Source organism: Neolamprologus brichardi, chromosome 1, assembly GCF_056152115.1.
Source record: "Neolamprologus brichardi isolate AB-2024 chromosome 1, ASM5615211v1, whole genome shotgun sequence".
In the NCBI taxonomy this organism is placed as follows: domain Eukaryota; kingdom Metazoa; phylum Chordata; class Actinopteri; order Cichliformes; family Cichlidae; genus Neolamprologus; species Neolamprologus brichardi.
Window position 1 is genome coordinate 34,263,682 of NC_142104.1, and position 72,089 is coordinate 34,335,770.

Genomic DNA, 72,089 nt, shown 5'->3' on the forward strand with positions numbered 1-72,089 from the left:
ATTATCTGCAACATTCTCTGACTGGAAGAAATTAGTTTAACATTTAAACCTATTTTCTGCACATTCCAGCACATAAAATAAAATATTTTGTGTGTTTACACTCAGTCTTTCAAATAGATGCAAGTAAAACACAGCAGAAAATAAATAAAGTCAAAGACTAGCGGTCCTGTTGCTCTATTTTCACCTGTAAAGCAGGAGTGGGGTAGGCGGAGGGTTACCCTGGTGCAGGTGTGCAGCGGTCAGTGGAAGAATCCGCGAGTTTCTCTGTGAGTTTCCCATTACGTCGTAGCTACTCGGTGCTTGTTTGGAAGTTTAGGGGTTTTTTCTCTGTAAAAATAAGTTTTCTTCCCACGCACAACGGACACTAATGTTTTTGTCACTTTTTATGGAATCAAACTCAAAGTAAGGTCAGTACTTCCACGCTTTAAACGCTGCACGCTCATACTCTCTCTGCACTCGATATATGATCCATTGTTGATCTGCACACAGCTGTTGTCACGAACGTCGCGCTCGCTTACGTCACTGTCATGAGACATTCTCGCAAAAAATCACGGTTTTAGTAACGCAGTAACGCAGCGTTCCTACGGGAAAGTAACGGTAATCTAATTACCGTGTTTGCAATAGTAATCCCTTACTTTACTCGTTACTTGAAAAAAGTAATCGGATCTCTGCTGATGATACATCTAAAAATCTGAGTCCATTTCCTTTTTAATTTGATAAATACGCCTTAACCAGCCACTTTATTAGTTACACTTAGTTACACTACTACAGAAATGCCAGCATGTTGCAAGATTTCCTCACAGGTGTTAGCAGCACTGAAACACTCACTGTGTTTGGCATTAACAGCGATGCCACGTTCCAAGTCACTGAAATCCTCTTGGTTGAGTCAGTTCTGTGTTATGGAATATTAAAGCTGAAAAATGGTATCTGTCATTAGTTTATCAGCAAAGTGAGAGTTTGTTTCTGTTGAGTACTGTTGAGTACAACTTTGTTGCTGATGTTTCCTGATGTATTGGTAATAAGTTCTGAGAGCTACCACGGACGGACGGCTGTAGCTGTGACGACACCACTGACTCTGAACAGTCACTCACTGAAAATGAAGCCCAAACGTCTGTGATGGTGAGGTTTGTGCTTCATTTTCAATAAAGTTTCAGCTCTGATATTACCTTAGGTGGTGAGTAATGAAGTACAACTCAACAAACATTAGCAAACACACAAACTTTGTGCCGTTTGTCTCACAGTGTGTTGCAGCTAAAGCGCTAGCTTCACTCAGAGATGGAGAAAGACGAGAACGACAGGCAGACTGACTGTTCTCACTCACAGGTCAGTGCAGGATAAACAGGTTCGTTTGCTGCACTGTGATGGGTTTAAAGTAAAGAACAGTGACTGCTGCACAGCGGCTGTTTCGTGGTCACAGTTAGCTCACAGTGTAGCACAGATTCATCCACTGAATTCCACCTTCACAACAACTTCATCCAGTCCAACGTAAAGGTGCCAGAAACAGTGTAGAGTCAGTGCAGAGGATGGAAATCATCCAGGACAACTCAGGAAACATCTGGTTGAATCCAGGTGTGTCAGCAGCTCAGCTGATCACAGCCTGTACACTAAGAAAATCTGCAGGAAATTAATGTGTTTGATTCTTTTCCACACACTGAACCATTACAACCAGTTTAGTTTAGTTTAGTTTCCCCCACTTTAACCTCTGGCGGTGCACATTTCCCTGTTTAGTCTCCAACTATAATGTAGGCATAAGAAAATAGAGCTGCTTCCTATTTACTTCTTTTTCTTCTGATTCAAGATGAGAACATTTAGAGTTTAATAAAGTTTGTATTAACATCTACTGATATTATTTTAATATTATGCTAATATAGCACTAGGGATGGGTACCGGTATCCGGTGCCATGATGGCACTGGTTCTGACATAAACGGTAGTAACCAGACAGAAAAGCAGCGCACATTTCGGTGCTTTTTTTTCCTGAGCTGTGATACACTTTGAATTCTAGCCAATCATTTTATGTTTCCGAGGATAGTAGGCGGGTCCAGGTACGTACGTTCTTTTAGAGCAGAGCGACAGATTAAAAATGCCCAAGGCGAAGCGGTCAAAAGTCTGGCTGTACTTCACAGCAAAAGATGCAAACTCAGCAGCTGCAACAAGTGCTTTAAGCTGATACTGTGATGCTGTCAAAGGAGGTAACACCTCAAATCTGATGAAACACCTGGCGACGCATAGCGTTTTTTTTTTAAAGCCGAGAAATGCGTCGTATTTGATAGCTTGCTGCGAGACCTCACACCGAGCACATCTACTGCGGGTGTGGTGCCTGTTATCGACCCGGAGTTAGCAACATCCCCCAAAAACCCGAAGAGGAGAGTCCTGGCCCCTAGCCCTGCCAGTGTAGCAGAGATGATGAGGATGATGATGCAGCAGCAGCCGTTCTTCTCTGGGTGAGTAGCTTAATGTTGTTCGTGTGTAATTTACGTTGAGTAGGCTAACCACGTTATTACATTAATGCATGTAAGGTGAACTAGCAAACATCATCATAGCTACATGCGGCTGTCTTCTTGTTTGATGGCAGATACTCCCTTCACCCTGGACAAAAAGGCTAAAATGACCAAAGAAAAAGAGGAAAACAGTTAAACATGAGAGGTTTTTGGACAAAGTTTGTGTTTTTTCCATTGTTTAAGCTGCTTCCAGCCAAGAGTGATACCATATATGCCCCATAGCTGCAGAAAAGGCTAACATTGTTATCTTTTTACAAAAAAACAGCTGAACATGAGAGGTTTTTGGACCAATTCTGTGTTCTCCATTCTTTAAGCACCGGTTTGAGCACCGTTTAAGCACCGGCACCGTTTCAAAAGTACCGGTTTGGCACCGGTATCGGATAAAACATAAACGATACCCATCCCTATATAGCACAAGGTTCAGTTAGCTTTGCACAGAAACAGAAACATCCTCCAAAGACCTACTTTTTATTTTCTTTGAGTGCTTTTCAGAGCCTGTACGTTTTTACTTTTACTCGAGTAAAGAAGTTGATTCTGTACTTCAACTTTTACAGTAATATTTTTAATAGTAGTATTTGTACTTCTGCTTGAGTACAGAATGTCTGTACTTTTACCACCTCTGGATATTAGTCAGATCAGCACACACACACTGGTCCAGTTTAACAACTCCAGGTTGGAGGTGCTACTTGCCACCATCGGCTCCCTGGAGCCCCAGGCCAGTACGGAGGCCCCCGAGGGCTGGCAAGCTTTAAACTGGAGTAATGATTTGTGCAAAGTTTGCCATAACAATCGAAGACGCCTGACCTCTTTAATGGAGCCCCACCCGACTCCACCCGACTCCACCCACTCATATTACAACTGATATTTATGATTCTGTTCAAACAAACCCAGTGACGGATGCCAGTCAATAAAAATGAAGAGCAGCTATCCTTCTGGAAGTGAACAAAACAAAAAAACGGTGAAGAAAAAAAGTAAGACACTGAAGTCTAATACTAAATAACTTCATATTAGCAGTCGTAACATCACAGTCATCAGCATCATATTATTTCTCTGATGGGATGTTTGACATCAGTTGGCCTGGTAGAGTGTTAGTGCAGCCAGTAGACTGGAAGAATGTAGAAACATGCAAAGAAACCTGGACGTTTACTGCGATGTGGCTTTTATTATATATTTTCCACGTCTGCAAGTCCAGTAGGTATGGCTGGTTTCCAGTAACATACATCATCCGACGGTGAGTGCAAGGATCCATGGAGAATTTATACTTCAATGCACCAATTACGCATGAGCCCAGGAAGTGGACTTCAGGCAGAAGTATAACAGCAAGGACCTGGCTCCCGTGTCAGTCTCTACATATATATAATCCAGGTGTACATTACTAAGATGTAAATTATTGTGGTGTATGTGTAGTGTGTGTATATTTCACTACATTTTATACCTGTGGTGTAGACCACAGATAGACTCAGTCTTGGCAGTTTAATTGGCGTGTTTGGAGCACGGAAACCTCCAACTTGCTTACTGCTATGTGAGGGATGTCTCATTGTACTGCCCAGCTGTTTGTTATTGTCACAGGTGTCGAACTCCAGGCCTCAAGGGCCGGTGTCCTGCAGGTTTTAGATCTGTCCTTGATCCAACACAGCTGATTTAAATGGCTAAATGACCTCCTCAACATGTCTTGTATTTCTCCAGAGGCCTGGTAATGAACTAATCATTTGATTCAGGTGTGTTGACCCAGGGTGAGATCTAAAACCTGCAGGACACCGGCCCTCGAGACCTGGAGTTCGAAACCCCTGGTCTAACCCATAACTATTTTTATATAAAGCCTTCGATGGAAATCTGAGCTTTGGGTCGAAACACTGAGTCGCTGTAAATTCTGCCACCATAAAGGAGACTTTGAAGGGCCTCAGGCAAGAACTGAGTAACCAGTGATTAATGCAGGGGTCCATCCGGGTGATGTGACTGGAATAAACTGTATCACATGTATTACAGCACCTCACAACCCCTTTTGCAACAAAAGAAAAAGTCATGAGCACCATCTAGTGGTGCAAAAGGGCATTTCCCCTCAGCTCCCCGTCACATCTTTGAACTGAGATGAAGGTTATCAGGTTATTTCTCATTTTTGACCTCAGCAGTGACCGAGGTGGAAAAATGCCAGATGTTAGACTGCTCCTGGTTGGCTGGCTCTGCCTTAAACTGAAAGGGAACAATTTACAGTTGTCATTATAGAGTAGTCAGTAACTTTGTTTGTTGCTGGAGACACAGGAGGACACATACGACGAGGGTCTGCTGGTGTGTGTGAGGAGGCTTCTTGTTAGATCCATCCCTCACTTGTCAAAGTTGTCAGGTTTAACATCAAGACGCTGATGGTGAAAAAATCAGCTCTAGGCTGAACTAACTAGACTTTACTCACACTAGCTACGTCCATTTTTATCTACGGTCTGCTTTAAAATCATTTCATCAGTGACTCATACGAGAACTCGAGCAGTGGGAACAGAATCTGGATGTTTGCGTAATCAGAAGTTGGGCAAGGTGGGATGACTACAGGGAGTTTGTGTGTGAACCTGTCCTCTGAGGATCGTTTGATTCCAGTGAACAGTTTCAGCAGATGTGATCTCGTAAACATGATTTATTGTCAAAGCCTGACACTGAGAAATGCTCACAGCTTCTGCTTTCTAGCCTCTGGCTAAGCAGCGTCAAACAAGCACGACAAGCGTTTGAAATCGTTCTGGATGCATGAACGAACCTGACAGCGTGAGGCTTTTTCTGCTGCTTTGACTTTGTGTGATTTTTGGTTCGGTATAAAGTTACTGGCAGAGTTTTGAGCATGGAGCAGTAACTGCTGTGGTCCGGCAGTCACTCTCATTGTTTTGTGTTGTTAACATGCTGCTAAGGCTTTCCATTTCCTGATCAGGATGATTTAATTACAACAGTCATTGTTATGTAAACGTTTTTATGGTTGCTGTCTTGGTGTTTGAAACTAGCTGAGAAACCGCACACATACACTCACAACGTAGGCTCACTCAGTTCAATTCACTTTTATTTATACAGACCAAAAAATCCAAGAGCTACATCAAACATACAAGTCCTGCTGGTTTTAATTATCAACCCAGATAACAGCACATGTATTTGAGTAACACATCTTAATCGGCATCTTTGACTCAGCCAACAAACCAAAACAACAGAAAGTTTACTCAACCCAAACTTTATTGACCTTTTTAAAAAGCAAAAGCATGTTTTATCACAAACATGCCGGAACATCAGGAAAACCATCAGCACTGCCGATAGAGCAGGGTGTGTGTCTGTGTGTGACACACTATGACTCTCAGGTTAGCAGCTCTACCTGATGATTCACCAACTCATTATGACTCGTGTGAAAACAACCTAAAGGTCAAATTGTTGGCACCACTCCGTATAAGACAACAAACTAACAAACACAGTTTAACCACAGGTGTACACTGGAGCTCACGTCCACAAACATAGAGCCCCTAGTTAAGCCCATTTAATCCCCATGTCTTATATAATATCCCATAATAACAGCAGTACAAATCTCACACAATACAGGAAAGTGTTTTTGAAAACTAGGATGTCATTTGTTTTTAATACATAAGCCGAGTGGTTTAAAGTTAGCACCTGAAATATGGAAAGGCAAATACACTGAAATCAAAAGTAACATGAGTGGAAAATGTCCCCCCGAGTGGAACACTCAGCGGAGGGGAACACTCAGCGGAGGGGAACACTCAGGGGACTGGAACACTTGGAGTGGAGCACTTGGAGGGGAACACTCGGGGGAGTGGAACACTCGGAGGGGAACACTCGGGGGAGTGGAACACTCGGGGGAGGGGAACACTCGGGGGAGTGGAACACTCGGAGTGGAACACTCGGGGGACTGGAACACTCGGAGTGGAACACTCAGGGAGGGGAACACTCAGGGGAGTGGAACACTCGGGGGAGTGGAACACTCGGGTTGGAACACTTGGGGGAGTGGAACACTCAGGGGAGTGGACCACTCGGAGTGGAACACTCGGGGGACTGGAACACTCGGAGTGGAACACTCGGGCGAGTGGAACACTCGGAGTGGAACACTCGGGGGACTGGAACACTCGGAGTGGAACACTCGGGGGAGTGGAACACTCGGGGGACTGGAACACTCGGGGGACTGGAACACTCGGGGGACTGGAACACTCGGAGTGGAACACTCGGGGGACTGGAACACTCGGGGGACTGGAACACTCGGAGTGGAACACTCGGGCGAGTGGAACACTCGGAGTGGAACACTCGGGCGAGTGGAACACTCGGATTGGAACACTCGGGCGAGTGGAACACTCGGGCGAGTGGAACACTCGGAGTGGAACACTCGGAGTGGAACACACGGAGTGGAACACTCAGGGGAAGGGAACACTCGGGGGAGTGGAACACTCGGAGTGGAACACTCAGGGGAGTGGAACACTCGGGGGAGTGGACCACTCGGAGTGGAACACTCGGGGGACTGGAACACTTGGAGTGGTTCAGTTCTCAGGCCCCTCTTCTGTGGAACCAGCTTCCAATTTGGATTCGGGAGACAGACACTATCTCTACTTTTAAGATTAGGCTTCAAACTTTCCTTTTTGCTAAAGCATATAGTTAGGGCTGGACCAGGTGACCCTGAATCCTCCCTTAGTTATGCTGCAATAGATGTAGGCTGCCGGGGGATTCCCATGATGCATTGAGTTTTTCCTTTCCAGTCACCTTTCTCACTCACTATGTGTTAACAGACCTCTCTGTATTGAATCATATCTGTTATTAATCTCTGTCTCTCTTCCACAGCATGTCTTTTATCCTGTCTTCCTTCTCTCACCCCAACCAATCACAGCAGATGGCCCCGCCCCTCCCTGAGCCTGGTTCTGCTGGAGGTTTCTTCCTGTTAAAAGGGAGTTTTTCCTTCCCACTGTCGCCAAAGTGCTTGCTCATAGGGGGTCATATGATTGTTGGGCTTTTCTCTGTATCTATGAAGCGCCTTGAGGCGACATTTGTTGTGATTTGGCGCTATATAAATAAAATTGAATTGAATTGAATTGAACACTCGGGCGAGTGGAACACTCGGAGTGGAACACTCGGGCGAGTGGAACACTCGGGGGAGTGGAACACTCAGGGGAGTGGAACACTTGGGGCAGTGGAACACTCAGGGGAGTGGAACACTTGGGGGAGGGGAACACTCGGGGGAGTGGAACACTCGGAGTGGAACACTCAGGGGAGTGGAACACTCGGGGGAGGGGAACACTCGGTGGAGTGGAACACTCGGAGTGGAACACTCGGGGGAGGGGAACACTCAGGGGAGTGGACCACTCGGAGTGGAACACTTGGGGGAGTGGAACACTCAGGGGAGTGGACCACTCGGAGTGGAACACTCAGGGGAGTGGAACACTCGGGGGAGGGGAACACTCGGTGGAGTGGAACACTCGGAGTGGAACACTCGGGGGAGGGGAACACTCAGGGGAGTGGACCACTCGGAGTGGAACACTTGGGGGAGTGGAACACTTGGGGGAGTGGAACACTCAGGGGAGTGGAACACTTGGGGGAGTGGAACACTCAGGGGAGTGGACCACTCGGAGTGGAACACTTGGGGGAGTGGAACACTTGGGGGAGTGGAACACTCAGGGGAGTGGAACACTTGGGGGAGTGGAACACTCGGGGGAGTGGACCACTCGGAGTGGAACACTTGGGGGAGTGGAACACTTGGGGGAGTGGAACACTCAGGGGAGTGGAACACTTGGGGGAGTGGAACACTCAGGGGAGTGGACCACTCGGAGTGGAACACTTGGGGGAGTGGAACACTCGGGGGAGTGGAACACTCAGGGGAGTGGAACACATTATCGAGCATGGCCCGTCACACTGTTTCTCATTCATAATGCAGGCGGACTCCCTGCCTGCTCAGGACTTCTTGTGTTGTATATACATATACAGATATGTTCATATATTTGATCTGGTCAGTTTCTTTGTATGGCTCAAACTCACATGTACAGAGTCAAAGAGTCAAAACATATTAAACAAAATTGAAAAAAAAAGTCAGTATTAAAACAGACCTGAACAAACAAGGAACCCATGATAAATAAAACCCCAAACAAACATGTAAATATTAATTTTATGTCATATTTATGTTGTCAGCACTATTGGAAAACTAAAAGGATAAACAACGTGCTAACAACGAGCTGTCTTACATACATGCTGCCATTCTTTTCCAAATAGATTAAACAAAAAACAATAAATGACTGGAACACCAAACATAGCTGGCAGATGGACTTTCAGGTCATTTAAAGGACTCCCTGTGCTGTTGTTAACGTTTTCACCACAGCTTAAAGTAAGTGCTGGCATTAAGAGTCATTAGTTTCAGCTTTGTAGTGAGTTATGCAGGAATATAAATAGGAATTTAAAAATTATGGGACACTTCTGGTAAATATCCATCAACCAATATACTGGTGCATTCCCAATATTTATCATTTTCCAGTACAGGCACACTGGTTTGCAGAGCGGCCCACATTCCTCCATCAGTCTTTACTCCTCACTTTATAACCAGTGTACCAGTGACCGAGCTAACCACACATACACATATGGAAACACATCAGACGCAGCATTTAAAGACTCATACGGACAGCTTTCATGTCATTTATGAACATGACTACATTTTATTTTATCATTTGGTTTTTCTTTTCACTGCCGTGGTTTCATTTTTCAAACAGCGTACATCGAAACAAGAATGAAGTAATACTCGTACATTTCTGTGTTTAACCAGATTACTAATCAGTGACAGCTGTTCACGGACACAGAGATGATAAAAGAAAAGAAAAGTTAGACATGCACAAGAGATCGGGGGACTCCTCGTCCCCGCTACTTAATGTCCTCCAGTATCAGAGCCTCTTAACCTCTTAACGTCCACCACGTCGCCGGCACCCGTCGAGACTTAGAGCTGGGTTTTGTTTTTAGCCACATGCTAAATAGCCATATTTTCAGAAACTAGAAGATGTTACATTTTGAATGAAGTGTTTCACACGTGCACAGCAGTGTTTGTGTGGCTGGATGTTGACCAAACCCAAACCTAAGGCTTGACTGGTGGATTCAAGAGGTTAAAGATCCAACATATAAATCCTATGGCTGGTTCTAGGTAACAATGTCACGGCTCTCCTCAAAGAGCTCTGTGACATTAACAGCTTAAAGAGATTGGATCAGCTGGACACCCTAACTGAGGACAAGTTGTTACTCCAATGTAACAAACAATGGAAGTTTCATAGAAACCAGCTAATGAGAACCTAACATTTCTGTGCAGGTTACAGTAAACGCCTGATTGCAAGTCAGGCGTTTTTGCCAAACACAGAATGTCAGATGTTTCTGTAACAGGCCTGAACACATGCTTGGAGAGAAAAACACACACCAGTAATCACAGCCTCTCTAAGACAAAGACAAGCCTGAATGTACTCGAAACGTTACCGTCGGGGTCTCTGAAATGCCCTGCCAGGCAGATCAGCCGGTCCTGGGCTGCCCCCTCTGAGGAAGAAGGACGGTCGGGTTAATCGTTTCAAATTCACTCAAATTCACATTTGTAAAAACAAAAAAATCTGAACAGAAAACTGTAGTTCAGCAGGAGATGTAGACCCAGAGTATTCTGAACCATATTGCACTGGCTGCCTGTGTCTTTTAGAGTTCATTTAAAATTCTTCTGTTTGTTTTTAAATGCTTTCACAGTCTTGCCCCGCCTTACCTCTCTGAGCTTCTTCATCCCTACACACCCTGTCGGTCTCTCAGGTCAGCTGACCAGCTGCTCCTGGAGGTACCGAGATACAGGAGGAAGCTCAGAGGGGGCGGGGCCTTCTCTATTGTGGCTCCAAAATTATGGAATAATTTGCCCATGCACGTTAGAGAGGCCCCTTCACTGTCCACTTTTAAATCACGTCTTAAAACCCACTTTTATTCCTTGGCTTTTAACCTCAGCGAGACTTAGTTTCTCTTTTAATTGAAGTAGTTATTTAATGAGTTCACTCTTCTTTTATTTGGTTTTTACTTACATCTTATGTAATTTTATTATTATTATTATTTAATTTCAGTTTCAATGTACAGCACCTTGTGTCAGCTGTGGTTGTTTTAAAGTGCTTTATAAATAAAGTTGATGATGATGATGATGATGATATTGTTCAGTTTTAAAGCACTGAAGACGAACTGTGTCCTGTAGCCTGTAATCCTCATTAACTGGACCTGTCACTTTTGTACTTTTAGTCTATATGAAACATGGACAGCACTGAAGTCAAGAAGTTTAATGTCTTATTTTGTCAGCAGTGCCGCACTTCCATGGATCCTTTTGTTTACAGCTTTTATGTGTGTAATCGATTCAGTGCTCGGGGATATATTTGTTAAAGCATGTCTTACTAACACCGCTGAACGAAGCGCCAAATGTGCATGAATTCTTTCGGTGATGTGGCAAACACATGAATGCTCTGCTACGTGATTCTAAGCTGTTGCCAAGTCTCTTTTACACTGCTGCAAATGCACCAATAAAATCACTAAAATCAGTTTCACTTTGGCACTTTTCATGTCTCTCATTATGTTAAGGATGGACTGAAGTCTAACATTGTTGTTGCAGGAACATAAATACTGATGTTTCTTACACTCCGTCAGTCAGCTGTTGAGTCTGCTTGTTTTCATTCTGCCAAACTTGGAAGCGTGAGTGGATGATATCTGTTATTAATCTCTGTCTCTCTTCCACAGCATGTCTTTATCCTGTCTTCCTTCTCTCACCCCAACCAATCACAGCAGATGGCCCCGCCCCTCCCTGAGCCTGGTTCTGCTGGAGGTTTCTTCCTGTTAAAAGGGAGTTTTTCCTTCCCACTGTCGCCAAAGTGCTGCTCATAGGGGGTCATATGATTGTTGGGTTTTTCTCTGTATCTATGAAGCGCCTTGAGGCAACTTTTGTTGGGATTTGGCGCTATATAAATAAAATTGAATTGAATTGAATTGAATGATTGCCTATTTACAGTTGATGATAAAATTATTAGTCCCTTCTGTCAAGTGTGAGACTTACGAACTGATTAGCATCAGTGGGGCCAATGATTCTGTGTGAAGTCCACGCAGGAGCTCAGATTCATCCTGGGTCCTTATTTCTTTATACTCGTACGATTTAGTGCTGCCTTACAAAACAGCTTGTCTTGAAATATGTGAGGACTATTTAAGTGTGTAAATGTCACCTGGCTCGAGAGGTCAGAAGAAACAATGTATGAATAGTGCTGCAGCAATGTGTGTTTCATGGTTACTGCGAGACCCACCATGACATGAAGGTAGCTGCACATCTGCAGCACACACTCCAGAGTCTCCATCATTTGCTCTCGGCGGAGTGTGTGGAGCTTGCTGTGACCGAGGGATTCGTTGCTTTCCACCTCACAGATGGTGGCCTTCAGAGCAATCGAAGCACACTGTACCACACTCATCCCTGCAGAAACACAGAGGGCTGCAGGATAATGGTGCTTCTAAGCATAACTGCAAACAGGAAGTGCAGCTTTCAGGTTTTTATTCACTGTGACTGAAGTTTTGTTGTCTTTTGTTCTCGCGTGCACTTTACACTCATTTGTGTTAAAGATGAAAAAAGGAAACCTTGTTCTATTCTAGTGGATGACAGGTGGCTAGTCAGTCATGGCTAACCATGCTGTAATGACTAAAGCCATTAAATAAACAAGAGGTTACTGTTTGTGGATTTTAAGCACTGCCAAATGTCTTTCTTTGGCTTTGTTCTACAGCACATGAGAGGAAGCCACGAAGAAAGTGCTGCTGTATAAAGACATGTTGCTGGCACACTAACATGGAAGATCGTGCAATGACACGTCTTTGGCATCAAAGCTCTTACTTTTCTCTGTGTTGTCTTCTTATATAACCATGTTTTGCATGTATCGTCTCATTATGTTTTTGAAACAGTGATGCACGAATAAAATGATCTGAAAGCTTTAAAGATTTGAGGACTTACCAGAGTTATCAGTAGCTTCGACGTCCACATATATGCCATCCACCATTGCACGCATTAGAACCTGTTAGAAAACATTTGAATACATTTGGATTGAATACAGTAGAAGCAAAAGTTGATCAGCCCAAACTTGACGCCATGCATCAAAGCACAGCCAGAGCTGGGCCAGCAGCACATTACACACACAGGAGCTACTCAGTCGTAGGGCTGAGGCTGCCAGAGGAACCTGGGAACTCTGCGCTGGTGACGTTTATGCATCGCTGCGCTCTAACTTTGCAGAGGCAACGACAGACGGATGTTTCACAAGCTGACTTGTTCAGTGGTCGTATCCTATTACAGCACCACTCTGGAATTCAGTGAGCCCTTTAGCCTGAGCCCTTCTGTCATACATGTTTGTGAGGACAGACTTTAGAAAAATACGGCAACTTTTTAAATATCTTTAACAATTTGCACAGTGAACTACACAACCTTAATTTTTCATCACAGCTGTTTTCTAAGCTCTGTCTCTGACAGTAACTTGTAATGCTACTCTGACTTGCTTGTAAACTGTGCAGAAAGATGGGAAACAAAAGCAAAAGCCCAACAGCAGATGTGCTGTCACACAAGCAGAAATGATAACGGCTCTGACCTCCAGGACTCTGATGTAGCCGCTCTCAGCGCTGAGGTGGAGGCAGGATTTTCCCGCGTTGTTCGTCTCGTTGACGTTGGCTCCCAGATAGATCAGATCGGCCACCATCAGGTGGTGGTTGTGTTTCGATGCGTAGAGAAGAGGAGTCTGAACAGAGAGCAAAGGAAAGCATGAAGCTATGAACTGAACATGTTGGTGCAGAACGCACTCAAGTCTTTGAATAGTTACCATGAATGTGGCTGCAGAAGAATATCTAGGAACAAGACGTTGTGCAAACTGATTGAAGACTTAGTGGTTACCTATTAATTACATACTGATGGGTAACACCTAATATGGACCTTAACATGTGCAATAACACACAGAACAGTGAAGCTGAACACGTGCAGCTCTGTACGCAGGAGGTGAGAGGAGCGTCACAGGGAGTCATGGTGGTGGGGGTGGTTTCAACCCTTTTGAAATACAGCGATGAGTCACATATATGCCTGAAGAATCCACGCGTTCTCACTTCCAAAGTGTAACATTTTACGCTAGGTGACAAATCGCCGATATGTTACGCTTCTGCGCACCCAACACCTCCCCAGATTACCAGATCGGAGAAATGAGGAAACATGAGAACCATTTGGAATGAATCCACACGTGTACGTTCGTTTTAGTGAAATCGTTTGGGAAAACAGTATGTAACGTGAAAGTGCTGGGTACGTTTAGGGATAAGGTTATGGTTAGCGCTGGAATACGTGGCTGGAGCGTGCATTACTGCGGGAGTGTCCTTCTAGCACGATCTGATATCCTCGTGTTGGTGTTGTTCCCAGATCATCATACTAAAGGTTGTTCCAGGATCAACATTGCAAGTGACCAATCAGAATGTTGTGACGTCATACTTTTGCGACTTCGGGAAAAACCGGCGTAAAACAAAAAACTGTACTTAAGCTGCGAGAAACCGCCTTTGTCCACCGATCAACGGACCCTAACCCTGACCCTAACCCTTTAATAAACGCTAAGTAGAATTGATATTGTCCTTGCAACATTGCAATTTCATAAATGCACGAAGGGGTTGGTGCGCAAAAGAATAACGTCACAATAATGTGATTGGTCACTTGCAATGTTGAACCTGGAACAACATTTTCATGATGATCTGGGAACAACACCAACACGAGGATATCAGATCATCCGTCATTCTACTGGACTTCACCCATAACCCAGCGCGTAGCATAAGAACATGGGACGCTCCTCAGGAACGCCGTGGGACGTGACAGATCGTCATTATATTAAGCCTCGGGAGTGAGAACGGGCTGGAAGAATCTTAGTAGAACAGGTGACACAGTATTAAGTTCATATTTTAAACGTGCTTTTCATCTGCACATGGCAAACAGGGAAAACCACGAGGACACATGAGCTAATACAGGATTTTAAAGATCAATAGCAATGTTTGGTGGATTAAAAATCTGATATTTTGATGGCTGATATTTTTTCTTTGAAACAGATGAAACATTATCATCACCTACCATGTGTTTTACATCAGCTCGGATTCGCTTGGATGAGCTACTACTTGTTTTTTGTAATTGTTCTAAACGACAGGTTGTCAAGAGGTAAATTGCAGATTTCCCCCTGTTAGACAAACTGTCAACACTGTTATTAATCCCAGTACTGCTGATAAACTGGTCACGTTGTCGTGTTAGCTAACGTACTGGTTACAGGCTTAAAAGCAAAGAAAAATGAAGCCTGACATGTTGCCAGGCTTGTAAAACACTGGAGGGAAATGTTGTACAAAGCAACAGATATTCATAAAAATAGAAATAAAAAAATAGAAATGTAAATCTGTTTACCATGCCATCTGAGTCTTTTAGGTCCAGGCTGTTGACTGTGGCCATCCTTTTAGCAATGGCAAAGCCCAGAGCCCTCTTCCCAACACATGCTACTCTGTGAAGAACTCTGGAAGGAGAAACACAAATATTCAAGTTTTTACTGAAACACGGCTACAGAAATGGGTAAAGGTGGGTTATGAACACTTTATTTGTTTGTGTATTAAGATCTCCATCAGCTTCTGCAGCAGCTACTCTTCCTGTGGTCTGACAAATTCTTTAACAAAAAACGTTTTCATACACCAACATCGAATACATGAAATACAATAAATGCAAATGTAACTGGAGCTGTGTCTGTGTACACTGAAAGTTTGACTTGTGTCCATGGACTTCTGCACATTGAGCTTTGTGTCCTCCTTGCAGCAGACTAATTAGAGCAGTGCCCTGGTGAACGTAAGTAACAGCAGAAGACAAAAACCGAGCGTGAGTTTCCAGCATGTCAAAACGCCCTTTGAAAAGAAGGAACTTAAATGTTCAAAGACAACAAATGTGACCAAACTAGTTCAATCTGGTTTTGCAAGTCAGTCCTTCAGCACAGCTCTGAGACATCAGTTACAGGATCCCGTAAATACATGGTTGAAAAAACAAGAGAGAGTGATGAAAGAAGAAGATCTCAGGAATCTTTGCCAAACAGAAATTTGCTGGCAGCTTGTTGACTTTGCAGAAGACATAAAATTTGCAGTTTAGAAAGCACCATCTGGATTTGTTAAAGGTGAGATCACAAGCTGAAATTAGACAGTGGCTCTGTGTACCTTCATGTCAACACAATGATAACAAAACAGTACATTATGTTAGTGTAGCCAACAAGCTCAAACTTTTATTTTGAAAAGGGCCCATTACCTCAATACAAACGAATGCAGATTTTTTTTAAAATGACACATTTGTTGATTTTCCCAACAGTGGGTCTATCTTTATTTATTTAGTCATGTCTGTGCTTTTTGCTGCTAAGACAAGAGATTTATATTTATCTGCCAAGCAGAGTGAGCGAGTATTCATCCAGAATTATGCCAGAAGCTTATTAATGTCTGCCAAACGGATGTCACTGAGGGTGAGCATGCTATGGGACATTTATCTAAGTATTAATGGGGGTATATGCATATTTTGATCCTGTGTGGATTAGAGAAAATCCCAAATAAATTCAAACGTGTGTGCCCAGCTCTTGTTTAAATGTAACTGTTAATTCAAAAATCAATAGTTCAAAAGAAATCATTAAAAGCCCAGAACGTCCATGACATTCCTGCCCAGGATGCAAACTTTTGACCACAGCTGTGCATGCACAGTTTCGACTGTCAGCTCCAGTATAAGGTTCTCTGCACCGTAAAAAATAAAAAATAATACCATACCAAAATAACAGAAAATAACAGAAAATAACTTTCCCATGAAAATATGGTCATTTTCAGTAATGACAATACAGTTTGTTGCCCTAACTTTACATGGCATTCTGCCTTTTTCACGTGCTTTAAACATTAAATTAGGAACATTTTAATGTGATTAAACAATGAAATTACCTATAAACAAGGTCAATGAATGCGGCAATATGAACAATAATACTTAAAGCCTCTGTCAGTGCTGCTCAGGGCGGCTGTGGCTACAATGTAGCTTCATCACCAGTGTGTGGATGTGTGTGGATGTGTAAAGCTTTGGGGTCCTTAGGGACGAGTAAAGTGCTTTACAAATACAGGCCATTTACCATTAAATGTACAGAAATATACAGTTAACAGTTGGTTTAAATAATAATGGACTGCATTCATATCGCGCTTTATGAGACCCTCAAAGCGTTTTATAATTCCACTTTATAATCCCCCTCTGACCATCACCAGTAAAAATGTAAAATCAGTCTATTTATGTGAATTTAATGGTATTCAAGAAGAACAGTACAAAACTGTAAAATACACAGTAAAATACTTTTATATTACATTTTCTGGAATGACTGCGTGTGCAGGACCCCCAGCTGTTGGTGCGAGGTGAGAGACAGTGGTCATAAACGATTTAGCCTACCTACCACTACAGGAGGACAAACGAGTCGCAGTATCGTCTGGTTCCTTTTTGACTCTTAATTCTTCAGTCGTTTTTATATTTGTAAAATAACTGTAGCATTAGGCTAATGACATGTATTGGCTAGCTTAAATGCTTTAGTTTGTTAAAAAGTTCAAAGGTAATCTGCAGCCGTGTAATAACGACGGCTGACTAACCCCGATCTGGTCCACACGAACAATTTATACTCTGCGCTCTTTTTTGAAATTGTTCTGGTCAGTAGATGCTCTGCTAGGATAGATGTATGAGACTTAATGTTCGACAACATTTCATACTGTACATTATGCATACAATACTTACGTCCTGCCATGTTCATCAGCGGACAGCAGTTCTGCATCGCAGACATCCCTCAGCTGGCCCTCCTCTTTCTGCAGCTGTGTCCAGAAGAAAGCGCTGCCGTTCACGTCATATTCACTGTAATTCCTGGGACCAAACCACTCCTGCCTTTGTTCACCATTTTTGCTCACAATTCCAAAGATCGAGGGCGGGCAGGTGGGAAACATGAAGCCAGGAGGGGTCTGGTGGTACTCTGCTGTGCCTGGAGAGCAGGTCATGTAGGACGGGGGGCTGGGAATGATTTCATCATACTCGTCGCCGTTAAATCCTGCAGCGAGCGGAGACAGCATGGTACATCAAGGGTGGAAGTCATTGCCAGTCACAGTCTCACTTTAAGGAGTAGCTTTAAAAAACATATTACCAGTTGGAGACAGCTGAGGAGAAACTGGTGGACCAGTGGGGGACAGGGGTGGGGGAGACAATGGGTTTCTGCTGCCAGTCCTGAGATCTTCTTCCAGTACTTCGACGATGATTGACAGCTCCTCCAGGCTTTGTGACGGCTGTTGTGTCTGAAAGCCAAAGAGTACTGCGGAGTATTTGAACTGCTCTTCAAAATGACATGTAGATTACAGCATACCAAAGCTTTGCACTTTGAAACCTTCTGGGTGGAGCAGAGTTCTGTCTTTTATAACACTGACCTTGACGGTTCGGCGCCTGGAGCTCGTTTTAGCTCGTTTTAAGTCTCCTGAGGAACAAAGAGTCAAGCATAAGTCAGCACACCTCTACGCAGGATGTTTGGCTTCTTCTTAAGCCAGGCCCAAAAGCCTGCATGACACCGTAACACCCCCAAACAACACTATAAATCTGCCACGACGATGGAGGATGATGCACATCCATCCAACATAGGCTAACCCCACCACTGCCAACATTTTCATGCAAAGAAGCGAACCAACCCAATCACACCACCTCCTCCGTGGTGCAAACTGCCGCGTTAAATAAAGATTGCACTGACCTTTGGCTGTTTTGCTGCATCTCTCCTGCATTCACACAGTTGGATGATGAAGGGATAAAAACAAAGAGTGCGTCAGTGGGAGGTGTTCTCTGGGATTCTTCACACACCCATAAATCCACGTATGATGTGTCATATTAATAGATTGTGTTGTTACAACAGCTAAAAGATGAAAAACAACTTCGCTCCATACAAAAAAACAAAACAGGACAAAAGGAAAACAGTGCACGTGAAGAATTACATGATACAAAAAAGTGAAACTGTGAATATAAATACTATACAGAACTTATACTGAAGTCCAATTTTTACCTATTCATGCAGTATTTTTTTTAACCTACAGTGAACCTAATGCAAAGCCACTTTCACTCTTTAAGCATGATTAACAGAACCTTTATTTTCAGCTCATAAACAGCCAACACCACCATCGTGCCAACACCACCATCGTGCCAACACCACCATCGTGCCAACACTACCATCGTGCCAACACCACCATCGTGCTGTCTGAGATGTGAGAGCCCGTTCTCACTCCCGAGGCGTAACATGCCGACGTTTTGTCACGTCCCGCGGCTTTCCTGAGGAACGCGAAAGGAGACCTTCGGCGTTCTTATGGTACGCGGCGGGTTATGGCTGAAATCCAGTGCAATGACGCTCCCGCGGTAATAGACGTTCCAGCCCTGTATTCCAGCCCTAACCATAACCTTTTTCCTGATCTTAACCAGGACTTTAATGATGTTAAATAGCGTGTTTCTAAGCGATTTGAAGAAAAAGAGCGAACATGTGTAGATTGAGTCCATACGGTTCTCATATTTCCTCATTTTCCGAGGTCGTCATTTAGGAACGTGGTGGGTAGCCGAAAACGTAATATGTTGACGATTTGTCATCTAGCGTAAAATGTTACGCTTTGGGAGTGAGAACGTGTTGGATTTGAGCTCACGCTGCAGACGATACATTTGATCAGTTTCCGGCTGCACATTATGAACACAGTCAGTTCTCTACCTGAGGATAAAACGGGTGTGATCGGCAGCCGGTTGTGTGCTGCTGCCTGCAGTTATCAGTTATTAAGACGCTGTTGTGATAATCTCACACTTGATGACTAAAGCATGTCACATGTCACATGCACTTTGCTATTTTGCCTTGGCTTCAGGTGGTGCAGCGTTTGGGGGAACTTGTAAACCTCACTATGATTTCAGAAAACACAAGATTTCCTTTTCCAAGCAGTGAAATGTGTTTCTGTGCGGCTGTATCTTTGTCACACTTCTATTGCACGTGTGTGTTTTGAACCTCAGAAGCCTACCTTCAGATCTTGGCCACAGCCTTGAGTGAGGCGGATGTTTCTCAGCAGATCCTTTACTGGCATTCTGACACGGACTCCGAGGTAGACCTTGTCGTCACCATAGATGGAAGGTCTGGCACCTGGAGGAAAACATGAAGCATCAGACTGCTGTGGCACCACGACACAGAACCAGCTCTCTACTGAGCAGCGCTGATTTTCTAACACTGCAAAATAACTCAGCACTGCTCAGTGTTAGTCATTGTTAATCTTCAAAACAGACTAGGTTACTCTTAAAAAGATAACACCGTCAAAGTGATCATTTAACACTCAACAGTGTTATATTTAACATAAAATGACTTGTAGCTGTAAGATGTGGCCGTGCTTCACCCACTGCACTGACTATTTCAGCAGTAACACTGAAATACTCTGAAGGTCAGTGTATCATCAACACAGTATAGCGTCAGGTTTAAATGACGGGTAACTTCTGCATTACAGATGCCAAAAAAGTCAACAGAAGCTGTAACATAAACGCCTGCATAGAGTCGAAGAACTTTTCAAAATAATACCGAAATGAAAAGAGCTCAGTCAAAGAGAAATAAGAGCAGCTCAAGTAAATACAATCAAAGGAAATATTTTTTTAAAGGCTAAACATAGTTAGATAAAACAATAAAAGAGAAAAAGCTCAATAAAATGCATTGAAGCAAACAAAATAAATAAATAAATAGCATAACACAGACTGATAAATGTAAAGTGGCTCACAGTGTAACCTGTTGTGCGGCACTGCACAAGCTCAGCTCCCTGCACTTCCATGCACACAGAATGAAGCAGGTCCCATTTAAACACCTTTATATGAGTGAATCCTCACATTCCTGTTTTAGCAGGGTTGTCAGGACTCTAGAATTCCAAACGTTTTTCCAGTTTCCATGTCTCCTTTATCGGGCTGTGGAGCAGTAAGCTTCAACGTTTAAATGGATGCAGGCTCAAGTTTCAGAGCTGTCACCATAGACGTCTACGGCAGGACTGAGAGCTCACAGCATTAAAATAATTCACTGGAAATCTAATTTTTATTTGACCACTCTGTGCCACAAACCCCCAGATTAATAATTAACCACAGTGTTATATCTGAGTATTATATATTTAGATTCTTTATAGATTTCCAATCACCATTTGCTAACCTCTCTGGAGTAGGCGATCATTATCTGTGCAAATAAAGGTTGTATGATCCATTAAACGACCCTTTAAGATTGGCCACATGCTGCCAGCGTCACGCTCTTCACATGGATGCACTGCAGAAATCTTAATTTAGTGCAGCGGTCTTAAACTCGCAGCCACATGCAGCCCATGTCAGCCCTACTTGTGGCCCGTATACTGATCTGAGCATCATTCTTGTAAAAGTACAAGAGCTGCGATAAAGTCCTTTAATAATAAATGTTCTCCCTCAAAGATCAAACATCTTCTCGCCTACCTTTCTTAGTGCCTCCCACATCACACACTGCTGCACCTGGGACAGGTGAGCCCGCCGCGGTGTCCCCCAGCAGAGCAGAGGAGTCGGCTTCTCCCCGTCTGCGGTCATTTATTTTGTACCGTCCTCTCATATCGTAAACAGACAAAGCTAACGACACACGGCTTCCACCACTGAAGCACTGACACCTGACAGCTCCCGTAACTGGAACCTGAGCCTCGACCGGCTGCACGGCTGAGGACTCACCTGTTTGTTTGCCCACTGGCAGCTCAAAGACGATCCCGCCTGCTGCTCGACGCCCACGCCCAGCAGCGTGAATGTCACGCAGTGTTTGCAGAGCAGGTCTCTATACCTACACTGCGTCCTGAGAGAAACGGCTTACAGGACCCACGATGTTAATGTAACTGTAAATCACTTGCTCTGATTTCACATAGAAAGAATATGAAATCACTCAAGTACACCATTTACTCTCACCGGTTACATAACTTACTTGAATATGAGAAAAGAAGACTAGAGAACTATGCTTTTACATAAATATCATATTATTGCAATGTACTTATAGAAATGTGTATTAAGTGATGGGGAGATTCTCACAGTGAAGCACTGAAATAAATTATATGGTGATTTGCCATTTCAGCTCGTAAGTGATCAGAAGCTTTAGTTATACACAGAGACTGACAATGTTAGTTCAGGGCTGAAGTTAACAAACCAAATGCATAACATCCAGTAAGACCTGCTCGAACATGACTGCTGATGAAGACTCTGCCCGAGGCAGACATTCCCATTGAAGAAGATCTTTTCAACGGGAATGTCTGGTGTGTATGCTGAAAGCAGATTTGAAAAGCAAAATAGAATAAAGCAGACACGGTACAGGTACAGGTGAGGCTACTGACATCCGTACCCCCCAAACCAAAACAGCAACAAACACATGGTTCATAAGTTGTATAACGTGCGTTTCAGCTACACAGGTAACCATCTGGGGCCAACAGGGGCGCCTGCAGAATTTCTTTTATAGGGGTGGCCTTATGGTTGATTATTTTGCTGACTGGAAGTCCCAAACAGCTTTAATGATTCCCAGCAGAGCTAAGCAGAAGCAGCTCCCCCAGCATGGAGACAAATGAGTAAAAGTTCAAATAAGTTTAAAACAAGTATGTGTTGCTGTGTGAAATACTTGTAATACTTGTGTCACATGTGGATAGGGCACTGTGGTGGGGTGTGGCCTGCGGTGCCGTGCAGGGAGGGCGGACGCACCTGCACGGCATCCTTAATCACATCCGCCAAGTTAAAAACACGAGGACTAGGGGTTGCGGGGTTGTGGTGTGAGGTGATGTAAATAAAATGGCTCAAAACACTGATCCCTGGACCCGCCGTGCCTTATTCACGCCACAGGCACTATCTGCTGTGGCACTGAAAGTTAGGAGGCAGCATAATTAAAGAAATTTAAGTGACTTTAACTTTAATGTACAGAAAATATATCAGGAATATTAGAGCCAAGCCCTATCTGTATAAATAGCTTGTGTTTATTCTGTAGGGCAAATTTTAACTAACTGTCAGAAAGCAAATAACCAGCATGTTATGTGTATGAATCATCAGTATTTTCTGAAAGATCAGCTCAGATTTTTATATTAAATTTATGCCTGGAATTTCCATGTGATCTGTATTCAGGTTTATTGTTTACACCTCTCGCTGAAATCTTGTCATGTAAACTCTCACACCAATCCCATCTCAATGGAGAAACTGGTGACACGTGTGACATTCCAGGACAGGGGTCAGCAACCCTGGGCACACATGCCACAGTTGGCACGCGAAGGGTTAACTGATGGCACGACCATAGCTGGACTGGCCATCGGGCATTTGCTCGGTGGGCCGATGATTTTTTTTCTTTGTAACGGTATAAACAATGAAAGGTGGTGGATTGGACAGATGCTGGCCGGTGTGTAAAAATAAACTCAGTTGTTTGGTGGTGGCATCGCAGAGCTTCCACAGATTCAGTAACATTAGCAAGTGGTGGAGGCCAGCAGGTGGATGAGGGAGAGGGGAGGCAGGAGGCAGGAGTAGGAGAGACCCAAGGCGGCCGCCGGTCCGAATGTCAGGTGAACTGAACTTCAGGTAAGAAGTTATGACCTGCAGTCTATCTGGGTCAGATATAAACCAAGTTTAGGTGGAGTTTATTTTTGTTGTGCTGACTTTCTACAGTCAGTTACAATAACTCATACTGCTACTAGCTAGCATGACAGAGTTTCTACAGCTGGGTGGGTGCTATGATGTTACTGATAGTGAACTTTATTTTGTTTGTAAGGTTAGTTAGTAGAGTTTCCAAACGTCCCCTAAAAAACATAATCGTCTCGCATTGAGAGAAAATATTACGCGTTTCGTGTTGAGCTGAGAAGGGACGCAGTTTGTCTAGAATGGAAAAAGACACAAAGCTGGAGTTATTCTGTCTTTGCTGCACAGCTGCCTCTTCTTCTCTCAGTCTCCCCCCTCCCTCTCCTGTTACTACTTCAATCATGAAACTGATCAATGATCAGCTGATCATCTCTCTTGTTTGTTTATCACTTTGCACCAGAAAGAGGAAACCAGCGGATGTCGCGGTAAACAACAGCAGCACATTTGATCAGCTGTTGTTAGAATTTATTTAATATTAATTTCTAGTATCAGCTGATGTTTGCTGGAGCCACAGCTGTAAAGCTGCTGGTCATGATGGTTTGGATATGTGGTGAGAGGAAACATGAAGATGAAACCAGGAGATGTCCTTACTGAATCATCAGAGCTGAACAGCTGATGGAGAAACAGGTTTACCTTTAGGTGACATGAATGAGTTGAAGTTATGAACTGTTTCTGAGAGACAAATAACACCAGGATCCTCCACATGGGGATACAAGTCAGAGAACGGTTGCATTACAGAAAAACCACTGAAATGTACACTACAATGGGAAAGTACAAGAGGAAAAAAAGAGACCTCTACTCATGCTGGGCTATGAGGACAGCATGAGAACAGGAAAGGCAGCTTTAAGGACATGCCCTGCTGAGTCTGCAGCTCCACTGCAAAGACATCCATTAAACCTGCCTACAAACACACACACATGCAATGAAGATCAGCTTGTTGTCTCTCATCAGTGTTAAAATAGTGTAAATTTAACAGACACTTGTTATCAAATGCTGAGTGTATCCACTGCTCTTCAGGTTGCAGGACAACAGTTTACCTTTTGTGAAAGGAAAAAAAAGAGATTCTGGTTTGACCGACCGGTGATCAGACAATATATTCAGTTTTTAATATGGTAAATTGTGAGATGCTTTCTGATTGATTGGAGCAACACAAGTAATTTACTGTATGAAGGAAATTCTCTTTTGTGATAATATTTTGAACTTGCATTCCTGTTGTCCTGTCAACTTAGTGGGTTATGAGCTGATTACAGGGGAAGATGACTTGATTATAAAACAAGTGAATAAGATGTAGCAGAGGGTTGAAATGAGTTTGTGTTTCTGATGTATGGGTGACAGACACTATCTCTACTTTCAAGATTAGGCTTCAAACTTTCCTTTTTGCTAAAGCATATAGTTAGGGCTGGACCAGGTGACCCTGAATCCTCCCTTAGTTATGCTGCAATAGATGTAGGCTGCTGGGAGACTCCCATGATGCATTGAGTTTTTCCTTTCCAGTCACCTTTCTCACTCACTATGTATTAATAGACCTCTCTGCATTGAATCATATCTGTTATTAACCACTGTCGCCAAAGTGCTTGCTCATAGGGGGTCATATGATTGTTGGGTTTTCTCTGTATTTATGAAGCGCCTTGAGGCGACTTTTGTTGTGATTTGGCGCTATATAAATAAAATTGAATTGAATTGAATAGAGCTGCGTGTCATCTGCATAGCAGTGAAAATGTATGCTATGTCTTCTAATGATGCTGCCTAGGGGAAGCATGTATAATGTAAACAGAATTGGTCCTAGCACTGAACCCTGTGGAACTCCATAATTAACCTCAGTGTGTGAAGAGGACTCTCCATTTACATGCACAAACTGGAGTCTATTAGATAGATATGATACAAACCACTGCAGTGCAATACCTGTAATACCTACAGCATGTTCTAATTGCTCTAATAGGATATTATGGTCAACAGTATCGAACGCTGCACTGAGGTCTAGCAGGACAAGCACAGAGATGAGTCCACTGTCAGAGGCCATAAGAAGATCATTTGTAACCCTTACTTGCATTTGGTGAACCATTACAGTTAAGCCATATATGGGTGTGGGGAGATGACCTTTGACCTTAGGAAATGTGGTTAAACAGTTGTAAGTGTAACCCAACTTACGAATTATTATTAAGAATGACCGAACTCTCACTAGCCAGTATCAGAAGATCTAGGATCTGCAGGAGCCCAAGGTATAAACACCAATAAGGAGAGACCACACCACAATAGACTGTTCACAAATTTGTTATATTTGACACACAGCAGCTGCAACAAATGTATTATTTATAAAATAAAATACAAAATATTTCCCCCAAAATAACAAACTAAATAAAAGTGCGCGCATACAGCTTGTATGTAAATGTATGAGTGAATAATGTCTGGTAACTGATGATCGTTGGGGCCCGTTCAGTTTGTTTAACGTTTGTCCTACCACAGTCCGATGGAGCAAGAAAGTTCATAGTCCTGCAGGTATCTGAAGCTTCAATGGGAGCGAAACTTTGGCTTCAATAAAATCCTATTCAATTTTGGGTTGGCTCGCCATCCAGTTAACTGGAACTGTGGAATCACTGCTCCTCGATGGGCTTACTTCAGACTGGGTCCGTCTGTCGAGTCATTTTTTTACCAGATAACAAAAAAACCTGACCTATAAACAGGTCACAGGTCCATATAGTCACATACACCGTTGTGAAACAGCCACACTTACTTCAGAATGAACAATAAGTATCAGTGTAACTCTATATCTTAATTCAGCTAGCTCTGTTGTACAACAAAATTATATCACTGCAGCATCACATCCTCTTCGGTGAGCTATAATTTTATCAACCTGAAGGGTTGACAATGTTCACAAAAACACCGCTTCTAGAGCTACCACTGTAGCTGCAGTCGGCCACTCACAGTAGCTCACCAGACTTGTACATTATAAACAACTCAAAGAACACAACTGAAAATCTGAGAATCGGCTTACAATTTAATTAAATTGTTACACACAAAACTGATTAGGACCATTTCTTTTGTTTTTGTTTCTTTTTTTCTCTCTTAAACGTAATATGGTTGCAGTCGCTAACCATTTCACACACATAAACACATTCAATTCTGCTAGCGTGAGCGCTAGCTGTTAGCTTAGCGGCTAGCGGACTTTCCGTCCCGTTAAGTCTGCCCTTTTATCCTTAACAAATTAGCGGCTCGAGTTAGGCTGAACCCGTCGGCCAGCTTCCCTCAGGGTCATTCCACGGTTGATTACATGGTCCACTATTGTAGCTCTGATGTCATCAGCAATTCTATGTCTTACTCTTCTTACCCTTCCTCTCTCCCCCTCCTCGTCCTCCTCTTGCTCCTCCTTGTCCTCCTCTCCCCCCTCCTCGTCCTCCTCTTGCTCCTCCTTGTCCTTGTCGTCCTCTTCATCCTACTACTTCACCTCCACGTCCTCTTGCTCGGCCTCCTCTTCTTCTCATTCTTCCTGTTCCCTCCATTGTACTCCACACACAGAGCTGACCTGTATTATAGTGCTTCGGCTGATTGCAAAGTGAACTAATTATCTAAAAACGTTTTCACATGTGACAGTGTGCCAGACAGTTGGCAAAATAGTGTAAATAATGGCCGTAAATGTGTAAAGTTTTGCTAGGAGTGCGTTGATCATTTGGGAATTGAGTGTAAAGCAGTGAGTTGTGTTTACAGTTCTGCAAAAATAGTGCTGTGCAGTGGATTGTAGCTACAGGTTTGCAAAGTGTGTGTTACAAAATGGCAAACTGAGTGCAAAGCAGTGTTTGTGCTTTTAGTTTTGCAAACTCAGTCAGTGGTTTTGCTATAAGTATTAATAGTTTTAGAAATTGTGCTGTAAGAATCACAGTTAGGGTTTAAGCATTCAGAAAAAACTGTAAAACATGCACACTTTGCATTGTCTCCACCTGCTGACAGATAGATGTGATTCCATATTAGATTCTTGATGAATGTGGGTTGTTGTGACTCAGCCTGGTTAATTTTGAGCACCCCCCCCCACACACCCTAGCTGAGCATTGCTTGACTGCAGCAGCATGTGGACTGCCACCATGAAATGTCTTTACTGCCTGCTTCCATTGAACCTTCAGCCTCTCTTGCATCATCTTCTCATGAAGCCTAACCTTAAAACGATAGTATATAGTGTTTTGAAAACCTAGTCCTCTGCAGCCATCTAGTGTTCCTATTGCTCACTGCATGGTCCCTGTTCAGAGAACGTGTATGTGTGAGGATCTACCAGCAGGTGGCAGCAGTGGATTAGAGTAAAGAGCCTTTGGGAGCTGCTAACCTTTGACTGTGTCTGCATATTTTGTTGTCAAGCTTTGTATGCTATGCTGATATCCTTCTCTCTGTTCTTTATCACTCTTGAGTTTTCTCTCCTAACTGCTGATGAGGTGTTTGCATTGATAAACGTTTGGTTTACTTGCTACATGTGAACCTGATAAAAGGCTTCATTGTTAAATGGTGGCTTTGCCTTCAAAGAGCCACACAAAGAACGACAAGTTTCAACTGATATCAGTCAAACAAATGTGGTAACATGCTCGAGTAATAAAAGAACTATTGTGTGTGCCATTATACGCTTGTATAATATGACCTGCAGGACAGTCTGTGTGTCTGTGTGTGGAGCATTAAGTCACGTTTTTCTTTGGTTCCTACTGTAGAAACTGTGCAAGTTGCCACTTGTGTGAAGGTGCAGGTAGTGTTCATTAAATGAGTTTCAGTGCAGCCTGAGAGCACTTTGCTCTCAGCTTAAAGTATTGCTTTCACCTCTCGTTCAGTTTGCGACACCTTTCTTTTGTCAGACTGAACAGACTTGTAGATTGCTGCTTTTTTGCGCTTAAAGCGTAAATTAAAAGGAAAACGATTTTCTCATTATTCACTTCCGAGATTGTAGTTTCCCAAGATGTTACGCAAGTTCTAAAAATCGAATGTGGAACTGCTCTTTTACAAATAACACCACCCAAGGCAAAAGTCACGTTCAAAGTTCAAGGAAACAGGGAAAAACCTGTGGGGGAAAACACCGACACCGTGTTAATAATAGAAGAAAGGCGTTGCTGTTTCACTCCTTCATAACCAGCAGTTGGAAGGGTGAGGGGACATTACTTAAAAAAAATAAATAAATAAATTCAGATTTTATGAAGGCTCAAAGTTTGATTGACAGGCATCCCAAAAGATGCTGCAGCAGCCTTTAACTGTCCGCTTCCCCTGCTTTCACTAATTAAATGAAAATGTCCAAGAGGTTCAGGCTTTAGTTTAGTCAGCCTTTGTGACTGCAACATTGTCTTTTGGGCCTCAGTAAGGACAGGAGGTACGTTGAATAATCTCTTTAGATCGAAGAGAAAATATGAATGTATGAGATGAGCAACTGATCTAAATGTGACACAGTGCAAACGAGAGCTCATAACGTCTGACTACATGACTTTTCCCTTTGATGTTTAGTGATTAAAAGAAGTGAGAAGAGGTCATATTTTGGGTCAACACAGCATTTTGGAACAATTAACTTAACTTAACTTAACGGATACAGCACAAACCACTGAGTAATTATGAGTCAACAATCAGTCTTTCAGTCGAGCACAGAGCTCGTTACAACCTGACACGTTTCTTAATAACTGTCTTTGAACTTTAAGTTGTGCTTCGTCCTCGGATGACCTGACCTCACCTGCAAGTCAGGCACTTTTTATATTGAAGCTAAGTACCCCACAGCATCATGCAAGCTACTGCACACCCCCATCCCTCCATTTTCCTCTTTAATAATAACATAGTGGGACAAGTTCATGCAGTGTGATGACAACCTGTTTGTCTGCCCCATCCATGTCAGTGAGTAAGAGATCGAGGCAGTTCTCAGGGAAGCTGATGTTTAACTAAGATAAACTGTAAAAACACCTGGTGTTGCACATGTTCCTAGTCAGAAACTGAAAAGGGAAGTTCCATAACTTCCTGAATATGGATGTCATATTAAGAGACGTCTTGATGGCTTTGAGATATGATATTGCAAGAAATGCTTTGTTTTCTCTTTGGTCCTGTTAATTCTATGGATCTTATAATTATCTATGAAGCTTAAGGCCAATATTTGCACTGACGGTACACTGAAGTGACAGGCTGAGGTGTTAGGCGAGATGGGAGACCCCATACAGGTGCTTTTGTTTTCAGATATCCAGACCAGAAGAAAGTAGAAGAGCGTTCTTGATGTCTTCTAAGATGTCCCACATATCAAATACAAATATTTTGCTGCAGACAGTGTGGAACTCCTCACAAAGGAAAACAATGCAAACATGGGCGGATCATTCTGGTTCATGTGAGCAAAAAATCTGTTTAAAGATGAAAAATTACAAAGAAAGAAAACGTAAGTGAATAAAACAAATGTTGTAAATCTGGGCTACTAAACACCAGATCTCTGTCCTTTAAGTCCCGGGTGATAAATGATTTAATAATTGATCAAAATATTGATTTAGCTTTCCTGTCTGGAACCTGGCTGCAGCTGTCAGAATCCTCAAAGCGTGGACTACAGAGCAGCCACTCTTTAAAGACCTGCACACAGTTAAAGCTCATGGGCCTCATTCAGGGTTTCCATCACTTCACATAGTCATGGAGTTCCACTTTGTTCTGTGATGGGAACGAGACATTATCATTGAAATGTTTGCCTGAAGCAACATTATCATTGCTATGCAGACAAAACCCAGCTTTATTTATCTATAAGGCCAGAGACAAAACTTCAGAAACGCCTTAAAGACACAAAGGTTTGGATGTTCCCAAATGTTCTTCCCCTAAATCAGGTGAGTCTGATATAGGATCAGACAGCTCCAGGACTTGATACACTGAGCACTTCCCCCTCCCCTCTTTTTACTCCCCACATGTTTATAATGCCATTACATTTTTCGTCTTCTCTCTCTGTTAGTCTCTCTTTTTCTTGTCCCCTCACCCTCAGCCGCCTCACCCTGAACCTGGTTCTACTCGAGGTGTTTTCCTGTTATTATTAGTTATTCCTTCCCAGTGTCACAATGTGCTTGCTCATGGGGTCACTTGATTGTTGGGGTTTTGCTCCAGCACTGTGGGTTCTTTACCTTACAGTATAAAACTTATTGAGGCGACTGCTGTTGTGAATTGGCGCTATTAAACTAAATCTGAATTGAATTTGGCTCGCTGACAGTGGAGTAGACAATGACGATGATGTTCTCAGGAGGCTTGGGTGGAGGTTGGTATTGGTGGAGGAGATGGAACCCCTCTGGTTGACTGAGCTGTGGAGGGACAGGACAGGTTGGGCTTCAGTCAGCTGGTTAAGGACATAACTACAGATATTGAGTCAACTGTGTATATTAGTGCTGTCAAAACACTTAAGATTAAGCTGTCATCACAATTAACACGATACAAAACATTTAACGCTATTAACGCATCTGGAGTGCAGAATGACTCAAAATCCATGAAATGTTTCTGTCAGTGCAGTTTGTCCAAGTGGAGTCACCTTCGCACATGTGCAAATCAATGTAGTTGATCTGGTAGTAGTGATGGGATTTCCGGCTCTTTTTAGAGAACTGGCTCTTTCGGTTCGGCTCACTAAAAAGAGCCGGCTCTTTCGGCTCTGAACCGGCTCTTCAGGTTGTTTTGTTGCTTTAATTAATTTATTATTAACAATAATATAAAATTACGCACAAAAGGAATTACTAATGTAAAAAAAGTGGTTTTATTTATATATGTTTATATATAAATATATACGGTGGCCCCTAGAGACAAAACACGTACAAACTCCAAAACACATTTCTAGCATGAACTGAACTTCCAAACAGAGCTACCTAGATCACTTAAATTACACAATTGAAAGCATGTGTGTATTGTTTGTGTATTTATACACAAGCACTCATATATATTCAAATAATTTAAAATATGTTCATTTACCTGTTACTACCACACACCAAATCCAGTCGTTGGTACTTGCTGGCTTGTGTAGCCACTAGGTAACAAAAGCTCAACACTGCCCCCTAGCATCCTGGAGCACTTCTGTTGTGTTTGTACATGTTTTTAGTGTTTTGTCTCTGGGGGCCACCGTAAATATACTTTTATTTATTCACTCCACATAAAATGTAATAAATAAGTCATATAATACAAAAACCAACTATTCACATTTCAACTTTTAACTATTTAAATTTTTAGCTTTTTCCTTTTAAACAAATTTAAAGTGAAACAACACAAAACACTGCAAACCACAACACAATTAAATATAAATTAAAACATGCAAACAAAAAGAAGATGCACATTCTCTGTCATATGGACCTGCATGAATAAACTTTCTGAATCCTTTATCATCCGCAACTGAAAATAGTTGTGGATGATTACTATACCTTTCTAATGTGATGTTGTTGTCCGTGGCTCTCTCTCTCTCTCTCTCTCTCGCTCTGTTCCTGTGCTACTGAGTGTAACTACCGCCCCTCCCCCCTCTGCCCAGCGTAAAGCACAAGGCTCGTGTGGAGTGAAGCGGAAAAAAAGGTGAGAGAGAGAAAGAAAACCACGGCTCGTGTGGTTCACGTCAAAGAGCCGGCTCTAAGAGCCGTTTCGTTCGCGACCGACACATCACTATCTGGTAGTGACGGGCAGCTGAACCAGTCAACTCAATATGGAAGATGCTAAACACACATTGGCCCTCTCGATGGGAAATTTGGGTATTAAAAAAATAACAAGTCGACCAACATAAAGTCTCATGCACATTGTGGAAGACGCGATTTTCTTTTCACCGAAGCACTCCCAGCTTAAAATATCACAGGGACTCGAAGCATACGTTAGTCGGGCATGCTGCTAGCACTTCGGCTAACGCGTCACACAGCTTGCAACAAACCCCTCACGGAGCATCGCAAGTCGACCTCGGACATATTGACTGACGCCAAGTGGATTGCAACAAACTGCAGACGTGTTAATATCGTTGAGAACACGCACTTTACAAGCTTTGGTTCCTCGTTTCAAGGACTCGAAGCCTCCCCAAGAGTGACAGAGAGAGAGGATAAATGTTTACAGAGTTTTTACATGAATGTTCAAGATGTTCAATAAACATGTTTAGTTTGTATAGTTTCCCTTTTGTCTCGAGTCTGTTTGCTCATGCAAAATGAAATGCGATTAACCTCTTAAGCCCCAAGCCGGCTAACTGATCTCCTGCAGGAGATCAGTTAGGCTAACTAATGGTGAGCCCCAAGCCTAACTGATCTCCTGCAGGAGATCAGTTAGGCTAACTGATGGTGAGCCCCAAGCCTAACTGATCTCCTGCAGGAGATCAGTTAGGCTTGGGGCTCACCTCTTAAGAGGTTAATATGGAATAAAAATGAATTATATTTAATTAATCCCCAGTAACCCTGTGATGAATCCTATTAAAAACTGTAATTGTTTGAGAACAAATATATATTAAAAAGTTTTTCACAGGAGAGCCTGTGCTAAAAGAAAACTATGAAGCAAACATTCTTTGTTTATTCTCCATTTATTTCATGATATTGCATAAATGTCTGTTACAAGCTTAAATATAAAGTTGAAAAAGTGTAATTACAGCCAGACTATTAATCAAGTAATTGGGATTAATAGCGATTAATTACAGAAAATTGTGAGATTTTTTTTACAGCACATATATATATGTATTAAGCAGACCTGTACACACCTGCTCAGGTAATAATCAGTGTTTGTTCATGTCATTTGTGTAATTGTGCGTGTGGGAACTCCCCTATCAGAGCTGGTTGTGCTGCTAGCATATCAGCTCACGATGAGGAAAACTGTTCATGAATAATTCAAAGGCTCAACTATCAAAAGTTACTGAAATCATTTTTATTGTTTCAGTGGGATTAAGGCCTGACATTACTCAGTAGGCAAATATTAACCCAGCATGGGACTTTCCACTTGTGCTTCATGTTTTTCTTCAGCAGCCTTTGGGGGGCATCGAGTGACAACATTCACTGGTCCCTGCTCTCATGCAGCTGTGACCTTATGAACCTTTGATAAGCTGGTGGATATTCTTTCACCTCCTCGAGCTGCTGAAGCATTAATGAGACAGGAGCGCTGTGAAGCGGCATGTTTGTTGCAGGATTTCAAATCCCCTGCACAGGTAACACTGTCCTGTGCTGCACACATGCATGTGTACATGCTATGTGTCCGTGACAGAGCGAGGTAGTGAATGAACGGTGAAAGTGAAGCCACAGACCCCAGTGAAAGATGTTTGCTCTACAGGCTGAGGCATGTTTCAGACCCTGTAAGGCTTGGCATGTACACACAGGTTAAGAAGAGCAGGAATGCAACACATGCACACAAAATCATCCCACACACCCACAGCCCTTTTTTAACCTTATCTGGAATCTGTTTATATTGCTAATGCTAATCCCACAGTACTCTCTACCATACTTTGACTTTACTGCAGGCTTATAGCAATTTTAAACACACACAGGAAAAAACGAGCGCTCAGGGAGACGCGGTGGGGCCGTGCGAGGTCAGAGAAACAGGTCACGGCAGTTTAAAGGATTTGGCAGCTCTGAGATCACAGAGGGCGTAGACAGGGTTTTAGAGGAGCATGAGATCATGAGTCCAAGTCCCTTTAACTCATAAATGCTGTTAACTGCAGTAGTAAACAATCAATCCGGGGTTTTGAACTTTTGAACTCGTCTAATATTTTGGAGTTATTATTTTTTGATCGTTGTTTAAGTTTGGTGGTTTTCATTAGTCTGATTTCTCGTTTAGGTCTAAATGCGTCGATGTTTAGTCCTCGTTTGGTTTTCTGTTTGTGTTTCGTGTTTATATCCTCAGGTGTTATATCCTCACCTGTTTGCAGCTGATTCGCCTCCTGTGTATTACACGTGTCCTTTGTCACTATGTGAGAGTAATTTCTGTTTGCTCTACTCTCCACACATCATGACAACATCACAGACTTCTTTGAGCAAGAATCTCCAGTTTGTGTCAGATCCAGAGAGTCCTGAGGATCCTGTGAGCCATGAGCTGTTTAATCTGAGCCCGTGGCTCTTTAGCCTGATTCCCAGAGTCCCAGCCACCGCTGCTGGCCATCTGACAACCCTCGGCTGACGTGGGCCTCCAGCCATGCCACCCGAGCTTCTCCATTTGGGGGACCCACTGGGCCTCTGTTGCTGAAAAAGCCTGTCAACTCAAACATGCAGTGTTACCTATTGTGGTGGCATCTTGCTGAAAGTAGCTTTTAAACCTGCATGTAAACACTAATTCCCCTCAGAGCTCATTTTCTCGTGTTGTGTTGATGATGTGTTGTGTAGTTCTCCAGCACACGACACTGTGCAACCTCGCTGTGGCAACTCACACACACAACAATGAAGAAGTCATCAGTGAGTCCTTATGTGACTCTAGAACAAATCCATTGTTAACATGTACTGTCATATCAGTAACCAGACGGGGGAAATCTCTTTATATCTCACAGGCCTGACAGAAAAGAAATATTGGCTAAAATGTATGATTTTGAAATCTTGAAATATAGATATCAGTCTCATAAAAACCTGCACCGACATAAACGCTAACATTTAACACGGGTGTTAAGATGTCCACTCCTAGAAGACTGTGCCATCATGTTCAAACTGCCACTGTGCTCAGCTTCAGAAGAAGTAGGGGTGCACACAGAGTCCTGTATGCTCACCGCGGGCTCAATGTTTGTCTTCTTGGTTAGAATTACTGAACACTACTAGAGTTCAATAATGATAATACTAGTAAGAATAATCCTTATTTGAATTTATAGCAGGCCTTGGTGCAGGCTTCAGGTTGAAATAAGCTGTTTTAGGTGCACAAAGACAATGCTGGAATACAGAGCAGAGCCGTCGTAGCTGCTTAAGTAACACCTCATCATTTCCTTTATTCTTATAAAAGGCTCTTCATCAATGCCTGGTTCTGCTTATTTCCTCATTTAGAAACAAGCCTAATGTGATATTCTTAAAATCTAAGATGGTGAAACTCTGTCTCTGTTCCAATAAGGACGCTGCGCCCATTTCAGATTCCAGCTCCTTGTTGTATCGCATTGATTTATTTTCACTCTGTGAAACGTTGTGATTGCCAATAATCAATAATAATTTGCAGATATCATTTTGCAGTATGTGTTTGCATTCATATTACACAACATTTTTGGGGACAGGCTCATTAACAAAGTCTTTAAAGAGCAGAGATAGCATCAGTGAGGAGAAACAGCCCATGGGCTGAACGGACAAACGAGACAAAGACAAATAACTGTTCATGAACAGGTGGCTGATTCTCTCTGTTTTGCTCACTGCTCACTCTCATCTTTCATGTTTCAGTCATACCCCCCCCCCCCCCACCCCTCACACACACCCCTTTGGTTTCACACAGTCTTTGAGGCCCGTGCTGTGTGAGTCCACACCACTGTCCACAGCCAATAACTCTTTATAAACAGTCACAAAGCCACGCGATCCCCTCTGTCATCCTCTTTGCATCAGCTGTTCTCATTAAACTACACTTTGCATCATCACTGCACACATGCAGGATCCAACAACACAGAACAATGAGAACAATCGACTTGTTGGACCTGCCATGACACACGTGTAGTTTCAGAATGTGAGTTTATTTTCTCTGTCTTTGTGTTATTATTAATATGATTTGTATGGATGTTAGTTGGAGTTTAGTTTACAATGTAAAATTCTACACAAGTAGGATGTAAATGTTTACATCTGTGGAAACAGCATCGTGGTGCTGAAATGCACAACTTCCAGTTTTCTTATTGAGTAGAAACAGAAAAGTCAGAGAGGATTCGATAGAACTGCATAAATCGACACTTCTTAGTTTGAACTCTTACGGACGAAGCAGATGGCACGGACTGCTACTGAAATAAAAACAGGTTTTTTTGCAGCGTGTTGCTATTCAGTGAACTGTGAAGTACATGCAGGTGTTTCCCATTCGTGCTGCTATAGACTAAGTCAGACCGGTTTCAGGCTCATGCATAGCACTGCATTTAGCCTCCAGATTTTTGCAGCTGACTGCACACCTTTATGCAGCAACACAATAGTGGAGTGTAACGCAATACTTTCCTTTTGCACTTTTTCTTTGTATTCTACTGTAGTTTTTAGCCTTTAGTGGCATTAGATGGTGAATTAATAAGTTATGGCTGATTAAATAGTTCTTTGTTATGTATGCATACAAACGTGTGACATATTTTGACCATTGTTCAGTAAACTTTAAAATAAAATATTCAAACATGTTTCCTGGTGTGGAATGAGCAGGATATATCCACGTAAACAAGAAAAGAAAGTATATTTTTCTGCTATTTTAGGCCGTTTAATAGACAAAAGCATGCCTCACAATTAAAATGATTTCTGATAAAGAGATTTTTAAAAAGAAAACTCCCTTGTGTCAGGCTCAAAGCTTTTTGTTGGGCAAAAGTATGAAAATAACCACAGAACGAGTTTATAATGCAGTTTACTTCCTGTTCTGTCTGCGTTCTGAAAAACATGAAGCCAGTCAGAGATTTTGGTGCTTTAAAAAGAAAAGTTGAAATCTTTATAATTGATATAATATCTGTGACCTTTGAAGGTGACAAAATAATATTTATTTACAACAGAATATAAATGTAATACCAATAAATGTGATTCTGAGTTTGTAATGCTTGCAGTAAAACCAGTGACTAAAGTCCAAAAGAGGAAGTTCACCACAATGAACTGACTGTGAACGCCATAACTGCCTGCTGCATCACAGCTCTGAACACAGTCTTTTCTGTTTTATACATTTACCTCACACCTGCCTGCAACAGCTGTCCATGCACATGTATGGAAATGAAGTAAACAATCCATTTACTTTAACATGTGAAGCACAGTTCATGTCAAACAAATGCACTTCACTCTGTTCAGCAGCAGCGATGCTTTTGATGAGCAGCAGGAGCCGATGAGACGGGAAGCTGAGCGATTTCATCTCGCTCACTAAATAAATAAAGAAATCAAATTCCCGCTGTCGTGTTTGTTTGTGTGCATGATTTCAAGTTCACTTTGAGACAGCCAAATGACAATCTTGGAAAAATGCTGCAGTTTACAGGGAGGCGAGAGCCTGAAGGTGTTTGTTTTCCAGCAGTGATGCTGTTTTCCAGGGAAAGCAAATATCGACTGGCTGGGAGGGGCAGGTATGGCAGCAGGAGGGACTGTGTTAGCTTTGCATTTAGCATCGTTTGACTGTACAGACTCATATTGTAGCACATTCAGTTCCTGCATAAAAAGTTAACATTTCAAACTGTTTTATTGTATTTGTCTAATTTTACTTCCTGTTTCACCATGACTGTATCAAATACACAAATAGGAGTAATACAGTGATATCCTTTCAGTCTTCATCTCATTATCTTGTTGTTAACAAAATATGACTCCGCTAACTTTTAATATTCTCAGTGTAATGTCTGTGAGGGTTCTCAGTCATCCAGGTCGTCCCAGCCTAAGGAGCTGGGAAAGAAAAGCCTCTGGACTTCTTTTCTTAAAGACGTCCAGACTAACCATTGCTGCCATTAAAAGTGATTGTGTTTTGTATTTTGCTGAAGTGAAATTCAGGGACCGTGGGTAATTTATGGGTTAAAGCCAGGCCTAAACCTAAAGCAGTGTTCGAAGTGCCTGAGTCAAAACTGTAAACTAGATATAAAAGATGGCCATCATGAATACAGCCGTTGGTTCCCTCATTTAGAAGCCTCAGTATCAGGTAATGCAAGCAGCTGTTAGCAGCTACATTCAGAACTTCATGGGTGCACAAATAAGTAGTGCTTTGTCTCATAGCACACCAGAATCGTACTCATCAAACCTTGCTTGTTACGTGGTGTCGTGTGCCTTTAACCTTCTGTGACCTCACTCTAGGGTTAGAACTGAGTTTAGAGTCATGACCTTTTCTATGAATCTGTGAGGACATCCTCAGGTTTAGAGCCAGCCTCAAATAGAACTGAACTTTTGATACTTTATGAGGCATTTCCAATACCAAAACTCTTCATGATATCAAGAACCTGATGATAATCTTTTTTTTTTTTTTTTGCTTGCCCCTAACCCCACCTCTGCAAGCTTCTCTGCAGCCATCTCATTGGCTGCACGCTCTCTGATCACATAGGCTGCCAGTGGCAGTCCTAGCCTGTTTGGCGCCCTGGGCGAACACTCCCTCTGCCCCCCCCCCCCCACCCCCCCCACACACACACATGAAGAGAGACAGAGTATGCATTGTATGCAAACAGCTACCAAACAGCCATCATAATTCATCATACAATAAGAACAGGACAAAGCAACCGTTGACAATGACTCATTAATGTTAAAATCTGTAACATAATGTATTGTTTGGAGTTTAGTCTGTTACTGTTGCTATTTTTACCATTTCTTCTTGGAGCAACTGTAACTCACATAATTTCCTTAGAGATTAATAAAGTATTCTGACTCTGATTGGTTCAGGATGACCTGCTATTATCCAATCACACATCTGCTTACCTGTATCTTTTGCTCGTTTCTCCTCTTCTTTTCTCTTTTTTCTAAACTGAGCACCTGATGGCTTTGAACTTTTCTTGTCCATCTTCCACTAGTTTGAATTTTGCTCTCCAGTATGAACACAAATCCCCCAACTCGAGGATCACCACAACATGACCTAACACACCTACACCTTAGTTCACAGATTCGCTTTTTAAGTTCTGGGATTTCACACAACCCAGGATTCAAATCATGAACACATGATGGGCTTGGATTTACATCATTATGAACCCCTTGTGTGTGAGACTTTAAATCATCAAACTGTAAATTTTAAATGTTAAATTGTTATTGATCCCTTTCCCTGAGTCCTAAAGTTATATTTATTTTCTTACTCTTCTTATATTTATTGTTTGTTTACTTGCACTGCTGTAACTGGAGCCTCGTCGTCTCGTCTTTCTATATACTGGACTGTATGTAGCGGAGATGACAATAAAGTTTAGTTTGACTTCAGCAGCGAGCAGGCGCACCGAGGGCTCTCGCTCACTTTTCGTGTACAGAATTTCGAAAAAACATCGGTGCAAATGATAAGTCTGTATCATGATGTCTGGTGTTTTCGTGTTTGTTGTTTTGTTTTTATTTTGTTTTATTTTGCGAGCTGGTTATTAGATGCTGCTCCAGCCAGCCAGAGAATCCCCCGCTGCCCCGCCCTCTCCTCCCTCTCCTCTCTGCGCCGCAAGCAGCAGGCCACCTCGCAAACGGAGGGCGCCCTTACCCCCAGCAAATGGGCGATAGAAAACCGATCGGTGCCTGTGACATTCCCAGTATGCGCTGGCTGATGTCAGGGCAGCATGAGTACGAGCATTTTTTTTTTGCCGATGCCCATGATGTCGCCCCCCACCACGATGCCGCCCCGGGCAACTGCCCGTGTCGCCCGTATCTAAAACCTCTACTGTAGGCTGCCATATAAAAACATCAGCATGGGCTAACTCTGATTACCGTAACTGTAAAATTGTTACAAGAGAAGAAGAACGTGATACATGATGAGCAGCACGTGCACGTGGTTTACACTGTGTAGTCAAGGGGAAAATACATTGCAGTTGATTCCAGCATATGTTGCTCAGGACATTAAACATTACTTTCTACTCATAGTAAATACATTAAGCATCATCATTATCAAGTCAACCTTTGCTGTAATCCCAGCAGGTCAGCTGATCTCAGTGCCAGTCATTTCCCACCACATGCAAAATTCCTTGTAGGGCATCTTATTAAATCTGCTTTAGCCTGCCCACAGCTGCCACACATCTGCAAGCTACTTTGCAACCCAAATCCACTTGTGCTGTGTCTGACTAACTGAAGGTGTTCCACCTTAAATGTGGCTGCAGGACTTTTTTACTCCTTATCTTCCTGTCGAACACACTGAGGCATATTGAGAAAGAAAAATAAAAGAGCTACCCCCAAAGTATACAGCCAGGATCCATTTAGAGTGGACGACTTTTGAATCACATATAATATGACACGAACAGATAAGAGTACGCTGCTATTGTAGAATGATGAAAAAACAGAGGAAAAAAGGTCGTCTCTGGCCCTTCAAGCAGGCAAGTCCTCCTGTTCACTGCAGACACCTTGGTGTGATTCCTAACCAGCTCATTAATGTCTGCTTGCCTCATTTGTTCTAGCCTCGGTTTTTAAAACAGGTTGTCTCTTCTCCAAGTCTTCTGGTTACACTGGAGGCTGGACTAACTCATGCCCTCATGCCCAAACAGGTCAGCGCTGGCATATCTATTTACTTGACGTTTCATGGCAGCCAGACAGATCCGGCTACATTGGCTCCGCTGCACCAGTGAACCCAGAAATACGGGATTTACTTTCACCGTGATGACAGTCATGTGAACAATTCCTGATCAAATCTTCACATGTTTCAAGAAATTCTATCCCTTTGACCTTAACCTTAGTATGTTTTGAAAAAAAATTACTTGGGATGTGAATCAGTTTGACTGTGTTTACTTTGGAGTCAGGAGTTATTCTAATACTATCTTGTGGTTAATTTAACCTCACATGCTCAAGGGGGTGAGATAATGTCAGTGCGGGCTAAAAACTGGGAATATGGGAAATAACTACAAAAAGTTTGTCAAAAGTTTCACAAGTCGTATCCAAGTTGTGAGGAAAGAGAAATGTGATTTTCTCACACAGCTAAAAATGCTGAAGAAAGACAGACTAGAATAGGATGCCATTCTCTGTGACATACAGTATTCTATTACTCAATACAAATTATAGAGCAACTCCTTCATGAGGTACATGTAGAGACTGTTGCATAAACAGTACCTGAAAGTAGAAGTGACATTATGTGTTCAGATTCATACATTCTTGTACACAGTCATGTTGGTGCATTCACTGTGCCTCTATGTGCAATCATATAACCGCCTCAACCATATGAATGTAGCACTGTGCTTCATATGTTTGCATTTGGAACAACTTTCATTAGCAAGCAAAGAAGGTTAGACTTCACTCTTTGTGTCATCGTTGGGGATTAACCCAACTGCACTGCCTGGGAAAAAAAAGGAGTTTTGGGAATGATACAAACCATTTCTAACATTCATTCATCCATCCATCCATCCATCCATGCATCCATGCATCCATCCAGCCATCCAGCCATCCATCCATCCATCCATGCATGCATCATCCATCCATCCATCCATCCATCCATCCATCCATGCATGCATCCATCCATCCATGCATCCATCCATCCATCCATCCATCCATCCATGCATCCATGCATCCATCCAGCCATCCATCCATCCATTCATCCATCCATGCATGCATCATCCATCCATCCATCCAGCCATCCATCCATCCATCCATCCATGCATCCATCCATCCATGCATCCATCCATCCATCCATCCATCCATCCAGCCATCCATCCATCCATCCATCCGTCCATCCATTCATCCATCCATGCATGCATCATCCATCCATCCATCCATCCATCCATCCATCCATGCATCCATCCATCCATGCATCCATCCATCCATCCATCCATCCATCCATCCATCCATCCATCCATCCATTCATCCATCCATGCATCCATCCATGCATCCATCCATCCATCCATCCATCCATCCATCCATTCATCCATCCATGCATCCATCCATCCATCCATCCATCCATGCATCCATCCAGCCATCCAGCCATCCATCCATCCATCCATCCATCCATGCATCCATCCATCCATCCATCCATCCATCCATGCATGCATCCATCTATCCATCCATCCATCCATCCATGCATGCATCCATCTATCCATCCATCCATCCATCCATCCATCCATCCATCCATGCATCCATCCATCCATCCATCCATCCATCCATCCATGCATCCATCCATCCATCCATCCATCCATCCATCCATGCATGCATCCATCTATCCATCCATCCATCCATCCATCCATCCATCCATCCATCCATCCAACCATCCATCCATCCATCCATCCATCCATCCATCCATCCATCCAACCATCCATCCATCCAGCCATCCATCCATCCATCCATGCATCCATCCATGCATCCATCCATCCATCCATCCATCCAGCCATCCATTCATCAATTCAATTTAATTCAATTCAATTGAATTCAATTTAATTTTATTTATACAGCGCCAAATCACAACAACAGTGACTTCAAGGCACTTTATATTGTAAAGTAGACCCTACAGTAATCCATCCATCCATGAATTGAACTCAGACCTCCCATTGTACTCAAAAACAAACAAACTAATTAAGTCATTCATTGCTCGGTTTTCTAATTAAAGTTTTCTGAATGTGTAATGACAGCTTCTGTGAGTGACAGCCACAATAACATCTTCAGTTTAACTAAATGTAGGTCTGCTTGTTGAGAGAAGACTAACAGGGAAAGAAGTCTGTTGCACTACTTTCATTGAGAGTATTTTAATTAGTTATGGGTTATTTAAATGTTTTTATGCGCTTGCTCTCTCATCGTCAGCTCTTTTTTGACCCGGGCCTGTGTGTTTCTGTTCAGATGTAATAGCTGTCACAGGTATGATTCAACTAAGACATTACCAACTGTGAAACAGATGCAGTTGTGGTTAGAGAAGCTATGACATCCCAGGGGATTGCTAGCTTGCTTCTAGCTGTTATAAAGCACGTCAGTTGACGCGCCACTTTGATTTTCTTCAGTTTAACTATCTGATATTAACCAGATAGGCAGCATGCACTGGGAGAAATGTAAGTACACTATATTGTTGCTGTTTCCTCAGTATATACTGACTTTATATATGAATGAATAATTATGTTCAACTGTAACAACTGGAGAGGTTTGCAGAATGAAATGTGCTTCATCAAACTTATGGATGAGGATGGTTTTAAAAAGCACTCTGTGAAGTGTACGTTACAGTTATTTTTACTAATGACAGGTGGATATAATCCCAGGAGCTCCGAATGATATTTCTTCCTTACACTGAAAATACGACGTGTCTTTTTGAATAGTTTTAATTCATTTTTAGACATTTTTTTAAAAAAGCTACTTCCTTTGTCATTTTTGTAAATTATCAAGTATAGTGTTACTAAATGTTTTTCATTTCTGTCACATTTGTAGTTAATCTTTAATAAAATTCATTGTTAGCTTACAAATGATTAAAGCCCGTCAACTCAAAGACGACCATTCGCTGCTAATTTGTTATTGTCTAGTTGAAGTAAAGTCTTCCTTTTCTATTCAGGATTGTTTTTTATTTGAATAGTGCAAACAGAAGGAAAGATCTTTTCCTGTTGTGAACTTTGTCAGAAGCAGCTCTTTCGGAAAGCGGAAGATTGCCTTTTGAATGCTGGCTGAGTGTTGCCATTGGGCTGTAATCTTGATATGCAAAATGGCAGCAGGCAGGCAGCACAGTAAAACACCGCACAGCTGTGCAGCTTCCTCTTTTGTGTTGATTGAGTCTGTGTGCCTGTGCCAGGGCGATTGTTTGTCCGTGTGCACTCATGTGTGATTGTCTAAAACAGATAGTAGTAAAACACAACATCATCCACTCAACCGTGCTTCAGTTGACAGATACAGCAATTAATTTGAACTTGTTACACTCATTTCATTCTGTTGGCACTGAGCATTTTGTGTGTTGGCTTCACATTTCCACACATTTAGATACATATGTACCATAATTTAATTTTCTGTTACCAGTTAATCTTTGTAGAAAACTCTTTGAATGATGACTTTTATGTAACTAAAGGTAGAAAAGAACTCCACGACCACACTTGTTCATACAGCTCCTCTGTTTCTCTTGGCTGTGTTACAACGTCACTCACCAACCTCCCGCAACAACAGATCTGTTTCTCATTTCTTCCCTCGCTTTGGTACAGCGTTCTGCAGTTGCTCAATCCATGACTGATCAGGCCAAGAACTGAGAACAGGTCATTAACCCGTGTTCAGCCCCAAAATTGGATAAAGTCATGCAGTCTTTATCCAACTATTAGACAATTCATGTCACAAAATGGTGTGAAAAACATACATTTTAATCTTGTTGACATAAGGGACAAACTGCACAACCCAGTGCAGGACTGTCCACTCTGGCAATAAATCAGCTGAGGGGATTTTCCCAAACGATACAGTTGGTCTGGTCCAAACCGCATCAGTCCTTTCTTCATGGATTCATCTGTGAGAGGCCATATGAGTGCATAACAAGGCTGGTAATAAATGTTCAATCCAATTCTATACCAAGAAAACACAATAACTAAGTAAGTGTCACTTAAAGCAATGATGATTTACTTTGTGTTACTGACATCCTTCTCTCGCAGAGTTTGAATAACAATATCAAAGCGGAGGTTGTAGCTGTGAACTCAAACAGACAGATTTACAGATTTTCTTGATGGAGTTGACCGTCAGGCCTGAACAGAGGCACTCGTGGTCAGAGCGACACGTCCTCCAATAAGGAAAGGTTAACACATTTCCAGGAGGTGTCCTCTGCTCGGCTGATAGTCGTGATGAAAACTGAGTGATTTCTTCAAGCAGGTCAAGAAAAACTGTAACGTGAAGAGGGGGATATTTATGCTCTGTGCAGGTGAATCACAGGTACATGTGTCTGGTACAGCTTTTTAATAGCACCAAGTATGAAGAATGGCTAAGAAATGAAGCTGGAAAGGATGTGCAGCAGCTTCGAGTCAGCATAGATATGGAAATGTACTAAGAGAGTGATGAATAAAGACAATGAGGGAGAGGCAAACACAGGACAATTAGGTAATTATCAAATTCAAAGAATTGGTGAGGAGGAAGTGAGCACAGCTGTGAGGAGGATGAAAAGTGGAAAGGCAGTTGTTCCAGACAAAGGTTGGACCTTTATTTCAGGTCCAACCTTTGAGAGCGTTGATGACATGAGATGCGAGGGTGGGAAGCAGGTGGAAAGGGACATATGTGTGAATGGGAGGGAAGGAGTAGATAGTGAAGATGGATGAGTCTAAATACCTTGGGTCAACCATCCACAGTAATGGAGAGTGCACAAGAGAGGTGAAGAAGAGGGAGCGGGGAGGATGGAGTGCGTGGAGATGAGTGTCAGGGCTGATTTGTGACTGTGGAACAGCAGAATGAGAGGGAAGGTTTACGACATGGACCTGCTGTGATGTTGAGCAGTGAGCAGGATGGACAAGACAGTTCAGACTGTGAGAGGGGCGGCTCAGGTTTAGCACAAACAAAGTCAAACAGGCAAGACGGAGGCGGTGTGGACATGTGGAGAGAGGGGATAGTGGATATTTTGGATAAAAGATACTAAAGATGGAGCTGCCAGGCAGGAGGAAAAGAGGTCAGAGGTTCATGGATGTAGTGAAGGAGGACACGGAGTGGGTTGGTGTGACAGAGAGGAAGCTGATGATCCACTGTGATGCCCTCTTAAAGGAAACTGGTGTAAACAGGAGAAGACAACCAAGTATGAAGTATGATGGTTGTGATGGACCGAGTTGAAAAACAGGAAGAGTCCCAGGAATTATTAGAAAAATATAGTTTCCATTTATTTAGCCCCAAAAAATTATATTTACAAGCGTAATAAATGTTGAGCTCATAAAAGAGGTCAAAGAAACAAAGACTGCTACAAACAAACATAACTGACCTAAACATGAAATGACACACAAGGGTATACATAATGGCTGATCAGACCATTGTGACACATGAGGGGTAACAAACAAACACAATCATAAATCAAACGATGCAGCACAATCAAGTTTGTTAATAAACTAAACACCAAAGAAGAAAATCAAAAACCCCATTAAACCCTAAACTCAAATATTTAATTAAAAACAAATACTTTGTTTTTAAAGTAAAGAAAACACAAATTCTCCCCTTCAGCAGGAAGTGGTGGTGTGGTCCAATTATCCCTCTTTGTATTTAATGGTTTCCAACCCTGGCTGCCATCTTTTGTCCAGCTACTCCTGGGGGACGATGGCAGGTAAGAAATAAAAAGACAAAGGTTAGTCAGAAATCAAAGAAGTGAAGTAGTTTGAATACATAAGTAAACTAAATGTATCCAAACCAATCAATAAAGTTATTGGCAACTAAAATGTATTACTATGTTCAAATGAAGAATGAAAATACGAAAGTTAGCGACTTTAGAGTGTGGCCACGGGTTTGGAAATGTGCTGGTGTAGGGCTGCTTGGGGACGGAGCACCTTTTGATCACTGATTTAATTAGAACACAAGGTGCTTTACATTGTAAGGTCGACCCTACAATATTATATACAGAGAAAAACCCAACAATCATATGACCCCCTATGAGCAGCACTTTGGCGACAGTGGGAAGGAAAAACTCCCTTTTAACAGGAAGAAACCTCCAGCAGAACCAGGCTCAGGGAGGGGCGGGGCCATCTGCTGTGATTGGTTGGGGTGAGAGAAGGAAGACAGGATAAAGACATGCTGTGGAAGAGAGACAGAGATTAATAACAGATATGATTCAATGCAGAGAGGTCTGTTAATACATAGTGAGTGAAGAAGAAACAGCCAGTGCATCAACAGCAGTGATCCAGTAATGGGACGGTACATCAGTTACTTTAATTATACAACTTCTTTATACTTAAATAAAACGACTTATTTTTCCCCATGTTGTAAATGTTTATATAAAGTTTTGTGCTGTTGTGTGGCTGAGTTTGTGTGGAGCCTGTATTTAGACCCAAGTGCACAAACTGTTAAATAAATCTGCCACCATGACTGTCAAATGCACATGGACACACACACACACACAATGAAGAGGGGCTGGGCTCAGTGCAGTGGCCATTTGTGCTGTTGTTGGCGTGGAGACAAATTCCACATAGCACAATCTTTTGACCTTTGTCAATAAAGTTAATAAAGAATTTGGAAATTCCACATAGCACAGCTTTCTCAGCTTTCTTAGCTGGATAATCACAAATGATAAGGCTTGATACAGCCTTACTAATTTGGGGGATTTCTGCTAATCTGCAGAATTTCATAACTGAAACCAACTAATTCCAACTAAATCCATTTCTGAATGATGTCCATGCACCACAACGGGCTCAGCGTGCTGACGTCTGAGGACAGGGAGGCAGTTTATGTTCAGCTTTTCTCGTAGCGCCTGAGCTACGAGCTGCTTGTTAAAGTGAACTTTTAGTCACTTAGTTGTGAAACCCGGCTAAGTAAACGGACGCACCGTGTTTGCAGTGTAACAGAGGATATGCAGGCATAACAGAAACATCCAGCTGGGTCCGGTTCATCTTCTGCCACAGTATTAGGGTGGGGAAGGGGATGATAAGACTCAACATGTTATAACGAGAAACCTGCACACACGGGAACGTGAAGCTCGGTATGGCACAATGTCTTGGCGCAGCATCAACATCAGTCTGTGGGAATGAGCCTTTTCGTTTGAACTGAGTAAGCTGTGTACCAGTCCATCTGAGACACTGTCTGCAGCGTGAGACTGTTTCATTAGGAAAGAATTGATGGACTCTCCCCAGGAGATTGCAAATTTCCTGTTTGTAACCCCAGCGATCATATCAACACATTTTAATTAAACTTCGTATTTCTTTTATGAAAAATTTTTCAAGAATCTAAGAGCGACGGTAAACGTGTAGGTCAGCAGTGTCAAAGACATTTTCTGGCAGCTGCTGACACATCTGTGCAACAACAGTGGCTCAAATAGGACCAAACATGGAGGCATTGTTAACTAACTCAGACGTGTGTTTGTTAAAACCACGTGTGAATGTCACAACTGTTGTTATAGATCATGTCCAATCAACTTATTTATTATTTCTGTATTTATGAGGAAGTTCTATTAAAATAATAGAAAACGTGCCTTTAACTCTGCGAGTCATCAGAAATGACCACAGGACCAGGACGCATCAGGTGGACATCACATGGACTGTTGTGCTTACCTGTGGCATCTAAAGAGGCTAAAGTTCACAGTAAAGATCTTAGTAAGTGCTCTATGCAGTGCATGCTAGCAGCCTTTGTATTTGGAATAAGGGTTTAAATCTGCACAGTAACAACTCTCTTTGCTCAGCACTGTTAGTTTGTTGCTCTTTATTCTGGTTTTAAATGTGTGCATGTCCTCCTGTTAACCTGTTAGCCTAGCATCATGATGAGTGTAGCTACTTTACAGTGTGCTACGATGCACAAATGCCCGTGGTGTCAGTGTTTTATGGTCACGCTTACCTTTGGAGCACATCTCTGTACTCCCGGTGATTTTGTAGCTCGGGGCGGTAATGACTGATGCCATTGTCTGCACTGTTTATACGAATGCGACTGTGCTGTTAGGCTGGATTTTTTCTCATGCTTATACTTGCAAGAATCTGCCAGTTCCAGACATTGAATGTTCCCAGAAAGCATTTACTCTGTCACTGTCAGTGTGAGCTGAGGATGGAGCCTTCAGGCTTATCAGTGAAGCACTCAGCCAAGAAATGTTAATGAAATAATTTGAGCTACATGTGAAACACAGAGTAATGATTTAAGAGTAGTTAGAGTTCTTTTTGTGTTGTCAAATTAATTATAAGAAGGTGATGTAGATGTTTTACTCATATATGATGAAATGCCCATTTTTGTTTGTTTTTTTCACACAGGTTTTATTGTATTGTAACAAAGTTACTGTAAGCTGCACATTGATGGTTATCATAGCATATAACCATGTAATAAAGCTTTGACTGCTCCCCTACAGACAGGGGCTCAGCATAGCTCCACATGTTTTATTTGGTTTTATTACTTGATGCAACAATGTGATTCATATCAGGAACAAACCCAGCTTAACCTTGATCCACTGGTCTGCTGGGATATCGCCAGTTTCCATCCGAGGAGCTGACGTGTGCGTTATTATTTTAGTTTGTTAAACTGGGCTTGATCCAGGTGACAGCGAGCCAGCGCGATGCTACCTGTGTGCGTCCAGCAGCCTGTAGTCAGTTTAAATATGACATGGATCAGTTTGTAAAGGCCGAGAGAGGTGGACAGAGAGGGAGAGAGCAGGAGAGGAAGAGGTGAGAGGGGACGTGTGGTCACAGAGTGAAGCTGGAAAAGTTCTTCCTCACAAAGTGTCATTCACGGATGCTTAGCCTGCTTTCCAGCAGCACACTTTCAGCCGACCGACCCAAAGGGGACGCCATCTTTGCATTAGTCTGTTTGACACGAGGAAGCACTGCAGCCCAAACAGACCTGTTGATTTCTTCCAAACCAAAAGCACGAGTCTAACAACCTTAGTAGCAAACATTTTGAGCTATTATTTTACTGGACAGCTCAACATCAGGTCAAATTGAAGTGCATGCAGCCCGTGACCTTAGACACTCGTGAACATTCACTGAGAATATTGGTTGTAAAGGCTCATATCAGCTGATGCTGACACTCAAGAGGCTTAAAGAGAATACGACATGTTCACTTTCCGTGTGTCTTTAGTGTGTCAGTGTCAGCTTACAGTCACCTGACCGCGTCTGCTTCCTCCGTTCTGTGTGAACCCATCGTGTGCATCATGTGGGCTGATTTAAAGCAACTTGAAAAGGAAATGAGGTTGTGTGTATCTGCTCATTGCTGTGTGTCTGACCTCCTCAGCACAGCCATCAGCCGTGGGCAGGTCCAGGCCATACCAGGGTGTGCGAGTCAGGGATCCTGTCAAAGAGCTGCTGAGGAGGAAGAGGAGCCTGGAGCTTTACAGCACCAAGACACTGCCTCCTACTGGGGTGAGGACGCCATGACAGATAAGCAGAGAACACTTGTTGAACACTGAGCTAAAAGATGTTTGAAGCACAAGCTGCCACATTTATAACGAGCAGGGTTCAAAAACAGCAGACTTCAAGTAAAATCTGAATGAAAATGTTTGTGTGCATTTACCTGCAGGTACGTCATTTCCTGTAAATCAATGTGTGGTTTAAAAAAGCAAAACCAACAAAAACCTGCAGGATTGTTCCTTAAAGCTGTGCTTTGACTGTGTGTTTTCAGAGTAGGTTTACTTCACTAAACAGTGTTTCCCTCACGGCATCGTCACTAAACAAATACACAGGAGACTCACACAGTGGGAGCAACGACTGCTCTGCATCATGTGCTGACACTTTGAAACTCTGTGAGACGTTTGGGAGACAGAGTTAAAAATGTGTAAGAAAATAAATAAAAGTAAAGTAGAGCGGTGCTCTGTTTCAACAACAGTTTCCATGAAACCCCCCCCCAAAAAATCCCCCCCTCTCTTTGACGTAGAGCTGCCCTCTAATCCCATGACCTGATTGCCTCCTGACGATTTATCACTTTCAGTCTTTAGGCTAGTGCTCTTTCCTCGTGAATCATTGATCTCTCTGCAGGGATCATAACCTCACAGAGCAGCAACATGCAGACACTGATTGATTGGCTGTGTCTGCACATGACATCTGCAGGAATCGAAAGCAAAATGTCCTGTGAGGATGTGTTCGGTCGGGATACGGGCTGAGAAAGCAGCGGGGGATTTTATCCTTATATAATCCAGGTGTTTTTCCATGGCGGTTACAGCAGAGCTGCAGGGCTGGGCACACAGCCCTATGCAAAGTAAAGTGCAGCCTTGCCAAAGAGACCTCCCACTTTCTATTTATTATCCCTGCAAGAAGAGAAGAGGCCAGAAGCAGCGGTGTGCACAAACATACACATGTACGGACACTCCCCGTGACTAGCATGTGATATTCCAACATCTTTTATTGGCACGGTACTACAGTTGATTATTTTAAATGATATTAGTCAGTGCTGCTAGCAGCAAAGATAAAATTCTGTCCACTTCTTCCACTATTTGCCTGCCTGGCAGGACCACGCGGGTGTTTCCAGGATTCTGGTTCAAATGGACGACAGTTGTGTTTGTGCAAGTCTCAAACCAGATTAAAAAATCATCAAGTTGATTTTAATGGATCCGTGACCGACCGAGTCCATAAACTATCCCACGGAGATGTTTCCCCCTTTGGAAAGTTCCTGCAGCTAACATGAAATACATTCAGACACTTAGAGATTGAACTAAGTTGGAGGTGGTGGGTGGTGCCGCCACACTTTGTGTAAGAGGGTAACGATATGCATCAGATTATTATGGCTGCTTCTTAAAGCGCATTCATGGTGACGTGGAACAGTCGGCATGTCCAGGTGTAACTTTCATGGATGCTGTTAAAGCCGACTCATTCCTCAGCCTCAGTCAAACCCAGTGTAGGTGATCAGCTCCTTTCCTTTGTGAACACAAAGCGTCCTCAGAAAGTGACCACAGTGGGGTTTAATTGTGTGACTGTTGTAGCTCCTCCTGTCAGAGCTGTCGAACCATCAGCTCCTCTCCTGCAGCCACCTGACAGCACCTCCCTGCTGCCTTGAACACGCCCTGCCCGCTGACTGCAGGCAGCAGGATGCAGGACAAACACTGACACATGCTGTCAGTGCTGTTGCCTCCCATTCAGTCTTTTGTGTTTGCGTATCGCAGTGTCTCTTCTTGCTACAGGCACATATACAGCCCGATCGGTCGATACCAAACACACGGGTTTTAGACTCAATCTGTGAGACGGACATTTGGGTTTGCACAAACACAGAGACGAGGCAGAGAGTGGACAGTGTGGCAAAATCCACTTTGTGTGAAGTCTGTAATCTTTCCTCAAAGAAAAACGGACAAAATATCCACAAAAAGAGAAAAGACCGATGTGCATGTATCGTGTAGTTAACTTGGCTGACACAGTCATACACTGGAATTCAGTTATTGGCTTTTATGTATTTCCTCATCGTTGGTTTCCCAGGTTTCGCAGCTGTGATTTATCAGGTTGATTGAACAAACTGGGACTCCAGTCCAGAGATGATGCCACAGCTTTCACAACACGCTTCTTAGCTCCAAATATAACATGTTCTGAGGATTTTTACTTGGAAAGCTGCAGTGACAACATCTGAAAGCAGACTCAGTGAATGTGGAATAACTGCCACCTCATGTTAAATTACTCATGCAGTTTATACTGTGCAGAAATCCCGAGCCACCCTTTCTGCTCATTTGGACATTGGTTTCTTTTTCATTTGCTGTCAGTCCAGCTGTGAATCGTTCGAGCATTAAAAAGGAGGCTAGCTGAAGGGATGCAAAAACACACCCTTTGTTATCGTTTCTTAGGCAAAAGTACCAACGATGACACACTCTGACAGAGGTAAAATAAAACAAAAGTGACTCCAAAAGAGCCCGACTGTGAAATATTGAATCCTCAAAAAACTGTGAAGTCTGGGGAAGACGAGGAGTGGCACTCCTAAAACAGCAAATGATCAGTACAAGAAACAGGAACACATCCAACAACGAGCTGACACTGGCCCTGAGGAGTGTAACTGGCCCTCCAGCTGATCCAGCTCCTGAAGCCTGATCAGAAATGGTGTCAGTGGAAGGGTGGCTGTCAAGAAGCCATCCCTAAGAAACGGAAACACGGAGAAAGAGCTGAAATTACAAATTACACAAGAACTGAACTGAAAGTCAGTCGTAGCAGTGATAAATCCAAACGTAATGTTTTGGTTTGAATTATTTTCAGTGTGTACGGAGGAGGTCAGGAAAGTGTCTACAGCTGTGAAGCACGGTGGAGGCTGTGTCGTGGTTTGGGGCTGCGCTGCTGGTGACCTTTCAAAATCCACCACGAAACACCGTTTGGAGTCTGATTGGCCACAGCTTCATTTATCAGCATAGCAATGATCCTAAACGCATGATGTCAGTGCATTAAAGCACACAATGGAAACCCTCCAGTGTGTGTGTTTGTGGTATTATGGAAAATACAATGACAGAGCAATGAATAGCACAGGTTCAGAATGGGTTCAGTGGTTTCTTCAGCGATCCACTTTCTTTTATTTGATATCTTTAATTCAATTCAATTCAACATAACATAATTTAATAACAGATATGATTCAACACAGAGAGGTCTGTTAATACATAGTGAGTGAGAAAGGTGACTGGAAAGGAAAAACTCAATGCATCATGGGAATCCCCCGGCAGCCTACATCTATTGCAGCATAACTAAGGGAGGATTCAGGGTCACCTGGTCCAGCCCTAACTATATGCTTTAGCAAAAAGGAAAGTTTGAAGCCTAATCTTGAAAGTAGAGATAGTGTCTGTCTCCTGAATCCAAACTGGAAGCTGGTTCCACAGAAGAGGGGCCTGAAAACTGAAGGCTCTGCCTCCCATTCTACTTTTAAATACTCTAGGAACAACAAGTAAGCCTGCAGAGCGGGAGCGAAGTGCTCTAATAGGGTGATATGGTACTACAAGTTCATTAAGATAAGATGGGGCCTGATTATTTAAGACCTTGTATGTGAGGAGCAGGATTTTGAATTCAATTCTGGATTTAACAGGAAGCCAAAACAGGAGAAATATGCTCTCTCTTTCTAGTCCCTGTCAGTACTCTTGCTGCAGCATTTTGGATTAACTGAAGGCTTTTCAGTGAGTTTTTTGGACATCCTGATAATAATGAATTGCAGTAGTCCAGCCTGGAAGTAATAAATGCATGAACTAGTTTTTCAGCGTCACTCTGAGACAGGATATTTCTAATTTTAGAGATGTTGCGCAAATGGAAGAACGCAGTCTTACATATTTGTTTAATATGTGCGTTGAAGGACATGTCCTGGTCAAAAATGACTCCAAGGTTCCTCACAGTGTTACTGGAGGCCAAGGTAATGCCATCCAGAGTAAGAATCTGGTTAGATACCATATTTCTAAGCTTTTCAGCGTCGAGTACAATAACCTCAGTTTGATCTGAGTTAAGAAGCAGAAAGTTAGTGGCCATCCAGGTCTTTATGTCTTTAAGACATTCCTGCAGTTTAACTAATTGGTGTGTGTTATCTGGCTTCATGGACAGATAGAGCTGGGTGTCATCTGCATAGCAGTGTAAATGTATGCTATGTCTTCTAATGATGCTGCCTAAGGGAAGCATGTATAATGTAAACAGAATTGGTCCTAGCACTGAACCCTGTGGAACTCCATAATTAACCTCAGTGTGTGAAGAGGACTCTCCATTTACATGCACAAATTGGAGTCTATTAGATAGATATGATACAAACCACTGCAGTGCAGTACCTGTAATACCTACAGCATGTTCTAATCGCTCTAACAGGATATTATGGTCAACAGTATCGAATGCTGCACTAAGGTCTAGCAGGACAAGCACAGAGATGAGTCCACTGTCAGAGGCCATAAGAAGATCATTTGTAACCTTCACTAAAGCTGTTTCTGTGCTGTGATGAACTCTGAAACCTGACTGAAACTCTTCAAATAAACCATTCCTCTGCAGATGATCTGTTAGCTGTTTGACAACTACTCTTTCAAGGATTTTTGATATGAAAGGAAGGTTGGAGATTGGCCTATAATTAGCTAAGACTGCTGGGTCTAGAGATGCTTTTTGAGTAAAGGTTTAACTGCAGCCACCTTGAAGGCCTGTGGTACATAGCCGATTATTAGAGATAGGTTGATCATATATAAGATCGAAGAATTAATCAATGGCAGGACTTCTTTGAGCAGTTTTGTAGGAATGGGGTCTAAAAGACACGTTGATGGTTTGGAGGAAGTAATTATTGAAGTTAACTCAGAAAGATCGATTGGAGAAAAAGAGTCTAACTTAACATCAATGGAACTAAGAGTAGCTGTAGATAATATTACATCTGTGGGATGATTATTGGTAATTTTTTCTCTAATGATAAAAATTTTATTTGTGAAGAAGTTCATGAAGTCATCACTAGTTAACGTTAAAGGGATGGTTGGCTCAAAAGAGCTCTGACTTTTTGTCAGCCTGGCTACAGTGCTGAAGAGAAACCTGGGGCTGTTCTTATTTTCTTCAATCAGTGATGAGTAGTAAGCTGTTCTGGCTTTGCGGAGGGCTTTCTTTTGAAGCAACAAACTATTTCTCCAGGCTAAATGATGATCCTCTAAATTTGTGACACGCCATTTCCTCTCCAGATTACGAGTCATCTGCTTTAGGGTACTTGTTTGAGAATTATACCACGGGTATTTTTACAGCTCACTTCAGGCCAGGACCTGCCTGAACACAGATCCTAGATCTGCTCCCACACAGACCTAAATGTCATTTACAGCAGAAGCAGCTGTTGGCAGAACAAACTGGAATTTGCTCAGTTAACATTAAAAACATGTCATACATGTCGGCTTTGTGGTCGTCCAGTAAGGGTTTTATTTGTTTGCCACTTTAATAAATAAGGTTAGTAATGAACTCACATTCAACCCCCAGATGATACAAGACTGGAAAAACCTCACATGATAAGTTATTTATTGAGGAGAAATATCCAGTATGATATATCCAGGATGTCAGCGTTGGTAAACGGAGACCCTGATGACTGTCCCACCTCAGCTTTGTTAAAAGAAAAGAAACTGTACCGTGAATGAAAGAACATTTCCCAGTCAGACCAGTCAAGATGTGTCACTGCACAATAACAAATGCAGCGTGCTCTGTGTTTTTCACGGACCCATCAACAGCATTTATAGAGCCTGGCTGGTTTAGATGAACAGTGTGTTTTAATACTATCATGGAGGTTTCTTCCTGTTAAAAGGGAGTTTTTCCTTCCCGCTGTCACCAAGTGCGTGTTCACAGGGGGTCGTCTGATCACTGGGATATTCTCTGTATTACTGTAGGTCGAGGCATGTGGCACTATATAAATAAAGCTGAACTGGACTGCGCTTCCATGTTCAGTGGTATCAAATTCACAGCTTTAGCTTGAATGAACGGATCCAGAAAAACAAGTTAAACCCTTTTCAAGAGTGAATTCTCAGATAGCTGCTCACACCTGAGAGTCACAGGTGTGACTGCTGCATGTTTACACATCAACATCACCGTGTTGATGTGATGCAGTTATTGACATGTTAACCTCATTGATGATATCTGTGTTTTTCAGGACGTGGCATCACACAACAACCAGCCGTCATTTACACAAGGTAGAAGCCTCACCGGTGAACTACATGTCCCACGTGAAGCTGTTTCCACGTGTCTAATGCCCAAACTGCTTCTTGTTCTCCAGGTATCTTTGGCTGTGATGTTGCCAGCGGATCCCCGGCCGAGGCGCCGACCGCAGCTGCTGACGGAGGGCTGCAGTGTGCGGGGTGGAAAGCGACGCCTTCTGTCACCAGTCCTGGGCTGCAGGCCGCCGCCATGTCCTGGTCGACGCCTGACTACAACCAGCAGGACCCCTCAGCTCAGACTCTGACCTACCCGGCCACTCCGACACTTACTATGCAAACTCTGTGTCCCAGCTACACCATGCTGACCTACACACACACACCACTGCTGACAAACTTTGGGGTGAGTGAAAAAGGAAATGCAAATGTGTTCTGCAGACTGCACGGGGGAAGAAAACGATCACGAATCAGCACAAGAGGATAAAAACAATCAGTTCTCGCTCTATCAGTCAAATGGGATTTAACAGCCATGGATTCAGGCTATTATTTCACTTTAAAGTAAGGTTGTGTATAAGTATGTGCAAGTATAAATATGTATATGTACCAAATCTGAAACTCTAGGCATTAAGGGGCTGCTTCCTTTGAGACCCGATGGTGCTGTATCCCACAGAGTCACGGCTGGGACGGGAACAATCTAAAGTTTTCTTTAAAACTCATTTATGTCAGAATAATGCAACGTGTTTAACAGTGCCACAGGATCCTGTTATCGTTTGTTTTGTCTTTAGTGAATCTTATTGTGCTGCTAGTGCTCAGCGTCTTTAATCAAAGGTGGCTCGTACAGGGCTCATCTTTCTCTACAGGTGCAGACAAGTGTTTGTGATGCATTTCCACCATAAAAGCCTGTTATCACTGCATGCATGCTCTCTGTGTTAACTGCCAACAGCTGCTGTGCTTGTCTTTAAATTCTTACATTTCAAACCTGCTGTGGTGGGTAATAAATATAGAGATAAGACTGGGGTAGGGTATTAACTGGAACTCTTCAAACCCGCCGAGGACCTTTGTACACCACGGGATTAACGTGGGATTTCGATTTCTGCCTGTTCAGCATGAAGGATTTCTCCTTTATATTTGCAGCTCTTTTTTCACTGCAGCGTTTGAATTTATGCAGAGAATAACTGTCACTGACTCAGTATAGGGATTTACATACATGTCACTCAACATGACGATGAGTTAATGTGCAAAGTGGAAAAATATGTTTGTCTCTGAAAAAATAAATAAATGGAAACGCATCACAACACAGAGCGAGAGTCCAGGAAGGAAGAACATTACAGGATTGTTCCGGTGGCTGACATCAAAACACTGGGACATGACCATGAGGCTAATTAACACCAAACATGTAGAAAGATTCAGTCTCAATCAGCACAAGCTGTTCCCTGTGTCAGGGTTCACTCTTTTCTTGTGTACCTAATTATATCTGATTACAATATTCCTGTGAGCTGAACAATAAATGCTGCGTCTACCTTCCAAACCCTTCCAAAAGTGAGGCTCGTGGCATCAGCACATGTCCGTTTCATGCATGCGTTTGTCTTTTTGCAAGGTTAAATGTCTTTGCCATCATGAATATTTAAGTCATTGCTGTTGTTTCAGACCATACCAGTGGCACCAGCTCCAGCCTCCCTGCCTCAAGTGGAGCTCCAAGACTCAGGGTTGGCCTATCTTCCTTGGGCCCAGCCACTCACCGCTATATCGACCATGCCTAATCACGGGGTGCAGTTTGCCCCGGGCTCTGCAGCGCTGCCCGGGTCGCCTCTGGTACACATGCCGCTGTCCATGTCGTTGACCACCATGATCCCCCAGCTGGAGCCCCAGGGTATGGACCCTCAGCCTGAGATCCTGGAGATCCCCGAGCATTCAGAGCAGCAAGCTGAAGGTCAGTCTCTGAACGAAGACCCGGAGGTTGAGGCGGAATCGCCAAACCTACTGGACAAACTTCTCGAGGATCACAAAGAACGTGGTGAGGAGGAGGACAAGGACTCGTACAGAAGCTCCCTCTTCATACCCAATGTCTGAAGAGCATTTTTTTAAATATGAAATGAGTATTTTTACCTTTTACATTTCATTTTTCCCCTCAGGGGCAAGTGCCTATTGGCCTTTTTGTGTAACTTGATTACCACAGATTCTGTCTATTATGAAGCCTTTGAGGTCTAACCTATCTAACTTACCCAAACCAAGTGTTTTTAAAAGCAAATATAAAAACTGAGCAAGTTAAAGACTGTTCTGGATTATTATGACCTGAGTTTTATTTTTGTAACTGCTCCTGACTTCCTGTTATTACATTTTCATTATGTTCATTTCATTTATTAGAAATTAGTTTAGTGTGCAGCAATAAACAGAACTGAAAGCCTTAGACTAGCCTAATTCTAGTAGTCTGTTACCTACAGTAAAGTGCAAAGGTGTTAAGCAAATGCTTCATATCTTTATATCGTCAATGGGAAATGGGCACGGCGCGTTACACACATGTAAACACAGAATATTTGTACAGTTCTATTGAGCTTATAAGTCCACATTTGGTAATCACAGGCAAGTTTCATGTGACTTTTAAAAGCCTCCTTCAAGTTTTTCTTTGCATGTTGGCTGTAATGTTTTTGCAGCTTGTAGTGAAAACCAACATTGTTCAAGATGAATTTTAAAAAGTTACAATTCTGTCTCCTTAGATGCAAAATCTAAATAACGAAGGAGTAGCTGAAGACGTTTGCACAGGAATGCTATAAAATCCATGTTTGTCTGTGTTTGAGAAACAGCCAAAGCACACTGATTCAATTTCATATGTATAGAAGTCAGTCTTAAACAGACGCCATCTAGTGTTGTGTTTGCAGAATGCAGCATTATGTCACAGCTGAACAACCTTCTGGTTTTATATAAAGGGACCCTATTGTTCTCATATCCAGCTCATTTCCAATTTGTGGACTTTGCTAGATTTGCTTTGCATGAACAATTTTGGATTTTTGGACACATGTCTGAAATGTGACAGCACAGTGGTGTTTGTAAGAAGTTCAAGGCACTGATCGAGGTTCTGGTGTGCTTTTGTCTTAACCTGTGTAAATTCTTCTGCTTGTAGGTAAACAATGAGCAAAGGTTTCAAATAAATGGAATGCAACAGAAAACATTTCTCTCTGAAAAATGAAACCATTGAAGTGTCAGAAGCTGCAGTTCAGCCTCCTGAAGCTGCAGTTCAGCCTCCTGAAGCTGCAGTTCAGCCTCCTGAAGCTGCAGTTCAGCCTCCTGAAGCTGCAGTTCAGCCTCCTGAAGCTGCAGTTCAGCCTCCTGAAGCTGCAGTTCAGCCTCCTGAAGCTGCAGTTCAGCCTCCTGAAGCTGCAGTTCAGCCTCCTGAAGCTGCAGTTCAGCCCCCTGAAGCTGGCTCCAGCAGTCAGACTGGTCCGGTGTTACAGTGTCCACCTAAACAAGATCAATGATTACCCCTCTCTGATTTTTCACAGCATATCCACTTCACAATAAACCTACTTGTGTGGACTGTGTTAAGTCTTAATGTTAATGCTGCTGCTGATTTGAGTTACAGGTGGACTGTGTTTGTGCTCCTGGCACCTTTGGAACAGCATCAGACAAACAATGTCTTGCTGTGGGGTGCACACCTTACAGCACTCAATTCTGTTTTATTTCCATGTGACTTTGAATTTTTATTAGTAAAAAAAAAGCTTAAAAACAATCAAAAAGTCAAAGTACTTTGATGTTGTTCAGTACCTCAGCGTTTTAATGCAAACACTATTTGATGTCCAGTAGAAATTGTAATAGTGTGATAGTCTTTGACTTTGCTAGTCTCTCCTAGAGTTACTCCAAACTAGACTGTAAATGTCAAAGTTACATTTTATTAATCGAAACAATCAGATTTCTTCCCCTGTTGGCCAACATGCAGGATTAATAATAATAATAACAATAATAATAATAACAATAATAATGGATTGGATTTATATAGCGCTTTTCAAGGCACCCAAAGCGCTTTACAATGCCACTATTCATTCACTCTCACACACAGGTGGAGGCAGCTACAGTTGTAGCCACGATTAAGCCACGTGCACCTTGACAAATGATAGTTTGAAATCATGACCAGTAGTATTATTAACAGCAGTGTTATCGTTTTTATTTATATAGCACATTTAATTAGATGAGGTAGATCTGAGTGTCATTGACATATGAATGGAAACAAGTGTTATATTTACTGAAAATTAGACCTAGAGGCAGCAGACAGAGAATAAAATTGGCCCCAGTAAAGATCCCTGAGGAACGCCACAAGTAAGGGGAGCTGAGGAAGCGGATCTCCAAAGCTCACAGAAAAGGTCCTGTCAGACAGCTATTAACCTGTGTTGATATTAAATTAGTGGTTAATTAACTATTAACCACTCGAATGATAAACCCTTGATCCCGTAATGCTGTGGTCAGTGAGTCAGTGGCTCAAAGTGAAGTTTTGGTGCAGAGCTTTAAAACCAGACTGAAACCTCTGAAGAACATCCAGCCCATTTACAAAAGATGAACAAATGCAATCTTTTCCAACATTTTTGATTGGAGCTTTGAAATAGGCCTGAAATTTGAGAGGACAGAGGAAGTGAGACAAGGTTTTTTAAGTACAGGCTGTTCAACAGCATGTTTAAAACAGGCTGGCACAACACCTGAACTAAGACTGCTGTTAAAGATCCTTAAGATGTTGGAACCTTAAAGATCAAGCATTGGAACAAGCACAAGATACGAACTTTTTCTGCTTTTACAATGTCCTGATACCTGCTCAGACTGTCTCTCAGAATGAGAAAAGACATCTTCTTTCCGCTTACGTTTAGCCTTCCTGCACTCGTCTAGCTGAGGGAGGGGTCTCGTTTATCCAGGGTCAGATTGTGGTTTCAAGCTCGTAGTTTTAAAAGTAGGAAAAGTTTTGTATTTGTGATAAAAATGAGTCGTCATCTCCTTGGTACCAAGGCTGAGGGGAGAGCTTAGGACCTTTTTTATAAAAGCAATAGAAAATGTTTCAGTTGCAGAGGGTTTAAACACAGGACGACGATGTGGTAAGATAAAACAATACCAAACACACCAGGACAGCGATCAGAGAAAACAGCAACACGCGGTCCAGCGTACGATCCTGTTTCTGGGTCGGCCCCGACACAAAGCGAGCGAGACTGAAGGAGTCTATCAAACTTAAGAAGTCTCTGGTTAGTGGATCGGAGGGCCAACACACATATTAAAATCTCCAACGATTAATATGTGATTGTAGCTTGGCACAGTATCAGCTGAAAGGTTTGAGAAGTCCTGATTAAAATCTTTGTGATATTTTAGAGGTGCATGTAGCAGCGATGAGTGCCGGGCGGGGACGCCTCAATCCAAACGTGAGGAGTTCAAACCTCAGTTGACAATTTTTTGCAGGTGAGCTTTTTCCTAAAAACAGCCGCCACTCCACCACCACACCCAGTCATCCTCGGCACACACCCTCTGCTATTCCATCAGTTTCCACTGTAACATCGATATGTGGCCTTTAGGTTGTTTTTAAAGGTCATTTTCAATAAAGCTCGAACAATCCCAGCATGTTTCTGGTCTCAGGCTCTAGTGATTGTTGTGAGACACCTCTGCCATTAAATGAGTCATTGCACAACAAGATTACCACGCATCCTGCACGCCAGCGCTTCTCCTTCCTCGGAGGATGCTAATTGGATTCAAAGCAGAGAAGAAACGGAACTCATGCTTGTGGAAATAGGATGACCAAGAAACAAAAACGATGTGTATGATATCGGCCAATATAGCAAGTGTGTTTTTACATGGAAGAAGGAACAGTTGACAGCCTGGCTGGTAAAACTGTGATAAATCTCTTATCACCCATTATTAAGGGAATAATTGCACAAGAGGCTGGATGAATACCACGCATCCTGCATGCCAGCGTTTCTTTTTTTAATTTAACTTGGAAGCTGACAATTCAAACCAGATGAGAAGCTGGACTTTTATGAAAACGTAGCCCCACTAAATAAATGCCACAGCTGATTGCATCAGTGAGTTATTCTTACATGGAAGGGAGAGCAACTGAAAAACATACTGTGGAGTTATCATCCCAATGGGAAAATGTATCAGCTAAGCCCAACGGTAAATTACAAAGGACCATAAACTGAATGAGGTAAGATCTTCATAAGTAGCGGTTCCTTGGAAGTCTATCTCTACGCCTGATGAACAACATATTTAAAATTAACTCTGCATGAGAATATGAACAGATAAAGCAGTCTCGCTCACTCTTGGCACTGAACACGTTTTTGTCTCAGGGGTTTCCCCACGAGGGAAACTGACACAGGGGCAGCAACTTATCTGTCAAACCCAACACCTGTATTTAGTCTGAGATCGTATCACAGGGAGAAAACCTGTTTCCTTGTTCTGCTGAAGACACGCTGGTTTATGCCGACTTGGAAATTGTGAAAAACAGAAATGCTAAAAGTCGAGCTGAGATCCCATTATCACTTTGAACTGTAAGGAAAGCACTCGTTTAGTTTTGTGTATCCACAAACACATGCTGCCCCTACCCGAGGAGACAGAGAATAAGTTTAAAGAAATATTTTTATTCTTGTTTGTATTTTGTCTTCTTCCCTTTGTTGCCGAGGCTCAGATATATTCAGTCAGCAGAAAGCTTCTGATTGGCAGCTGCTTCACTCAGCCTGCAAATACTGTAAAAACTACATGGACACAAAATCACAAGCGAACATTTCTCATGGAGTATATCTGGATAAATCGCTGTTTCTTAGTGAAATATAAAGAAATGAGCTGGAAACATTTGTTGGCACACTAGTTTGAAATGATTTGCATATGAAGGAGTTTAAAACGACTGCATCCTTTTAAAAATATACCGTGTGGGAATACTGCTCACTGATAAAGATCCTCGATCAGTCTGGTTTACTTTGTGAGTTTAGCTGCTGAAAGTAAAACAACTGTCATTCAGTGTGATTTTTGCACACTCCACTCCGTGTTCTTGTGAAAATTGTTTAAGAGCTTCTCACGCCACTGCCGTTTAGCCTTTGATTTTAGGCAAATGATTTATCTGGTGACTCATCCTGCTAGCATGTGCTGAGGTGTTAATAGCAGTTCAGTGCAAAACAACTAACCGAGGATCAAAGAAGGGCGGTTGCTCCTCTGTCGCTGATACGACCTACATCAACGTGTCTTCACAGACCTTCAGCCAGTTTAGGAAACATCGATTTCTTTCAACACCAGTGTTGTAAAACTGCTTTAATGTGAGACACTTCCAGTATATTCTCTCTGCTCTTCTTCCCAGTGTGTGAGCGCACCACTTTATCTCAGGGGAGGAGTCAGGCATGTATCAAACAGTCCCTTTAAAATTGCTCCGCACTCCGAGCTAGACGAACATGCCGGTGCGCGCCTTTGACAGCAGGCAGAGCCGGCACCCCGACTCCTGCTCGGGCTGAAAAACCTGCTAAGCTAAGCCTGCTAACACTAAGCTCTAAGCTTCTACAGATATGGCACCCCATGGAGGCCGAGTGCACTCATTACACATCTTTTCCTATTTAGAGACCTTTCATATATAAAAACGTGCGGCACTACACAACATGACATGTGACACTGTGTCCAGTGGCGGTCCTAGCCTGTTTGGCGCCCTGGGCGAAACCCCCCCCCCCCCCCCCCCCACACACACACACACAGACAAAACATATTAAGGATTGTACATTAACATAAAACTGTTGTACACACACACACATGAAGAGAGAGAGTATGCATAGTATGCAAACAGCTACCAAACAGCCGTCATAATTCATCATACAATAAGAACAGGACAAATCAACAACTGACACTGACTAATTAATGTTAAAATCTGTAACATAATGTGTTGTTTGGAGTTTAGTCTGTTACTGTTGCTATTTTTACCATTTCTTCTTGGAGCAACTGTAACCCACATCATTTCCTTAGGGATTAATAAAGTATTCTGACTCTGATTGGTTCAGGATGACCTGCTATTATCCAATCACACATCTGCTTACCTGTATCTTTTGCTCGTTTCTCCTCCTCTTCTTTTCTCTTTTTTCTAAACTGAGCACCTGATGGCTTTGAACTTTTCTTGTCCATCTTCCGTTAGTTTTAATTTTGCACTCCAGTATGAACACAAATCCCCCAACTCGAGGATCACCACAACATGATCTAACAGACCTACACCTTAGTTCACAGATTGCAGATGCAAGCTGGTTATTAGACGCTGCTCCAGCCAGCCAGTGAATCCCCCGCCGCCCCGCCCTCTCCTCTCTGCGCCGCAAGCAGCAGGCGCACCTCGCAAACGGAGGGCGCCCTTACTCCCAGCAAATTGGCGATAGAAATCTGATCGGTGCCTGTGACATTCCCAGTAATGCGCTGGTTGACGTCGGGGCAGCATGAGTACGAGCATTTTTTTTTTTTTTGCCGTGCCCGTGATGCCACCCCCCACCACGATGCCGCCCCGGGCAACCGCCCGTGTCGCCCGTATCTAAAACCACTACTGACTCATTTCAGCTGTATTTGAAAAACTAAGTACATCCTTACTGGGAATTAAGAGGGTAAATGGGAGCCAGCCTCTGCTGATCAAGTGTGCTTGATAAATGACTCATTAGTGAGAACACCTCTATAAAATCAGAAGCTTTGGTAGTTTCAGGTGTGTGTTCACGCTGTGCCAAGCAACAAGGCATTGTCGTACAGTAGGAACGATTATTCACAAACACTCCACACACTCAGCAAATCCACCCAAGGCAATGAACCAGCAGCAAACCCGATGTCTCAGACTCCAGAGGCCTCAGTCAGCATGCTACATGCTAAAATTCATGACAGCACAATTAGAAAACGACTGATGTCATCTGGCTCGTTTTGGGAGGGTTGGCAAGAGAAAGCCTCTTCTCCTAAAAAGAACACAACAAGCATAGTTTTACAAAATTGCATCTGAACAAACCAGTTAGGCGAATGCCAAGCACAACATCTTGGCCCACACACAGCAGCTCATGCCAACATCGAGCACAATAACAGTGATTACGATGATTACTTGAGCTTGTTTTGCAGCCACAGGTCTAGCTCAACCATAAACTTCTCTGTATACCAAATTACCGTAGAGTCAATGAACAATGATCCCGAGCACAACAGCAAATCTACAACAGAAGGGCTGAAACACAAAAGAATCAAGGTGTTGCAATGGTCCCGTCAAAATCCAGAACTCAACCAGACTGAAGCACTGTGGCAGGACCTCAAGAGTGCTTTGCATAAACGATTGCCAACAAATCTGAAGTGCAGGAGGAAGAGCAGGTCATCCAGCACTCACCACATCTTTGGGCAAGATACCAACCCTGAGTTGCATCCATGAGAGTATGATAGGCAGAACTTTATTTATCCCTCGGGTACGTTCCTCCACATTCAGTTTGAATGTTACATAGTACAAGAGTGCTTTTATACTCTTTGCACAGAGTATAAGAAGCATCCATTTACCATTTAAAGTGTACTTTTGTCTTTGCATGACTGTGCAGTTGTGTATAATTGTACTCGACACCTTCAGCTGTTGCTTGGTTCCTAAAGCTGTATGCAGGCACCACACACTCCCTGTTGAATAGGTTCGTTTTCTTAAGTAATTTTACAGTGTATCAGCCACAAACGTTGTTCATAGATGAAACATTTTATTAAAGAAAAACAATAATTAATCATTATTAACAGTCACTGATCATAGAGCAGTCGTGACCTGCAGTCCTGTGTTTAAAGGGCACATTATGTTATTTCAAAAGTACATAATTGTGAAGGTCCTGGAATCCATGCAAACTGTGAGTCTTACGCAGTGCCAAGCTGTCATAAAGATGAAAGAGATGGCGCTGATTCAAGAGACAAACAGGATTGATTCACTGTGTCAATAATTCCCGACATGAATGGCAGAGTCCGTTTCCCGCTTACATGGAAAAAGTGCCTTGTTTACATTTTATCGGCTGTTCTTGATAAAGTGCAGCATTTATGAAGAAGAGAAGATTTTCATTTACATTCACTGGTGATGTACACTGACAAGTCACTGGGAAAAACAGTCTTACTGGGGTTGGTGTTGAAGGACATTTCTCAGGAACATTATAGTCTTTTCTGAGCACTTTGCCTTTCAGACCCTGGAGGTGAGCAGATTTGTGGGTCATATAATCTTTTATTTGCATTCTACGCAGCAGTGTGGAATTTTAAATGTCTTTACACTAGATGTAGTCCTGTAACCAAGATCAAGGATGAATCCCTCCACTGTTATCTTCAATGCCATGCACCAACACAATAAAACTCACTTTTATTTACACAGCACCAAATCACAACCGCAGTCGCCTAAAGGTGCTTTATATTGTAAGGTAGACCCTACAATAACACATACAGGGAAAAACCCAACAATCATATGACCCCCTATGAGCAGCACTTTGGCGACAGTGGGAAGGAAAAACTCCCTTTTAACAGGAAGAAACCTCCGGCAGAACCAGGCTCAGGGAGGGGCGGGGCCATCTGCTGTGATTGGTTGGGCTGAGAGAAGGAAGACAGGATAAAGACATGCTGTGGAAGAGAGACAGAGGTTAATAACAGATATGATTCAATGCAGAGAGGTCTGTTAACACATAGTGAGTGAAGAAGAAACACCCAGTGCATCATCATCAGCCTACGTCTATTGCAGCATAACTAAGGGAGGATTCAGGGTCACCTGGTCCAGCCCTAACTATATGCTTTAGCAAAAAGGAAAGTTTTAAGCCTAATCTTGAAAGTAGAGATAGTGTCTGTCTCCCGAATCCAAACTGGAAGCTGGTTCCACAGAAGAGGGGCCTGAAAACTGAAGGCTCTGCCTCCCATTCTACTTTTAAATACTCTAGGAACAACAAGTAGGCCTGCAGAGCGAGAGCGAAGTGCTCTAATAGGGTGATATGGTACTACAAGGTCATTAAGATAAGATGGGGCCTGATTATTTAAGACCTTGTATGTGAGGAGCAGGATTTTGAATTCTGGATTTAACAGGAAGCCAAAACAGGAGAAATCTGCTCTCTCTTTCTAGTCCCTGTCAGGACTCTTGCTGCAGCATTTTGGATTAACTGAACTCTACTCCAATAGAAGTTGTTTCTCCCTTCAGTAGTGTCACCTGCTACGACACTGTTGTTCGTCTGGAAATGAATGCCTTAAATCAAAAGTGGTTGAATCTCTGGTATAAATCACAACCACGTGCCTTAAAGCAGATTACTCATAATCTGGAGAAGAAGTGACATCTCACTGACTTAAAAGATTTTCATTTATCCCGGAAGAAGCTTGTTGCTCTACACCTATCACCGCTGACAGGGGTGATATCGCTGCCCTGCGAGATCCTCAGCGCAGCGTTTGTTAGCCACATTATGTTCCTGCGAGATAAGAACACATTTGGCATTAAAAGAATTCAGCTGTAGTGATTTGAATCATCACTATCTATCTATCTGACAGATTCCAGTTTGCAAATGTAAACTGGGAGTTGTCTTTACCCACATAAAGTATTCAGGAATTTGACAGGATTCTCTGCTGGGACCGATCCTTTTTACTTTAAACAGCATAGCACACATACATCTCCTCAGTGTTGGGAAGGTTACTTTTAAAATGTATTCCATTACAGATTACAGAATACATGCCCCAAAATGTATTCTGTAACGTATTCCGTTACGTTACTCAATGAGAGTAACGTATTCTGAATACTTTGGATTACTTAATATATTATCATGCTGTTTACAACTACATGAATGTACTATTGCTGTGATTTATTACTGTTACTGAAGGTCCGCGGCTCCGAACCGTAGTAAAGGGACCTCTGGCTAATACGGTGGGTTCTGTGTCGGGCTCATAGCCGAAAACTAGCTTTACTTTGTTGTCTGGGTCAACTTTGCTAGCAGAGACAAAGAGAGGCATTGAAAGGCTGCTCCAACGGAACTTATTGTTTCAGAGGAAAACACGAACACGGTGTACAGTCGAGTCTTAATAGCTTACTTACAGCTGGGCTCGTCAGGCTCTCTTCTTGGCTGCAGTGGTTATTATTATATTTACATGCTTCCAGCTCCCGTTTCTGCTCGATGACAGCTCGTACTTTTCCTTTTTCTCCCTCCCTCGCTCACAGACACATAACGTGTATGGCAGTCCATTCTCCCTGCAGCACGGACTACACTGCCCATGATGCTACATTCTTTAGAGCTATACCTGTAGCATTCTGCCTATTAGCTTAGCACAACAACAACAACAGGCACTCTCTCACCCAGGAAACACGCAGAGAGAGAGCGTCACCCTGTAACCATGGCAACCGTAACGCTGCCACCTGGAACAACAGAACGTAGCTGTCAAACAAAACCCAAACAGTCCTGACCCGCCACAATATGAAACAGGGAAGTACCGCCCTGTAATCCATTTATTTCAACAAAGTAACTGTATTCTAAATACCACCTTTTTAAACGGTAACTGTAACGGAATACAGTTACTCATATTTTGTATTTTAAATACGTAACGGCGGTACATGTATTCCGTTACTCCCCAACACTGCATCTCCTACATATATATATATCACGATGCCCAGATTTATTTACCCATGAAGCCAGATAACACAAATCCAATTCCTAATGTTGTGAGGTAAAGACCCTACAACGCTAACATCTCAGAATGATGCTGAAACGCGAGTTCATACATTTATTGCTCTAAGCTGACCAACTTAATCATTATTGTCAGTGTAGCTGCTCCCTGAGAAGTGTTCAGTTGATCCACGCTGACATGTAAGTACTGATGTTCTAGCTTCTCTTCACTGGCTCCCTGTTAAATTCAGAAATCAACTCAAAGTCATATACAAAACATGAAATGATCAGGCCCTGTTATCTGTTAAACACCTCACAGTGCTTCATTATTCTAATGGAACATTTACAGTTATTAGCTCCCTGCTGACTTTGTACGTTTGCTCACTTAGAAAGAAATGAAATTCAAATGTTGATGCATTTTCCCTTTAACTGAGACACAACAAATGTTGATGCACAATTTTGAAATCGAACCATGGCTTATCAAAGGAAGCTTTCAACGCTCATCCGTAGGTTTCAGTGTATGAGGCCATTCAGTCTCTAAACGACCTTCGTCCACACCGGAAAAAAAAATCCTAAAACAACAGTAATATCCCGGCAGCTGGGGCGCCAAAATAAAATAACAGAAAATAACTTTCCCATGAAAATATGGTTATTTTCAGTAATGACAGTACAGTCTGTTGCCCTAATTTTACATGGGATTCTGCCTTTTTCACGTGCTTTTAAACATTAAATTAGGAACATTTTAATGTGATTAAACAATGAAATTACTGAATTAATGAATGCAGCAATATGAATAATAATACTTAAATGTACAGAAATATACAGTTAACAGCTGGTTTAAATAATAATGGATTGCATTCATGTGGCGCTTTTTGAGACCCTCAAAGCGCTTTACAATTCCCCTCTGACCATCACCAGTAGGTGGAAGGTTTTCCACAGCATCACATTTGAATTTAACAGTTCAATCTTTCAAATAACGGACAAATATTTGTGAAATTATGATGCATTTGTGAATCTACACATGCATATGTGGGGCGATCGTGGCTCAAGAGTTGGGAGTTTACCTTGTAATCGGAAGGTTGCCGGTTCGAGCCCCGGCTTGGACAGTCTCGGTTGTTGTGTCCTTGGGCAAGACACTTCACCCGTTGCCTACTGGTGGTGGTCAGAGGGCCCGGTGGCGCCAGTGTCCGGCAGCCTCGCCTCTGTCAGTGCGCCCCAGGGTGGCTGTGGCTACAATGTAGCTTCATCACCAGTGTGTGAATGGGTGGATGACTGGATATGTAAAGCGCTTTGGGGTCCTTAGGGACTAGTAAGGCGCTATATAAATACAGGCCATATGTACAGCCTGATGCTTAGCATTGTCCACCCCAGCTGTGAAACTCAGAAACCAGTCTTACTTGTTATCATCTATCGTCCACCTGGGCCTTACACAGAGTTTCTGTCTGATTTCTCAGACTTTATATCTAATTTAGTTCTGAGCTCAGATAAAATAATTATTGTGGGTGATTTTAACATCCATGTTGATGCTAAAAATGACAGCCTCAACATGGCATTTAATCTGTTGTTAGACTCAATTGGTTTCTCTCAAAATGTAAAAGAACCCACCCACCACTTTAATCACACTCTAGATCTTGTTTTAACATATGGCATAGAAACTGAACATTTAACAGTGTTTCCTGAAAACCCTCTCCTGTCTGATCATTTCTTGATAACATTTACATTTACAATAATTGATTACGCAGCAGTGGAGAGTAGACTTTATCAAAGTAGATGTCTTTCTGAAAGCGCTGTAACTAAGTTTAAGAATATAATCCAGCCACTGTTATCATCGTCAATGCCCTGTACCAACACAGAGCAGAGCAGCTATCTGAACGCTACCCCAACAGAGGTCGATTATCTTGTTAATAATTTCACCTCCTCACTACGTACGACTCTGGATACTGTAGCTCCGGTGAAAACTAAGGTTTCTAATCAGAAGTACCTGACCCCGTGGCATAATTCTCAAACACGTACCCTAAAGCAGATGACTCGTAATCTGGAGAGGAAATGGCATGTCACAAATTTAGAGGATCATCATTTAGCCTGGAGAAATAGTTTGTTGCTTTATAAGAAAGCCCTCCGCAAAGCCAGAACAACTTACTACTCATCACTGATTGAAGAAAATAAGAACAACCCCAGGTTTCTCTTCAGCACTGTAGCCAGGCTGACAAAAAGTCAGAGCTCTTTTGAGCCAACCATCCCTTTAACGTTAACTAGTGATGACTTCATGAACTTCTTCACAAATAAAATTTTTATCATTAGAGAAAAAATTACCAATAATCATCCCACAGATGTAATATTATCTACAGCTACTCTTAGTACCATTGATGTTAAGTTAGACTCTTTTTCTCCAATTAATCTTTCTGAGTTAACTTCAATAATTACTTCCTCCAAACCATCAACGTGTCTTTTAGACCCCATTCCTACAAAACTGCTCAAAGAAGTCCTGCCATTGATTAATTCTTCGATCTTATATATGATCAACCTATCTCTAATAATCGGCTATGTACCACAGGCCTTCAAGGTGGCTGCAGTTAAACCTTTACTCAAAAAGCCATCTCTAGACCCAGCAGTCTTAGCTAATTATAGGCCAATCTCCAACCTTCCTTTCATATCAAAAATCCTTGAAAGAGTAGTTGTCAAACAGCTAACAGATCATCTGCAGAGGAATGGTTTATTTGAAGAGTTTCAGTCAGGTTTCAGAGCTCATCACAGCACAGAAACAGCTTTAGTGAAGGTTACAAATGATCTTCTTATGGCCTCTGACAGTGGACTCATCTCTGTGCTTGTCCTTCTTGACCTTAGTGCAGCATTCGATACTGTTGACCATAATATTCTATTAGAGCGATTAGAACATGCTGTAGGTATTACAGGTATTGCACTGCAGTGGTTTGTATCATATCTATCTAATAGACTCCAGTTTGTGCATGTAAATGGAGAGTCCTCTTCACACACTGAGGTTAATTATGGAGTTCCACAGGGTTCAGTGCTAGGACCAATTCTGTTTACATTATACATGCTTCCCCTAGGCAGCATCATTAGAAGACATAGCATACATTTACACTGCTATGCAGATGACACCCAGCTCTATCTGTCCATGAAGCCAGATAACACACACCAATTAGTTAAACTGCAGGAATGTCTTAAAGACATAAAGACTTGGATGGCCACTAACTTTCTGCTTCTTAACTCAGATAAAACTGAGGCCATTGTACTCGGCGCTGAAAAGCTTAGAAATATGGTATCTAACCAGATTCTTACTCTGGATGGCATTACCTTGGCCTCCAGTAACACTGTGAGGAACCTTGGAGTCATTTTTGACCAGGATATGTCCTTCAACGCACATATTAAACAAATATGTAAGACTGCGTTCTTCCATTTGCGCAACATCTCTAAAATTAGAAATATCCTGTCTCAGAGTGACGCTGAAAAACTAGTTCATGCATTTATTACTTCCAGGCTGGACTACTGCAATTCATTATTATCAGGATGTCCAAAAAACTCCCTGAAAAGCCTTCAGCTAATCCAAAATGCTGCAGCAAGAGTCCTGACAGGGACTAGAAAGAGAGAGCATATTTCTCCTG

General features: G+C 42.5%; 2 protein-coding genes across 3 annotated transcripts; one reads left to right on the forward strand and one right to left on the reverse strand.

Annotated features, from left to right (window-relative positions):
* Nucleotides 1–7,270: 7,270 nt before the first annotated feature.
* LOC118455591 (uncharacterized) lies at nucleotides 7,271–21,232 on the reverse strand. Of its 2 annotated transcripts, XM_035915044.2 has the most exons (11): nucleotides 21,014–21,232; nucleotides 19,570–19,688; nucleotides 18,279–18,303; nucleotides 17,965–18,011; nucleotides 17,688–17,835; nucleotides 17,291–17,594; nucleotides 14,921–15,026; nucleotides 13,098–13,244; nucleotides 12,473–12,533; nucleotides 11,781–11,944; nucleotides 7,271–10,011 (listed from the first exon to the last, which is right to left on the reverse strand). In XM_035915044.2, exons 1-11 carry the CDS (start codon nucleotides 21,141–21,143, stop codon nucleotides 9,988–9,990), a joined length of 1,275 nt encoding a protein of 424 aa, XP_035770937.2. In that variant the 5' UTR covers nucleotides 21,144–21,232; the 3' UTR covers nucleotides 7,271–9,987. The 2 variants fall into 2 exon arrangements, with proteins under 2 accessions (XP_035770937.2, XP_035770936.2); XM_035915043.2 differs by lacking the exon at nucleotides 7,271–10,011 and having other exon boundaries at nucleotides 11,445–11,944.
* Nucleotides 21,233–42,808: 21,576 nt separating this feature from the next.
* Nucleotides 42,809–57,967, forward strand: pou2af1 (POU class 2 homeobox associating factor 1). The gene is made up of 5 exons (XM_087844936.1): nucleotides 42,809–42,824; nucleotides 49,612–49,739; nucleotides 55,897–55,936; nucleotides 56,020–56,300; nucleotides 57,545–57,967. The coding sequence occupies exons 1-5, from the start codon at nucleotides 42,809–42,811 to the stop codon at nucleotides 57,965–57,967; spliced, it is 888 nt and encodes a 295-aa protein (XP_087701062.1).
* Nucleotides 57,968–72,089: the final 14,122 nt, after the last annotated feature.

Bases quoted from the DNA above. Each gene is read 5' to 3' on its own strand.
- LOC118455591 (XM_035915043.2), bottom strand. From the start codon at position 21,143: ATGAGAGGACGGTACAAAATAAATGACCGCAGACGGGGAGAAGCCGAC. The intron at 17,836-17,964 runs GTCAGTGTTATA...TTTGGCTTTCAG, and splicing joins CCAGGCGCCGAACCGTCAAG to ACACAACAGCCGTCACAAAG. The intron at 12,534-13,097 runs GTCAGAGCCGTT...GTTTTCTAACAG, and splicing joins GCTACATCAGAGTCCTGGAG to GTTCTAATGCGTGCAATGGT.
- pou2af1 (XM_087844936.1), top strand. The intron at 49,740-55,896 runs GTGAGGACGCCA...TGTGTTTTTCAG, and splicing joins AGACACTGCCTCCTACTGGG to GACGTGGCATCACACAACAA. The intron at 56,301-57,544 runs GTGAGTGAAAAA...CTGTTGTTTCAG, and splicing joins CACTGCTGACAAACTTTGGG to ACCATACCAGTGGCACCAGC.